General features: G+C 37.2%; 1 protein-coding gene and 1 pseudogene across 1 annotated transcript; one reads left to right on the top strand and one right to left on the bottom strand.

Moving 5' to 3' along the window:
* Nucleotides 1-19,035: 19,035 nt before the first annotated feature.
* Nucleotides 19,036-26,502, top strand: LOC139711049 (uncharacterized; annotated as a pseudogene).
* Nucleotides 26,503-31,495: 4,993 nt separating this feature from the next.
* On the bottom strand, nt 31,496-39,680 carry LOC139711059 (uncharacterized). The gene is made up of 2 exons (XM_071622981.1): nt 38,617-39,680; nt 31,496-33,198 (listed from the first exon to the last, which is right to left on the bottom strand). Exons 1-2 carry the CDS (start codon nt 39,445-39,447, stop codon nt 32,872-32,874), a joined length of 1,158 nt encoding a protein of 385 aa, XP_071479082.1. The 5' UTR covers nt 39,448-39,680; the 3' UTR covers nt 31,496-32,871.
* Between the last annotated feature and the right edge of the window lie 32,409 nt (nt 39,681-72,089).

The following is a 72,089-nucleotide window of genomic DNA, read 5'->3' on the forward strand; positions in this document are numbered from 1 at the left end:
TGACGCTGATTAGGGGACCTATCAGTACTGGTTTGTCTGGCATCAGTATACTGAACCTAAACCCCTGTTATTCGATATTCATCATCGTCATATCGCTATATTCAGATTCTTACTTCCCGTTGTTCTTGTTTTCACTGCCTGGCAGACTGTCGCAACTTTGTTGATTTTTGTAATCCTACATGTCCTCAATGAAAATAGTCTTGATGTACTTCCTCTATAAACATTTCGAGGTACTTTATGAATAGAATGACACACCCATGGAATATGTGCGTAAAATACATTATGTGCTTTGAATTTCACAGTGAGTCATAGCAATCATATACACGCATATACAATACTATGGTGCCTTTGTCAATACACTCACACACAACACGCACTGCGCAGTTAGAAGCCTGTAATAATTGCGAGTAGAAACAAAACAATTTTTATTAAGAACTTTCAATTCGTCGTTACAATCTAAATCACCGTCAGATGCCATATTAATCAGTGTTTTAACTCACTCTCATTGAAACCGGCCAATAAGACACTAGAAAATTTTGCTGATAAAAAATTAGGCAAACAAAATTTCTACTTTGTGTAGTGACTTGATAACAGTATTTGTTTAATTTTACTGGTGAAGTTTAAGATAATCAATATATCCGAATTGACACCTGAAAATGAAATCGTATGAAACATTACATCCTATACAATCTCAAAGCATTATAAGGAAACAAGGTAGATTTCTTCACCTTGATGTACGTGTCATGCCCTCTGAAGGCACATTTTAACATTAAAATATCGTTTCTTGATGTAAAAAAAAAAGAATGAAGAGGTTTCGAAGATAATGATATGTCATTTTGTCATTTTGTGTAAAAGTACTTCCTTTGACATCGGTCGAGATAATAGGCCCATCTAGTCATGAAGTAAACTTTAACCAGGTTTCCAAGCGGTGTGATGTACTTTCATTATGTGAAACAAGCAAGCAAACAAACAAAGAGATTAACATTGCCGAAAATGACAGCAGTCTTAACTCTCTCAACGAAAACATGTTTCTTTGAAGTTACGTTTATTCTGTGAAGTTACGTTTACTTTGTCCTTAAACAGCATCGACTACTAAACCAATTTATTACATCTTCACAATGACTCCACCATGTTTGAAATACTCATAATAATCATCGTCCTTTGTAACATGTTCAATAACACATTAAATATAAATATATATATACATATATATATATATATATATTTATATATATAAAGAGAGAGAGAGAGAGAGAGAGAGAAATAAAAACTGCGCAGCCTTAATGACCCTTCAAAGAATCCATTAGAATGTTATTCAACGTCATAGTGAGGTGTGTATCAAACTTTTGACTCACCCTCCCCCAAAACTGTCAACAGGATGCTACAAATCTTGCAAATTAAAACTTTAGTAAACAGATATTTCGGGGGTTTTTTTAAACTTGAAGGTAGGTGTATATGGCATCAGTGTTCGTGTTTACAAAATCATCTTAACATCTTAAGATGGAATATTTTGAAAACCTGCATCAGATTCCATGAGGTCTTAAGTCGACAAAGTTGATATCTTCACGCGATTAATTTATAATAATAATAATAATAATTAGACAAATTTGTATAGCGCAACTACTATGTAAATATACTCTACTGCGCTGTGATGTAACAGAGCTCCTGTCACTGATTAGACACACGAAAAATGAATAACAAATTAATCAAAGGCTTCTGAAAAAAGATATGTCTTCAATAAAGATTTGAACACAACAAGTGATGATGCCTTTCTCAGTTTCTCAGGTAATTTATTCCAAAGTTTTGGAGCAGCACAGCTGAAGGCACAATCCCCTAAAATTACTTTCGTTTTTAAGTGAGCTTGCTTTAGAAGCAACTTATCCTGTGTACTTTGTAAATTATGAGAATATGAGTGTGATTTCATTGATATCAATTCTGATAAATAACCAGGTGCTTGACCATGCAATACTTTATAAACGAGTATCAAAATTTTAAATACAATTCTCTGTCTTACTGGCAACCAATGTAACTTCTTCAAAACAGGTGTAATATGTAAAAATTTTGACGAACTGGACACAAGTCTCGCACATGCATTCTGCACACGCTGAAGCTTGGTTATCTGTGAATCTGGTAAACCAAACAATAGCCCATTACAATAATCAAGCCTATTGCTAATGAATGCGTGAACAAGAGTTTCAGCGTCTTCCTGGCTCAAATATCTACAGAGCTCGGTGGTTTAACTTCCAAATCTCCAACTGATATCTTACTAATATCCAGCTTTGCTACTTGTCTTGGTGTCCCCACAACAAGAAACTCAGTCTTTCCATCATTAAACATTAACTTATGTTTGGACATCCAAGAACGGACATAACATATACAGGATTCTAAGTTTGAAATACTATCAATGTGTTGTTCACCATCAGGATTGAAGGAAATATACAACTGTGTATCGTCAGCATAACAATGACAAGAAATATTTGAGAAACAACATTGAATACCCTTGATCAGATTACTTGTATAAAGTGTAAAAAGAAGGGGCCCAAGGCGTGACCCCTGAGGCACCCCGTATGGAACATCAAAATTCTTTGACATTACATCCTCTATCATAATCTTTTGCTGTCTGTTAAAAAGATAAGACTCAATCCATGCAAGGACAGACTCATCCTCATGCCAAAAGATGAATGTAATATATTCACTATTATTCCATGATCGATAGTATCAAATGCAGCACTTAGATCGAGCAATACCAAACATGTTACCTTTTTATCATCCATTGCCAATAAAAATCATTCTTGATCTTAACTAAAGGCCTGTATGCGGACTGCATACATGGAAACAATTCATTACCCTGTAGGTGTTCTAAATTGTGCTGATTTATGTGCCTGTCCTTTGTTCAAGACAGACGTTAACGTTGGAATTCTATTTATATTTTAATTGCACACTTTGTGTCAGTGAGAGTAAAAACGAGATGATATTATTATCGCTGCCTCGGTAAGACACAACACCATCCGGCTTTAAACACAGTTGATCATAATATTGTGCATCACCTTCTCCAAGACAATAGACTGAATTAAACAATAACCCTCAACTTCAGAAATCATAGTTTTCTTTCTTTCTACACCAAGGTCAAGCTTAGCATTTTCCTCTTATCATATTTGTTGCTATTTCAGAGAACATTGTCGGGAATAACCCTTATTATGTCTTAGCTCTATATAGGTCTACAATATGCCATATTTTCTTCACCTTTCCTTCGCTATTATGTGACATTCAAGAATTTTCACACACGTTATTGTACTTAGACTCCTTCGACCACTATACACTTGTACCACATGACTATTGATAATTCTACCACAAATATAACGCTAGAAGATGTTTATGCTGTTATAAAACGTTATTGATGTAATGATCTATTATCTACCACTGTCTCAACTTACACGGAAACACTATGTTATTTATTATTCAGATTCAGATTTAGTTTTCAGTTAATTGTCAACTATAGGAAATATTTTCTGTTGGCATTTATGCAAACATGGATATCTGCATGCATTATATTAGATACATATACATACAAAAGCACGTCGTATTCGTACATTTCTTCTTTAAACGAGTTCCTTAGATTCTTTTACCAAATCCATTATACAATGTACTACTATACCACTATTGAAATGGTATATTACCAATACAGGGCCGTCGGAACCGGGCAACATACCAAGGAATGTGTCACTACTTTTACTTGTTGGCTCATGAAACCAGGAAGTGCCCCCCCCCCACCCCCCACTATCGGAAACGCTCCTCCGGCGGTGAATACCACCAGTGAAAGTTCTGTAAGACCTTAAAGCTATTAGACTGCATGCATTGTAGGGTGACTTCCGTCTGCCTCCTCAGACACGATTTTGCTGAAGAACAAGTCGTTGAGGGCGTTTGTAACTGGAACTAATCTCACTCGTTGTGGGTACGTGGTTCTTATAGAGGAGCCAAACAAGTTTAGACGATTCCTGTTTAATTGATCTTTGAGTTAAACAGCAAAATGAATATCGGCACTTATTTTTGACCCCTTGCTGATGATAGGAGCCTGATATCATGAAAGGTAGCAATTATCAAAATAAAATGATTTAGATTTCGAAGTCTGCAAATGATTTTGGAAATTTACACAGAATTCTTCTTATTCATAAAAAAAAAAATCACCGACGTCGTTGAAATAAATCCTCAGAGAAAGAAAGAGAAAGAGAGAGAGAGAGAGAGAGAGAGGATACCAAGCGCGTAGTGCATTAACCAAAAGTAGACAAACTTGTAACTACACACCTTATGTCAGTGACATTGAGAGAAAATGGTATTGCTGCTATCTCGGTAGGACAACAGCACCCCCCCCCCCCCCCCCGTGTAGTGAAAACTCAGGCGCGCGAGCTATAAAATTTATAGATCAATTTTGATACGCGATTCTTCGCATGCTCAAACTGGTCCCTCCCCCCCCCCCAACATCCCCGTGGCGAAAAACTAAAGATCCATATTTTTTTTTTTTGAGGGGGAATAAACCTAAATATGTCTTATCTTTATTTACACACAATCATTATATTTCTTCATTTTTCATTCGTTTTTTACATTCAAGAATTTTCACAGACGTTATTGTCCTTAGATTCCTTCGACCACTACACCTACACCACTATAATGACAACTCTATCGCAAGTAACGCTTTAATGCAGCTACAAGATGTTTATGCTGTTATCAACATGATCAACGCTATCAATGTAATAATAATAATTTTTATTATCTACCATTGTCTCAACTACAACAAGCATGGGAACACATGTACCTATAGCGCAACCTGTCAATATAATTATTTCGTCTTATGTGTCCCTCAGATTATTTTACTAAATCCTTTATACCACTAATGGTATTTTACCAATACCACCAGTGAAAGTTCTGTAAGACACTAAACGTATTACTCTCTAAAAAAAATCGAGTGAAAATTTTCACTCTTTCATTCAGTCATTCATTTCATTTATTTCATTTCCAACAACATTTTCATACACAAAATAACACAACATCAATGCAATGTAGTAACAAAGAAAAATACGTGAAGTTGACAATACTACGCATCACAAAAGCAAAGTAAACAATGAAAATTGAATTGAAACTAAAGTTGCAGGAAATGGAGGAGACATGCTAAAAAGCTAAGCTTGTATTTTGCAGTCTCCTCGTGGACAAAAAGACTAAATAACATCAAAAAGCAATCAGCTAGACATAATTATATCGGTTTACAACACAACAGACCTATACATACAAACAAACAAACAAACAAACAGACGGACAAGCAAACACAAGCAACCTCTCTTGTAAAGAGAGGTTGGAAGAGCTCATTGGAAGAGGTTAAAGGAGTGAATACAAAAGAAGAGTGAATTTAGAGTGAAATTGGAGTGAATTTTGAGTGAAAATGTTCATTTTCACTCGTTTTAGAGTGACGTCAGGGATCACTCCAAAATCTTCGAGTGATCCCTGAGGTCACTCCAAAATGAGTGAATATGAACATTTTCACTCGAAATTCACTCCAATTTCACTCTAAATTCACTCTTTTTTTGTATTCACTCCTTTAAGAGTGAATATTTTCACTCGACTTTTTTTAGAGAGTAGACATCATGCATTGTAGGGTGACTTCCGTCTGCCTCCTCAGACACAATTTTGCTGAAGAACAAGTCGTTGAGGGCGTTTGTCACTAGCGCTCATCTCACTCGTTGTGGGTAACGTTCTTGTTGAGTAGCCAAACAAGTTAGTTTGGACGATTCCTGTTTAATTGCTCTTTAAATAACAGCAAAATGAATATCGACATTTATTTTTTACCCTTGCTGATGATAGGACCCTGATATCATGAAAAGTAGCAATAATTATTTTTTTAAAAAGAGAGAAAATGAAGACTTCGAAGTCTACAAATGATTTGGGAAATTTCTAATGAATTCTTCCACAAGACTTCAGAAAAAAAAAAAAAAAAAACCTCACCGGCGTCATTGAAATAAATCCTTAGAAAAAAAGAAAGGAAGAAAGAGAGGGAGAGTGAGAGAGAGATAGAGAGTGAAAGAGAGAGAGAGAGAGAGAGAGAGAAAGAAGATGGCGAGTGCGTACGCGCTTAATCACATTATAAAGTATTCTACTTTTGAAACTAAATCTTCAATCGTATTTTGATTGTTTCCGGAATCATCAAAGTATCAGCTCATAATACAAAAGTGGATACATTAGGGATAATAAATTAACAACAACAACAACAACAACACACACACAAACACACCCACACACCCACACACACACACACAATCACACAAACACACACATTTTGGTGAAAATTATAACTCGCATGGAAAGGAAATTTGACATTTCTGGATGTTTTCAATGGTGAGTCTGGTGCGTTCACACTGAACATGCTCAACCACATTAATGACAAGCTTTCAACAGACCTCAATATCAGATACATTTAGGTTTACCAGCCTATCAGTTCGGTGCAGCAGCTGCCCACTGCAGGGCCTACAGGGGATCCGTCGATTTGGCTGGTTTTGACCTACGCCCATGAGATTGTTCACAAACGACAGCCTCTCAAGAGGGCGCTATAACTCGCTGGCTCTTCTCAGAGAAAAAGAAAAAATAAAAGAAGTAGAAGAAAGAAAAAGCTTTATATGACAGCGACAAATCGGCTCTCTGTCATGTTGTTTATGACAAGCGATTGTTGGTATGGCTGGAAATACTTCCCCGTAATAATTTCCTCTTGATCAATATATTTTACTCAAAATTTAACCTGAGCCTGTAATTCAAGAGATAGAATCTTCTTTTGCACTGCCCCAAGACTCTATGACGAATCTGAAGAAAAAGCAAAAACTAAAAGCAGAAACAAAAACAAAACAATAAAAAACAAAACAAGGGGTTTTATGCAAGTATCAAAGTGGCTAAGATGTCTGCACGCGCAAAGTGAAAGGGCGCCCTCACCCTGTCGTCACCAAAAATGTTGAGCAAATACCGCAGGATCTCCCAGATCAGAATATTTGTCTATCTGTTTGTTTGTTTGCTTTCGGTTGGGCACAGAAAAAGGAAAAATAACAGTACACTAAGAAGCCCGATGTGACAGATGCTTCAATTGTCATTTACTATAGTTTACTTTAGATATAATTCATTGATACTTTCATCAGTCACCTAAACTGTCACATTGTGATGACTGAAGAATTAGATAAACTTAACTGTCTACACGACAGCCAATCATGCTTCGTTATTTCGACTTGTTCTTTTTATGTCTGCATCCTTCTGTATTCTTTCTATCTTTTGCTTAAAATCAACATCTCGTCGACACTATAGTGTTTAATATAGCATCAAGAGGTTTAAACATTGTAATCATTGACAGCGACAATCTACGTACTGCGTGAAAGACGCCTACTCAAACAGAGTCCTTTATGGCTAATAACAAAGCTCTGGCAGTTAAATGGTACTCGCTTGAATTGTTTCTATTTTATTTCAGCATAGTGTTAAATAAGATGGATTAAAATGAATTTTGATAGATAATGTTGGTCCACCAAGAATTATAAATTGATCTATAGTGGCATAACATGTGAAGAGTTTGTTCGCAAAAACCGAGAAGTCCATTTTTGAAGATTTTGAAGTACGGTCTCTGTCATAAAGTACAAAATAATACCTTTTAAATGATACATTGGTCACTACATAAAAAGGTACATTTTTTAAGTTATGGTCAAAAGAAGCATTCTTTTAATTATCATTCTCTTTATCTTTCTTGACCTTTCATCGCAAATATCTCCATTTGGCAAATATGGACTTATCGGTTTTTGCGAACAAACTCTTCATGTATTTGACCCGTCATCGCAAAACTCGCTGATATTCTTTCGTTGGTATTATTGCATTTTCAAACTTGAAGCTTTTTAATTTACAAGTGTATAACTTATTCTATGCTTAATACTTGTTCTATGATACACCTTCCCCCCCCCAAAAAAAAAAATAATAATAATGAAAAAAAAAATGAAATAAAAGTACCACAAATCAAGGTTGATTTAGTAACTGGCCCTAGATTAAATTGTTTTCTTGACCTCGGTTAGGACGTTAAGGCGCATTGTTAATAAATTATCTGCTTTTGATTTTAAACACACTGGCTGAAGTAGATAGTCTTGTCTGGGCGTATAAGTTAAGTATTTAACGAATTTGTAATGACAATCGTTAATCGCACATTATTCCAACAGAGACAAAAGAAATTGGCTTCTTGAATGGTAAGGGTTTGATTTCAGACGAAAGGTAATAAGAGAAGAGTCTTTGATAGAGTAATATGAAGAAGATGAAAATTTTTCATAAGGTCAGGTTCATCAACTTCATATCTTTTTGAGCACAAACTACTCTACGGGAGACTATTCGCAAATATCTAACCCATGTTTTATTATAATACCTACAACATACCTGCAACATTTTGCCTTACACATGAATAGTATTAGTCACCTACTTCATGATTATACTCGAAATTGCACGGTTTACACCTACACGTGTGCACACAATCATACATACGTACATTATACACGCATACATACATACAAACACACAAGCGTCTCGATGTAACGTCCGTCACTCGCCCACCTTCGTTTTTCTCCTTCAAATCATTGCTCTATTCTTTTAGTTTAAAAATCAACTTACAGGCGCCTTTATCAATATCCTTCCCATACACTCAAATAAACTGTTCATAAATGGTATAAAATTCGTCACCGTGATTTCTGTTCTACCCTTTTCTCTTCTTTATTGGACAAATTGAGACTTTGAACAATTTTGATACACACTATGAATCATGAAACGAGACAAGTTTTATAGAAATGTGATTATTCAATCTTCAAAAGAAGTCTTTACTGCGTAAAATGCGTTCACAATGACAATCCGTTATACTACTGCATTAAGACTTAATTGTAATCATGCAATCCTTTCATCACTCAAGTGTAAACTGATCATGCCTTGATTCAATCCTTTGGATACAGAAGCAAAGTAATGTCCTGTTTTTAAAACCAGTAAACTATAATACTCGTGAGGGTTTCAAGCAAATGTTTTCGTGTCGGGGACTAAACTTCTCTTCATTCAACTGTCTTTCAGCTTTGAGAACAAGGTCTGACAATCAAATATAGGAAGATGCAAGATCCTCACTCAAAAACATAACTTTTTTTTTTTCTTACCTATATCAGTCCATATACAGTCGACATTACTTACGTAATTACAAATATTAGAGATATTTTGGTTTTCTGTTCATCATCTGTCCATCACCATCAACCTTACTGCTTTTAAATCTCGCATGTTGAGGTGAAAGTGTTTTTTTTTTCCATGCGGTAACCCGAACTTGAGTTGCTATTAATTTGAAAAAAAAAAAGACCAGTAACTTTATTTTGATTACAGATCACGTCAATTTCAAGCAAAGTATACCACTATGTAATTGTAGGACACAATAGTCTAATGCGTTGCATGAGTTCCATCTCTTTGTATTATCATTATGGCTATACGTATTCGGTACGTTTTAATCTTTAGATAGTTGAGGATCTCGATTAAATAAGAATCTAAGACTCTATGAACTACACTCCTCTACTCTCATATCCGTCAATAGGGGGATTTTCTTGGTCGAACGAAATGGCAAACATGTAATTATGAAACCACGATTCCAGTTTATGCTCTCCATCTATAAGAAAAATACACAAGATAATGACAGAAACAATTTGAAGGTTAGGACATTAGACAGACACATCTGAATATTGGAAAATGCCTCTATTATTTAAAGTGTTTAGATATACAAGTATAAAGCCTCAAGAGGTTAAAAATTAGGTCTATATGTTTGCATGTGATCATTACTACATCAGCAAACCGCACAAAACGCTTTGAAAAATCGCATTGAAATAGAAAGCTCAGTTATTCTTGGTTATTGTTATGAGGGAATCATTTCGCCGTTGTCTCAAAATAGTGTTGCTACTCTACACTTTGATAGAAACCGGTCACGGAGGATGAGTTCAAGATGGAGAAGTATTTCTCTCATTCACGGGTAGAGTCGGTATTAAATAAAGCTTTCAAATTGTAAAACCTGCCACCCTTAACTCTCCTTTGCAATTACTTCCATGCATCTTATGACTGGCAATAAGGGAACTTAAACAAAGCTAAATACCAAAGATCTTAAGGAGAAGAAGAGGCAGATGCCAACGATGAATACAAATGAATTGAATAGTCAAGAAAAGAGCGGGACCAGAAGAATATTGAGGCAAAGAGGTAAAAGAGTTAAAAGATTTTCGAACAAGTCCAGGGGGTGAAGGAGGCAGGATAGAAAAAGAGAAAGAAAAAGTACCGGTAAGGAAAAAAAATGAGAGGAAGAAAATGTAGTAGAAAAGGAAGAAAAGGAAGTCTATAGTACCTCTTCAGAGGATGATAATTTTTCTTCGTTTCATCACCACGATTACATAGGTCACCATCGACAAGAACAACGCTGTGAAGAGCAAGGCGTACGTGGTAGACGACTTCTGAAGAGCTCCGCGATGTAGACAAGCAATGGTCCCTGCATGGCCAAACCAAAATAATGACCACTGATGTTTTGACAAAGGAGAATCAACGGGATAATCGAAGGTAAATGGACAAGGCCCAGACCATTTTGTACACACGTCTTTTCATAATTATGCTTTATCTATGTCGTACATTGTCATTTCAACAACATATCATAACCATATTCAAAACAAGAGTGAAAAATGACATAAAGTCTCAAAAGTATATTGAATTAGTTTGATTAAATTCTTTAGGTATGAATTTGAATATGATAGGAATATTGAAGAAATGTAGGGATGAAGGTGAGAGTCAAACACTAGACAAAATTGGAGCTATCATCCACAATAATTATGTAGTATTTCACATTACACAATTTTACGCTTGCTCTATCAAATTCCAGAGGCGAATGAAATCATTCCATCAAAAGTAGACTAACCTCTCTTCAAGCAGTACTCGAGACTGGTGTAGGTCCAACCAATCCCGTTCGTCCCCGAGCACGTGACATTTATGCACCTGCTGTGTGGGCGTGGTCTGAAGAGAGCCGAGGCGATGCTGGACGAGGAGAGCGTGGTGTTGTCGACTGCGATGGTGTAATAGTGAAGGTTTGGGGCGGGCTGGTCCTCGGGACTAATGTGACACGTGATAACGAGAATGACCTGGTTTTCTTCCCCATTGATCTCCTGGGTCTCGATGGAGAGGATGTTACTCGCTGGAGGCGCGTGACCTAAGAATTACAAAAACACACACATACACATAATATGTTTGTTTCGTTATTGATGGTGGTTTTTGTTGTTGTTGTTGTTTTTTTTTTACTGTGTCTGTATTTGTCAGGTACTTCGCATTCTCCCCAAATCATGAACATCCTTGATGAACAAAATCAAGGGGTCAAAGGTTAACAAAGTCCATTGAACGGTTGAAAGAGAATCCTCATTGTATTCCATTAACGGGTCAGACACTGACGAGTTTGATTGACGATGCTCATAGAATTATTATGTTTACAAAATTTGCATTGTTTATCCAAAAACATGTAATTAACACCTTAACACTCCCGGGAAACATTTGAATCTTAAAATCTAAACCTTCCTTGTATAAAAATCAAGTACAACAACCTACTCTACAACCATGGCCCTTGTGTTCACGTGAACAAATTTGCTACTGTCAATTGAAAACAGACTAGTTCGGGGTATGAAGAAAGATATTAATATAAAAATCTTATAGTGATAAGACCCATAAGCCTACTTGCCTGGATTTCTTTAATCATAGTCATTAGCACTTGCATGAATGGACACAAGTAATGTACAGACTACTAGTATATAATACTAGCGGATCAACGTGCAATTACCAGCAATAAAGCTAGTACTAACGAGTTTGGTATATTGTCAATCCTTACATTAAAAAAAAAAAATGGCTTCATGTCAATTGCATTTGGAGAGAAAAACGTATAATAATGAAGTGAAATTGATTTTTCCTTGTACTAATCACAAAAGCTTTGGGATTTAAAAATTACGATATCATGGAACGTTTTATTGTCTTACGGTTGCGTCTTGGACAGTAAATCTTTGTAGCGTTCGTCCTTCCGATGTCGTTGATACCGGTGCAGGAGATTTCAACGCATTCACTCGGAATGGACTCAAGGATCAAGGAAGGGGAGCTTGAAGCTGACTCGATGACGTCATTCACTGCAATCTCGTATATTCCCACTGGTGGAAATGGTTGGTCACGTGGGTCGACGTCACATGTGATCCTGAGGCCATTAATTTCTTGTCCGTCCTCGTTGTCAACGATCTTGATCAAGATGATATTGTCCGCTGGACGGTCTGTCGAGACGACGAGAGTTAGAGGTAGACGGATGATAAAATTCATCCTCATATTTCATTCAACGATGTTGATAGAATTCAGTACATTGAATAATCAAAAAGTATGATCCAATGTTATCTGCTTTTTAAAGTTAATCCTGAAATTATCCATTAAATTGTCATCGGCAAGTATTGATATAGCTTTTAAAGCATGTACGTAAAATCTGCTCATCATAGGGTGCGTTTATCAACTCCTTTTCTCGGCAGAAACAGGTTTTCCAAACAGCTTTCAAGGAATTTTTACGGGCTGATAAACGCAAAGCTGTTTTGAAAGCCCTTTCGGAAAGCCTTTTCGAAAGGGTGCGTTTATCAACTCTCTTTTTCTCGGCAGAAACAGGTTTTCCAAACAGCTTTCAAGGATTTTTTACGAGCTGATAAACGCAAAGCTGTTTTGAAAGCCCTTTCGGAAATCCTTTTCGAAAGGGTGCGTTTATCAACTCTCCTTTTCTCGGCAGAAACAGGTTTTCCAAACAGCTTTCAAGGAATTTTTACGAGTTGATAAACGCAAAGCTGTTTTGAAAGCCCTTTCGGAAAGCCTTTTCGAAAGCCGCAAATTTGTGGCTTTCCAAACAGGTTTCCTAAACAGGTTTTCAGAAACCTGTTTGTAAAAGCCTTTTGAAGTTGATAAACGCAAAGGTGTTTTGAAACGGCTTTGTAGTATTGTACTGCAGTTACGAACGATGCGCGCCTTATGTGACCTCTTCTCCTCGGGTCGAATTGCGCAATGCAGCTGTGCAGTGACATTCCAGTTATCGTGTTCGCGAAGAGAGTTGATAAACGAAACTATTTTGGAAGCCGTTTCTAAAGGGCTTTGGAAAGGGCTTTGGAAAGGGTTTTGGAAAGAGCTTTTGAAAGCCGTTTAAACAGGAGAAAGTTGATAAACGCAGCCAAAGTCTCATGCCGCCACTAAGAAATGTTTGAAGTATGTGCTAAACTGGAGCTGCCTCACAGATAGGAAGACAATTGATTCATGTGGCATTGCATCATGACTCGTCACTCTCAAAGGAAGATATGTCTTTATGATGGTACATGTAATTGCTTTTCGCCGTCCCTTCTTAGAAAGCAAGCGTCACATTAATAGTGTAATTGTACAGGGCTTTGGAAAGGGCTTTGGAAAGGGCTTTGGAAAGGGCTATGGAAAAGGCTTTTGAAAGCCGTCTAAACAGGGGAAAGTTCATAAACGCAGCCATAGACACGAACAATCATTTCCCAAAAATCGACAAAGCTTCCATGCATGTTGCCTAACGAACAGGTAATATAATTTTGGCGCCTCGTGTGTCCTGCACTAAATTGCAGCAAGTTCGTTCTGAACACCAACAATCTTTAATTTTACATCATAAAAATAACCATAGGTATTTTTTTTTTTTGGGGGGGGGGGAGGGCTTGCTACTTAACATTTCTGGGATCAAGGACATTCTTAATAATTGCATCATATGCATATTATTATCTTCTCAGGAAAGTTATGTAATGTCATAATCATCGCATGCCTGGCAAACCTGCATAGCTTTCAACAATACTCCGAGAGAACCGAAAAAACATGATATCATTTGGACTTCCGCGCAGATCCTAGTACAATGTAGATCAGATATTGAATTAAATTAAATTACTTACGCTGAACTTCCAAGGTTCGGGACCGTTCACTGCCGATGAGATGACACTGAAGTATGCCCCCATTGTCAGCTGCGGTTGGAGCGAACGTCAGTTCGCTACGAACGTTGTAATATGTAAAACGATTGATACGGTAGGCGAGACCAGAACTAGCAGACTCGTTGACAGCATTATCGCTTCCTTTAATACATGAGGAACAGAGTGGGAAAGTACGAAAGACCATTAGTGCCAAGGAGAAAAAAAAACTACTATTTCTACTAATCTGTTTAAACAGATTATAATCTGTAATAACAGATTACGGTATTTCTACTAATCTGTTTAAACAGATTACATTACTTCAACTAATCTGTTTAAACAGATTATAATCTGTTATAACAGATTACGGTATTTCTACTAATCTGTTTAAACAGATTACGGCATTTCTTCTAATCTGTTTAAACAGATTACATTACTTCAACTAATCTGTTTAAACAGATTATAATCTGTTATAACAGATTACGGTATTTCTACTAATCTGTTTAAACAGATTACGGTATTTCTTCTAATCTGTTTAAACAGATTATAATCTGTTATAACAGATTACGGTATTTCTACTAATCTGTTTAAACAGATTACGGTATTTCTTCTAATCTGTTTAAACAGATTACATTATTTCAACTAATCTGTTTAAACAGATTATAATCTGTTATAACAGATTACGGTATTTCTACTAATCTGTTTAAACAGATTACGGTATTTCTTCTAATCTGTTTAAACAGATTATAATCTGTTATAACAGATTACGGTATTTCTACTAATCTGTTTAAACAGATTACGGTATTTCTTCTAATCTGTTTAAACAGATTACATTACTTCAACTAATCTGTTATAACAGATTACGGTATTTCTACTAATCTGTTTAAACAGATTACGGTATTTCTTCTAATCTGTTTAAACAGATTATAATCTGTAATAACAGATTACGGTAATTCTACTAATCTGTTTAAACAGATTATAGTAATTCAACTAATCTGTTCAAACAGATTATAATCTGTTATAACAGATTACGGTATTTCTTCTAATCTGTTTAAACAGATTACGGTATTTCTACTAATCTGTTTAAACAGATTACAGTAATTCAACTAATTTGTTTAAACAGATTATAATCTGTTATAACAGATTACAGTATTTCTACTAATCTGTTTAAACAGATTATAATCTGTAAAAACAGATTACGGATCCTACTTTTGTCACTTCCCCTGCGCTGCATGCGCGTTTTATAGTGGCTGTGATCACGTCACCCGCACATTTAGCTGGCGAGGGGCATGCCCGTGGCATAGCTCATGTCTTGTGAGAACTTGGACTGGACAGCTTGCCCTGAGTTTCGGGTAGGACATCATCGGAAGATTCGTAGTCTGTCATATCGTAGATATGCCTGCTTTTCATTGTGTAAGATTACTCCCCCCAATTAATCAATGATTGAATGATAACAATAATATTGGCATTATCGTGGTTTCTCTCACCACGCATTTCATACTCCATTCATTACCGTTCATTTCGTCGCTGCTGGTGATTAACTCCCACCGCTTTGCACACAGTGAAGACGTGCGCGCTCGTGAGTGGTGACAGAAACCACGATCTTACACTAACAGTTAAAGTTTGATATATCTTAATTCTTATCTAATGCAGGCGTAGAAATAGACCTAGATCGATCTAGTCTAGATTCTAGACCTAGATGATCTGAAGTTAGTCCTAACGTTAGTTCCCTAAACTTTACGTTAGTCCTAAAGTTAGTTCCCTAAACTTTAGCCTTTAGTTTTAGGGGACTAACATTGGGACTAACTAGGACTGTAGCTCTAGAATTTAGACTAGATCTAACAACTGTTGGGTCTATGTCTACGTCTGAATTAGATAAGAATCAAGATAGGGGACTGGGGTCTAACACTATCAGTGACACTAGTAACAGCAACTCAGATGTAGATCTAAATAGACTAGACTAAATAGACTAGTCTAAATTAGACCTAGAGACCTAGGCTGGGGTCTAACTTCATTACATCTGGACCTAATCAGAAAAAAATCTGTCAGGTTGGATGAGTCTTTGAACATTTTATTTTTAAGCTCTCTTCGAGAAGAATACGGCGAAGCCAGATGTAGAATCTAGTCTCAGTGGAGCAGATATAGAAAGTGGTTTAGGGTCTATTAACGTTAGTCTGTAAATCTAATAGTTAGAGTCTAGGTCTATTACTTTTAGATCTATACTGTAGACTATCGCCGAATGAAATCACCCTAGTCTAGGCCAGGGTCTAGTTCTATATTGATTTGTGTGTGTGTGTGTGTGTGTGTGTGTGTGTGTGTGTGTTTATAAGCTGACTGTATATAGACCTAACTTAGTCCGATTGCAAGACACCCCTTATGGAATAGGGCCGCCTAGGGCCAGTAGGGGGTCTCATGACTCTGGATGGTCTCTGCTGCTAGTGCTATTTTGTGCAAACGTTAATTATCAGATCGCACTGGGTCTGGGAACTGCATATTATTTCATTTATTCTTAAGTTAAACTGCAAAACAAAATCCCTAAAACCTTACTAAACGAGTTTTATTAGGCCTACTCTTTAAAAAAAAAGCAACAACAACAACAACAGCAAATGGATCACTCAGTTTTGTTGCTCCTCTTGACTTGAGATAAGAGAATAGGAACAGCAACAAAAACAACAAAATAACTTTGATTTTTTAGCGATATTTCCATCAAACTGGATAAAGTGCCCGTCATTCGACCGCAAATAATAACTTCACATTTTCACACGCAAGGGCACTTAAGTATCAAAAAACACATGCAAATCAACACATCACATCATTGGTGCCGGAAGCGGGGGGGGGGGGAGGGGACAGGAAGAGGAAGAAAAAGGAGAAGAGTTGGAAAGAAAATGTTGTATTAATGTACACTGTAACTTAGAAAAATGTGTTATTTTTTTTGCTCGCTCCCTTTGCTTGCTCACAAAATGAAAGATTATATGTGTAATTTATGCCAGTGCTCGTAACCAGCTCATTCACTTCGCTCCCTCGCTTTCAAATTTCTTTGAAAATTTTTACGCGTCGTATCGCCCCCTGTGTATGCCACTGAGCCCCCTCCCCTTCAAAAAAGGGAGCCCCCTGGGATGTTTGCCCCCCCCCCCCCCAATCCAGAATTGCTTCCGGCGCGCCTGCATTACACACAGAGAAAAAGTCACTGACGGTGATCTAAGTTCAGTAGTGAAATTCCAAAACAATGTCAACATTTAAAAATCTAGCTTCCATCGTCAATATGGGGGCTTAGGCACAATATTTCCAGGCCAAAGCATGTGGTGCTTAAGTCTGGTCTTTGAGAACCGGTCGGCTAAAACGTGCTAGGACTTATATTATTATTAAGGGTTAATGAATGGAGCAGCTAATAATAATATATTATGCATGGGGTTTGACATTATGGTCTTCAAACGTAGTAATAGTTTGTATATGTATCACGGGTAAATTGCATTTAGGCAAAGTTTCATTTTGTCTTAAGTGATAACCACTTAGGCTACTTATCAATTAGTCTACTGACCAGTTAGTCTAAAGTCTAAAGTACATTTGGTGTAATGGCCATTTGGTCTAAACTCTATGACCATTTGGTCTAATGACCATTCAGTCTAACGTCTAATTGGTCTGTCCATTCAATCAAGTCTAACACCACTTAGTCTGTTTGCCAGTTGGTCTAGTCACCAGCTTGTCTAATATTTGATTCGTCTAATCATCATTCTGTCTATTATTCATTTTTAGCTCACCTGAGCCAAAGGCTCTTAAAAGTGAACTATTGCGATCGCCCTTCGTCCGGCGTCCGTCGTGCGTCGTCCGTCGTGTGTAAACTTTTTACATTTTCATCTTCTTCTTGAAAACCCTAGGACCGATTTTCATCAAACTTGGCAGGTAGCATCCCTAGGGGGTTAGGAACTTAATTTCTTAAAATGGGCACCATGCCCCACCCAGGGGGCCCCCAGAGGGGCCCAAACCCCCCAAATTAAAGAAATCTGTAAAAATCTTCTTCTCTAGAACCAGAAGTGATAGAGCTAAGTTAATACTATGAGTTAGTACATTGATGACTGTAGTTTCAAGTTTGTTCATGGCAGAATCAGGGGTGCCCCCCCTTGGGACCCAGGGGAGGGGGTGGGGAGGGGTCCTAATGGGGCCTAAATTGTACATTTTCATCTTCTTCTTGAGAACCCCATGACCAATTTTCACCAAACTTGGCAGGTAGCATCCCAACGGTTAGGATCTCAATTTGTTAAAATGGGCACCATACCCAACCCAGGGGCCCCCAGGGGGGCCCAAACCCCCAAAATGAAGGAATCTTTAAAAAAAATCTTCTGTAGAATCAGAAGTTATAGAGCTAAGATAATACTATAAGTGAGTACATTAATGACTGTAGTTTCAAGTTTGTTCATAGCAGATCCAGGGGTGCCCCTCTTTGGGGACGAGGGGGGGGGGGGGGGGGGTTGGGAAGGTCCAAATGGGGGCCTGAATTGTACATTTTCATCTTCTTCCTGAAAACCTCATGATGGATTTCGTCAAACTTGGCAGGTAGCATCCCTAGGGGGTCAGGATCTCAATTTATCAAAATGGGCACCATGCCCCACCCAGAGGGCCCCAGGGGGCCCCAATCCCCCAAATTAAGGAATCTTAAAAAAATTTGGGCCCTTATTGTACATTTTCATCTTCTACTTGAGAATGCCTGGTCAAATTTTAGTAGAGCTGTGAATAATTTAGATTAGTGACTGCGTGAAAGGTAAACTTGCGATACTCAGGTGAGCGCTAGACCCGCGGGTCTCTTGTAAGTTTCTAATTACCTTTATGTCTAATTCACATTTGAGCTAAACCCACTTTGGCTAATATCCACTTAGGCAACTTATCACTCTGTTGAATAGGCCTAACCATTTAGGCAAAGTTCATTATGGGGGGTTGAGTGATGCCGAATATCCTCGGCCACGGAGTAAAGGACTGAGCAGGGAAAGGGTTTGGGAGGTTCCAACATGAAGGATAGACTAAATAAGCGGGGGGGGGGGGGGATGTAGGACCTGTTTTTTTGCTGCCAGTTAACCACAAAAAATGTTTTCAAACAATACCACAGAGGTACATCCTCATTACTTGAATGAAAACTTTAGGCGATTTGAACCTTTACTCAGAGTATGAACCATATTTCGTTTTTTTATTTTGCGAGCAAGCGAGGCAAGCCAGCTGAAAATTCCACCTTCTAGCTATAAAAAAAAAATGTTACTTGTCCTCAAAGTACACTCAAGCAATGTAGATAGCTATATAGACATATCTGTACTTAGTTTCTCTTGACATAACAGCTGTCATCCACACAACACTTGTTCACCTTAGTTTGTGTTTATTATTGTGTTTATCTATATCTGAACTTAATTTCTTTTGACATAGCAGCTGTCATCCACAGAACACTTGTTCACCTTAGTTTGTGTTCATTTATCATCCATTTGGTGTCTATTTTTGTCATTTCTTGATTGTACAGAGTCGATGAAGGCCAGGGGCCGAAAGCTTGTATAAAATAAAGAAAGGAATTAAGCGCTACGTCAGTTCCCTTATCTCATTCTTTCGCATATATATTACTTTGATTTCGAAATACACATTTCTGTGTGATTTGGTAGAATAACTTGGCAACATAGGCCTACATGTATAATCATCTAATTTTTACAAGCACCTCCATGATTATTAGATTAATGTCTAATTAACACTTTTTTGTTGTTTATTGTAGGTTTATCAAGATGGATTTGTGTGCATTTATGGAGGAAAGAGGCATGGACAGAAGTGTTATAGAACGGATGAGAGAAGAAAAGGTGAGATCAATTTTTGAAATAGTTGGGGGGGGGGGGGGCACTGTCATTACAAGTTGGACACCATGCTCGTACATGAACTTTCAAAATGGACCCTAAACAAGTAATTAGACTTCATCTCAGAATACCCAAACAAGTATTAATTTTGTCAGGTTTTTCCCACTCTAAACAAGTAAATTAGCTGTTGTAAAAGTATACCCTTTTCCCCGATTTTGTCAAGTTTGATATCCTTTTCACTGTATGCGCATACATCATCTGTGAAACACAACCCCTTTTATGTTCTTTTCTGTACGAGCATGGTGTCCGCCTTGTAATGGAAGTGCCCCCCCCCCCCCCCCCCCCCCCCGGGGGGGGGGGGGGGGGGGGGGGGATAGTGTCCTAAGGCTTGTATAGGGGCAGTTATTATGAGAGTGGTATGATATATCTTATCCATGAAATAAACATGAAACATTTGCATTTGTATAGCCAGGGCTCCACACTAACTCTTTTGGTTAGAGGTCCAGACATCCCAGGCTCCCCTTGTATTGGGCTCTGTATTGAAATTGTTCACTTTTGGGCTCCCAGACCTGAATTTTAGGCGCCCATGTGTTCCGGGTGCCTGCTGATATCAAGCCGTGGTATAGCTAAGGAAATCGTAAAGCATAAAGGTAAAGCTTTTTATGCCTCCGCCACGAAGTGGTGCCGGAGGCATTATGTTTTCGGGTTGTCCGTCCGTCCGTCCGTCCGTCCGTACATCCGTCCACATTCGTTTACGTGAGAACTTGAGTAATTGTATCCCCCGAACAGAGTTCGGAGGATACTATGGATTTGGCCTCGTTGTGCCGCCGTCTCCGCCGCAGAGATTTTCTTGTGAGCGCTCTACCGGCTGCAGTTCTTTTCGGATCATCTTCAAATTTGGCATATAGGTGTATCATGGTAAAACAAAGAAGCCTATTGTTTTTGGTGGTGGCGCCCTTGCTTGTTCCGTCTTTATACATGAAAAGGTAAAATTTTCAGGGTCTGCTTTTGTGCACAATACTGGCCATGTTTCTTATCCGATTTTTTTCAAATTTGGTATGTAAATGTGTCATAGTCAAGTCTACACACCTATAGGGCTCACACCCATAAATATTTCCCCATAGGGATGTGTGTTAAAAATCAAATTTCAAAAAATTCTGTAAAACAGCTGGGAGAAATGAGGTGTTTCAGCTTCACTAACCTGGATAAGTTAGATATACCCTTTCATCCATCAAATTCTCAGGGTGGATAATTCAGTTCAAATTCTGTCCAGGGGTCCGCAAAGCCAGACTACGAGTTCTTATCACTCAAAAAATCACCCATTTTCCGTACACGTACCCAATGAAATATAGTCCCCTCAAATTCCACCAGAAAATCTTTCATCTTCCAACCAAAATGCAACTTGTAGAGGAATTCATACTCAATATCTACAGCTATTCAGTTTTTTGCCAAACTACATCATTGATTTTTAATCAATTTTTTTCTTCATTTATTTTGGTATCTTTGGTACGAATTTGTGAAGGGGCCTGGGGCATTCCCTTGTATTTACGGGTGTGAGCCCTATAGTGGAGGTCATATTTCTCATTTGACTTTTAAACATCATAAATGTGTTTTTGATGAGATTTGCACCTACATCATATGGGAAATTACACATTCAAGGGTCATAAAGCTTCTCAAAGGGACATTTTTGAAACTCATGCCCTTTTGAGGTTTTTAAAAAAAAATAAAACTGTAGTGTGGATCAGTTCTTCATAAGATGAATACCTAGAGGCAGGCAGTAATCTTTGATTATGGGGGTGTCATCATCACATTATTGCCTACAAAATACTTGAAAAGACTCTGTTTTGTCAAACAGACTAACTTTATGAATTTTGACCTGTTTCAGTGGTAGCCAAACAAAGAAATACATTAAAATAACACAGTCATTCAAAGTTGTGTGATACTGATGCCTGCTATGTACAAAGATCTATCTATATAACAACAACATCATAAGAAAACAAATTGTAGCCAAACAGAGTTGGGGGGGGGGGGGGGTAGAGGAGAGAGGTGGGGGGGGGGGGGGGGGGGTAGGAAGGGGAAGGGGGGAGGGAGGAAGAGATCTGACACAATAGATCAACATAAACCAGCAGAATTTGTATGGGATGAATACTTCCCATAGACTTGTGTGCATTGCATGCATCCTCTATAGGGCTCACACCCATAAATATTTCCCCATAGGGATGTGTGTTAAAAATCAAATTTCAAAAAATTCTGTAAAACAGCTGGGAGAAATGAGGTGTTTCAGCTTCACTAACCTGGATAAGTTAGATATACCCTTTCATCCATCAAATTCTCAGGGTGGATAATTCAGTTCAAATTCTGTCCAGGGGTCCGCAAAGCCAGACTACGAGTTCTTATCACTCAAAAAATCACCCATTTTCCGTACACGTACCCAATGAAATATAGTCCCCTCAAATTCCACCAGAAAATCTTTCATCTTCCAACCAAAATGCAACTTGTAGAGGAATTCATACTCAATATCTACAGCTATTCAGTTTTTTGCCAAACTACATCATTGATTTTTAATCAATTTTTTTCTTCATTTATTTTGGTATCTTTGGTACGAATTTGTGAAGGGGCCTGGGGCATTCCCTTGTATTTACGGGTGTGAGCCCTATACCTATTGGTAATGCTGCCCCCACTGTTCTACCTTTTACAGGGTCAAAGGTCACCCTGATCAGGTCAGAATTTGGAAAAGTGCTTATTTATGCAATAACTTGATTATTACTCAATGGATTTTATTTAGACTTGCTAAGGAGGCGTGTGGGTGGTCATTCTACATGTAGGACACAACAGTTTGTGGTGAGGGCGCCCTCAGTGTTCCGACTTGGATGCCATATCACATTTCTTATGTGTGTTCTATCAGCCACATTTCTTGTCCGATTTTCTTCAAATTTGGCATGTAGGTGCATTATGGTGAAATGAAGACACCTATTGTTTTTAGTGGTGGCGCCCTCGCTTGTTCCGTCTCTATACACCAAAAGGTAAATATTTCAGGGTCTGCTTGTGTGCGCGATCCTGACTGTGTTTCTTGACCGATTTTTTTCAAATTTGGTATGTACATGTAAATGTGTCATAGTCAATTCTACACACCTATACCTATTGGTAATGCTGCCCCCACTGTTCTGCTTTTACAGGGACAAAGGTCACCCTGTTCAGGTCAAAATTTGCAAAAGTGCTTATTTATGCAATAACTTGATTATTACCCAATGGATTTTATTCAGACTTGTAAAGGAGGTGTATGGGTGGTCATTCAACATGTAGGACACAACAGTTTGTGGTGAGGGCGCCCTCAGTGTTCCGACTTGGATGCCAGATCACATTTCTTGTATGTGCTCTATCAGCCACATTTCTTGTCCGATTTTCTTCAAATTTGGCAAGAAGGTGCATTATGGTGCATTATGAAGAAATGAGGACAATATGGATTTGGCCTCGTTGCGCCGCCGCGTCCGCGTCCGCCGCAGAGATTTTCTTGTGAGCGCTCTGCTGGCTGCAGTTCTTCTTAGATCATCTTCAAATTTGGCATGAAGGTGTATTATGGTAAAACAAAGACGCCTTGTAGGAAGCGGGTCCGGCAGCAGCTCCTAGACCACATATACACCAGAGACTGTGTTGTACTGCAATCAGGGGTACTACACACCTACTACAGTGATCACGACCCAGTGTATTTGAAGACTCCTACTAATAACCTGTAGTGGCACAAGGTAAATTCTGTGACAACAACTGAAAAATACCCAAAGTGCAAACATTGGTTCCCAGTTGCCACATTATTCAACAGTTTAGCCTAAAAAATCATCCAAATGGGGTATGGGGGGTGGGTTCGGGGGATACATGTGCTCGCGATCGGGTCCCCCGGCCGAGTGCTCTAGTTTTGGCTGGATTTTTACCAAACCTGGTCCAAGTATAAATTATGATGGGGCAATTACTTGATTAGATTTTGGGTGAAATCGGCTAATGGCCAAAGGTCAAAGTTCAAAGTCAAATCATGAAATTTATCCGTCAATGCAATAACTTAAGACTGGAAAGAACAAATTTCCCCAAACCTGGTCCAAAATGATGAAGTGTGATAGGGTAATCACTTGATTAGATATTGAGTGAACTAGGCCAGAGGTCAAATTTCAGAGGTCTAGTGAAATGCTCAAATTTCACCCATTTTCCATATGTTTAAAGTGGCTCCGTGTACTGTCCTGAAACTTGGCATATAATCACCAGATAATGATTATTTGCCCACTACATTAACTTGTGGTCTCACATTGGCAGTATGTACTGCACCTTATGGGAGAAAAAATGTGATACTGCGGAGGCATACCAGTCGCCCTAGCGACATTTCTGGTTTGATGTTTCAATTTTATAATATGTTTCTTTGAATACATAGTTTGAATGCATTTCTTAAGACAGTGTGTAGTTATTAACCGGTATACATGCAGCAATCAAGTAAATATAAAAGACAGCACTCGACAAATCTTGCCCACCTTTGTCAGTGACGTTCATTTTGCACATGGTTAACATGGAATGCTTCTACGTTTTGGCCTTTCCTCAATTAGCCTTGTGCTCTTTTTTGCTGAAAAAAAATTAACTCTTTTTCATATGTATTCTCTCACCTTCTTGTTATTTACAGATTGATGCTTCCATTCTGCTATTGATGGATGAGGATGAGCTCAAGAAGTTTGTGCCACTATTGGGGGATAGACTAGCACTGCGCAAATTTTCAGAAGAAAGCACTCAGAAAGTGTCTACCAGCTCATCAAAGTCTTCCAAAAAAGACTCGCTTCTTTGTAAACTTAGACAGAAATTGGGGATGAAAAGAGATAGGGAGGTTGCTGAAAATAGTAGTGGGTATGAAGACTCTGCAAGTTGTTCCTATGGGAGAGCTCATAAAATGCTAGGGAACAAAAATGCTGAAAAATTGGACAGAAGAATAGATGTCGGATGGATGGACTTTGATCATATGTTAGGCAGATACAGGCAGGTACGTAAGACGAACGGAGGAGGCATCAGATCTCTGTCTGTGTCTAAGCTATGCAAGCCTGCTGAACTGCTACAAATTGTAGAAGACCTCTTCTTCCCGGATGGCATTTCAGCTAAAGGGGAAAAAGAAAACTTTGAATGCTCCTTGGTGGACTTTCGACAGCAGCCTCTTGAAGGAGATGTTGGACAACTCTACAGCAGATCAAAAATGCCAACCCTTAGGTTTTACCTGCGCACAGTGTCCAAAGTACAGGAGCATGGCAAATCTAAGGGCAAGTCAAAGGGCAAGTCAAAGGTCAAGAAGAGGAGGACGGTTCATGTGAGGGATCATGGATATGATACAAGTAGTAGTGAAGCTGATTTGCCTGAAATTTCGCTAAATTCTGGTGAACATTCTACAAGCACCCACTCTTCATCTTCATCTGTATGTTGTCTGGAAGATGACATCACCAAGTCCAGCACCTTATTTTCGGGATTGAAGGAACTTGCAGACTCACCAACTATTTCATTTGGGCCATCGCACTCTACTCCGGTGCAGGAACAGCTCGATGTCACGATTAGGGACCCAGTTAACTCATTGCCAGCTGAACAGATATTGGCTGAAGTCATTACTGATGAGCCAACTGTATATGTAGAGCTGGTTGAAGAACAGACAAATGACTTTCCAACTAACCAAACACAATTTGAAGTTCTCCTCATTCGAAGAAGTTGTTTAATAACAGATATGATGAATGCTTTTTCGGACGAAAGCATACTGAAGGCTAATACTGTTGTCCATATGATTCTACAAAATGGGGATCTAGAGAAGGGCCAGGGTAACGGAGTATATAAGGATGCTATAACCCAATTTTGGGACGAGGTGTATGAACAGATGACAAGTGGAGACTCTTCAAGGATACCTGTCTTGAGACATGATTATGGGGAGAAGGAATGGCAGGCACTAGGACGCATCATCACAAAAGGCTGGTTGGACCACAAGTACTTTCCCATCAGGTTGGCACAAGACTTTATGGTTAATGCAATCTGGGGATCCACGTTCTGTAATGGTGACATGGTGGAGGCCTTCCTAAGTTTGCTCCCAGAATCAGAAAAGGAAGTCGTGAAATCAGCACTTAGCAATTTCCCCGAAGACAATGAAGAGCTCATTGACATCCTGAGTGGCTATGATTGTCGAAAGGTACCAACAAACGAAAACTTCAGCTGCCTCCTTTCAGAGTTGGGCCATAAGGAAATCATCCAAAAGCCAATGTACATTGCTGACTGCATGAGACCAGTCCTTCAAAACCTTCAGAATGAGCTGACCCAGGAAAGCTTAAGTGAAATATATAAGCTTCACTGTATCCGACATCGAAAAAAGTGATTGACAAGTTGGAGTTCTCAAGGGATCTCTCACCCAATGAGCAGGCGGTATCAACGTACCTGAAGAAGTACTTGCGGTCACTAAACCAAGGCATGCTGAGAAGATTTCTTAGGTTCTGTACAGGATTAGATATTCTCTCTAACTCAGATATCAGGGTTACATTCTGTTCCTTGGATGGTCTCCAGAGGAGGCCCATTGGCCACACTCTGTGGTAACGTGATAGAATTGCCATCCACCTATGATAACTACGTAGAGTTTAGACAGAGAGTTTAATCACATTCTACATAGTGGTCTATGGGTTATGGATGCTCTTTAAATACTTTTCAAGGAAAGGAGCTATACTCAAGAATGTTGTGCAGAATTACAAACTGCTAGGTTGAATGTGAAGAGAGTCACATAATCTTGAATGAACATACTCTTTTTATTGTTTCACAAAACCTATCACTGGGTAATATTTGTTTTATAAGGTTTGAATATGATTGACTTTTTTTATCAGACTGCATGGTCATTGTTGATTAAACAGGGTATATTCATATCAGACTCCTTTTTAGGGTTATGGTTACAATTATTTTACCGTTTGTCACGGTAATCTGACAGCTCTTCTGTGCTCGGAGACGAAGTGGGGACTGATAATTTTACGTGTGACCTGAGAAAGAAGCAGAATCGTATGTATATGGTAATAAAGGCTTTGGAATGATATGTATTTTTCAAAGCCTTTGTAGGTTTCATCTTATGGTGATTGAACATACCATTGTTCAAGATCAGCGCTCTAGTTGTGTATTTGGTTTGTGTTGAGGGTTTTTGACTGTAACAGTTTGCCAAAGTTAATGTTATAGTGGTTATTTTTAAAGGAAGGTTTTACTACCATTTTAGGGGTCGAAGTTAAAAGATCAATGCTCATTTTTAATGAAAATATCTACATGTTTATACTTGGGTCTAAGTATTACCTCAGAAATGGACTTTAATCTAAGTATCATGGAATGATAAATTACTGGTAAACTTTATTATTTGATCCAAGATTCAAAGTCAAAGGTCACAAAAGTCAATTTACACCAAAAAAAAAAAAATGACACGTTTGGGGGCTATTTCAGTATTGGTGTAATTGCTAGGAATGGCAAGGCTTGTTGGCAACAGATAATTGTTTGTGCAGGTACAGTGGTTTTCACAGATGGCGGAGGCCTATGTATCTGTAGTTTTTAATGTACATGTATGACTGTGCACAATTCAACCATAGGAGGGGTTGTCAATAGGATATCTTGAAAATATTATTGATTTATATGCCATTGTTTCATATTTCATGTTTCAAGGGGAATGGTATGTATACGATTTAGTAACAGAAGGCTTTGGAATGATGTGTATTTTTCGAAAGGTTTCGTAGGTTTGATCTTATGGTGATTGCACATACCATTGTTTAAATCGGCACTCTAGTTGCGTATTATGGTTTGTGTTGATGTTTATATTTTTATCTAAGGTTTTGGCTGTAACAGTTTGCCATAGTTAATGTTATAGTGGTTATTCTAGAGGAAGGTTTTATTACCATATAGGGATCAAAGTTAAAAGATCAGATGCTCATTTTAATGAAAAGTTTTACAGTTTTATACTGGGTCTAAGTACTACCTCAGAATATGGACTTTGCTTTAAGTATCATAGAGATGATATATTACTGAGTAAACTTTATTCTTTGATCCAAGATTCTAAAAATCAAAGGTCACAGAAGTCAATTTACACCAATAGATATGACACATTTTGGGGTTATTTCAGTATTGGTGTAATTGTTAGGGATGGCAAGGTTCTTGGCAACACATACAGTTGGCAGCAAAATTAATCAACCCCCTCACGTTTTATACATTATCAAACACTATAAATTGTGTTGGAATTAAGAAACAGTTTTCCAGTTATCATAAAACCTATCACATTGTATATCAATAGAAAGGATAATGTATTGCCTTTACTTTCCACCCGTTATGTAATTGTGATCACCCATGCATGAAGAAATATGATCCATTATGTAAAATAATGTATATTTTCTTACCTTTGTGTGATTATTGAAGCGTAACTTGCAAACACCAATGATCACAAATGATTTTGTATGTTTTCTGAGAGATGTGACAATACCCTTTAATTTAATACACAATTCTAGTATCTTGCAGTTGTTTCTATTTCTTTCATGAAGAAATAAAAAATAAAATTTTGATGAAAATATAATCTGTGTACAAAAGTCAACGGGAGGCAACAAAAATGAAACAGTTTTTCTTTGAAAAATGTCTATAAATATAGTAATACCTACCAAAATATTTGAAATTAGACATCAAATTATACAATATCATGTCAGCTTTCAAGAAAATGACTTATGAGCCTATATTCAAGGGCTGGCTTGCAAGTAACGCTCCAATAATCACACAAATCCAAGAAAATGTACATAAGTTTGCAAAATATAATCATTTTTTTTCACGCATGAATGAGATCTCAATTGGATAGCATGTGGAAAACAAAGATTATGTTTCCCTTACATATGCAGAGATGCCAACCGTTACGGAATATGCATGATGTGTATTTCCATATGAATTCAAGGCTTTCATCACCAGTTCATTGATGTTAGTATGGTCATTGTTGTTACGCCATCTTTCACTATTGTTCAGACAGTTGAGCAGTTGAGCTATTATTTTAATTTTGACCTCATGCATATTACGTAATGGTTGGCATCTCTGCATACGACATACAATTCACCTGCGTTTTATGATGTCTTGTTATGAATATTTCTATACTTTACAGCACAATTTGTAGTGCTATTTTATGCCCAAAATGTGACAAGGGGTTGAATAATTTTGCTGCCCAATCTGTATGTACGTGCAGGTACAGATGTTTCTGCAGAAGGCGAAGGCCTATGTATCTTGTAGTTTTTAATGTACATCTGCATGACTGTGCACAATTCAACCAATAGGAGGGGTTGTCAATAGGATATCTTGAAAAATTAATTGATTTATATGCCAATGTCTTATATTTTCATGTTTCAAGCAGAATGGTACGTGCCTATGTATACGATTTGGTAATAAAGGCTTTGGAATGATGTGTACTTTTTCGAAAGGTTTCGTAGGTTTGATCTTATGGTGATTGCACATACCATTGTTTAAAATCAGCACTCTAGTTGCGTATTTGGTATGTGTTGATGTTTATATTTTTATCTAAGGTTTTGGCTGTAACAGTTTGCCATAGTTAATGTTATATTGGTTGTTTTTAGAGGAAGGTTTTATTACCATATAGGCTGCCAAACTCTATGTACGTGCCAGGTACAGTGTTTTCGCAGAAGGCGGAGGCCTATGTATCTGTAGTTTTTAATGTACATGTAATGACTGTGCCACAATTCAAACCATAGGAGGGGTTGTCAATAGGATATCTTGAAAAAATTAATGATTTATATGCCAATGTCTTATATTTCATGTTTCAAGCAGAATGGTACGTGCCTATGTATACGATTTGGTAATAAAGGCTTTGGAATGATGTGTATTTTTCGAAAGGTTTCGTAGGTTTGATCTTAATGGTGATTGCACATACCATTGTTTAAAATCAGCACTCTAGTTGCGTATTTGGTATGTGTTGATGTTTATATTTTTATCTAAGGTTTTTGGCTGTAACAGTTTGCCATAGTTAATGTTATATTGGTTGTTTTAGAGGAAGGTTTTATATACCATATAGGCTGCCAACTCTATGTACGCTGCAGGTACAGTGTTTTTCGCAGAAGGCGGAGGCCTATGTATCTGTAGTTTTTTAATGTACATGTATGACTGTGCACAATTCAACCATAGGAGGGGTTGTCAATAGGATATCTTGAAAAATTAATGATTTATATGCCAATGTCTTATATTTCATGTTTCAAGCAGAATGGTACGTGCCTTATGTATACGATTTGGTAATAAGGCTTTGGAATGATGTGTATTTTTTGAAAGGTTTCGTAGGTTTGATCTTATGGTGATTGCACATACCATTGTTTAAAATCAGCACTCTAGTTGCGTATTTGGTATGTGTTGATGTTTATTATCTAAGGTTTTGGCTGTAACAGTTTGCCATAGTTAATGTTATATTGGTTGTTTTAGAGGAAGGTTTTATTACCATATAGGCTGCCAAACTCTATGTACGTGCAGGTACGTGTTTTCGCAGAAGGCGGAGGCCTATGTATCTGTAGTTTTTAATGTACATGTATGACTGTGCACAATTCAACCATAGAAAGGGTTGTCAATAGGATATCTTGAAATTAATGATTTAATAATGCCAATGTCTCAGTATCAAAAGAATAATCTAAAATACAAAAAAGTCTAATGATCCAGTCATCCATTGTTGAAGTAATGATATAATTTTTTATGTGGTAACTTTGCAAACACACATAAAGAATCATTTCACACAGACTCTTTGCATACTTTACCATCAGAGCGAGGATTTATTTAATATGATGATGGTCAAAGATTTGAAAATATCTGATATGGCTGAGCAACAGTTAGCTGTGTAGCTACAGTAACATGGTCTATCCACACTGTGCAATTCAATTAGTTTTACTGATATAATGTCATAGAGGTTAAAAGGTATGGTCTTGAAAATATAAATATGGCTAATGGAAAGCAATAAAACACTCGAACAGCATGGTTATAAGGCATTTATAAACCCCGAAGAGGATATTTTGTGAACACATGGTCTGACTATTCTGTGTTATTTAATTGTTTGGTTATTTACAGTCAGAAAAAAAACATGAGGGCCTTACATTATATTTTACATTGCTCAAAAAGGTGTGTAAATAGTTGACACACAGTATGCAAGTTACATGTACGTACGTTATTGTATAGTCATATAATATTTGTGTAGCAATTACTGTTCAGGGCGTATATATTCAAGACCAGTGCTTTTAAAGGAAAATTAGAAGCAGCAACACTCATAAGATTAAAGGACATGATTCATCCTCAACAAGTCATTACCATCTTTTAGTGTCCTTTGTTGTTTCAGTAGGGTTGTACCAACCATTTCCCACAATATTAGTGTAAGCGGTAAAATGTGTTCATAAAACATCTACATGTAGTTTATACAGTGGAAACTCGGTAAAAAGAGATCTGATATAACAAAACTCCTGATAAAAAAGATGTAAAAATTCGGTCCCAGCTCTCTATAACTTATTGTTTAATAAACCTGCTATATAAACTAGATTACTGCTATAACAAGGTACATGTATTTTTGATGGTCCCTAGCACCTCGTTATACTGAGTTCCATTGTATACACATGTATTTAAAGCAGAAAAATAAAAAAACAATTAATAATATTTCTCCGGGACTGTCTTATATAAGTTTGGGTGAGATATGAGGACTCAAATATAAGCATATGTACATGAACTTGCCACAATCAAAACACTTCAAATAAAACATTTTCATTCAGCTTGTTATGTCATTAACTGTCGTTCATATTTAACACCGAATAAACAAGAACACTCCCGTCTCAGTAAAGTATATTTTTATTGTAAGATAGTAGCCTTTGAAAGAAATTAATTCAAGAACTCAGGATAATGAACAAATAGCATTACCGTAAAAAACGTAAGCATCAGTTTGGCATTGTGATATGATATCACTTTTTATCAAAGTTATTATAAAGTCCTTTATACAAATATAGGAACACTTATTGCTACCCTCTGTTATTCATGAAGAAATAGAAATATGGATAATACTAAACACAACAAAAAATGTTTACCCCCAAATGAAAGTAGCATAACTTTTGAACGGTGTTTAGTAACAAAATTTGCAGATAGTCTTAATAAACTCTTCTCAAAGCATGTGTGCAAAAATGAGCATGATTTTAATTGTAACGCCTGAATGGTCACACATGAAACAAAAAAATACCACTTTTTTAAAATCACATATGAATCCATTTTGGGGATAAAAACTGAACAAATAATGGGTAAAACCTATACTTGGATGGATGTGTATTAGTGTCTTTTTGTTATGTTATCAATTATCACACTCTATCCTACTAATCTAGGCACTTTTTACGATCCGATTGCAAAATTGACTTTTTTTTTTGGCGAAAAATGCACTTCCCAATATTTTCACGAAAATCAAGCTTAACCCACCAAAAGGCGTTAAAAAGAGTTGCTTTCCTTGAAAATATGTCCATCCATGCGCAAAACTAATGGTCAGATGAATAGGAGTCTGAAGATTGGTATAAAAGCAAAATTTTTACTTTTATTGTACACGAGAACCATAATTTTAATAATTTTTGGTACATATGGTGCTCGTAAAAATACCCTTGTGACTTTTAAAAAGTGACATTTTTTCTTGACCATTGTTCATTCATGAATATAGGATTATGCTGATTTTTACACATACGATAACAATATAGTTGATTAATATCACCTGCAAATTTTGTTACTTGACACTTCCCCGTTAAAAAGTTATGTCACTTTCCTTAGGGGGTAAAAACTTTTTTGTTGTGTTTATATGCAGATCATTTTAAGCAATGTGGTGAATATGTGAATTAAAAATAACCGGATCAGACGCTTCAGTCTTCTAGTCTTCTTTGAAGAGAGAAAAGATGTCATTATGGGGAAAGATATGAATAAGTCTTGGTTGCTGATCCAAGCACTGTAGAAAAATATCTACTTGTGTTTTTCATCTAATATCAAAATACACATGCAATTAATGCAAAATACTCTGATTAAATCATCCTCAGCAAGTGCATTCTCAAAGTATGATATAGGTTCAGTCCTTCTTCGCTATTCTGCGGTACAGGTAGTTGTTCTTCAGTCATCAGGATCGAGCAAAGGTCAAATATGTCTCTGTCACAAGGGTACTGACTTTTGAAAGTACATTCTTCCTCGCATACTTCAACCTCATCGTTTTCCAACGGGACAAGAAAATCCTGTGTTCCATACACCTGGGGTGTCCTGTACATCACGTTGGGGCGACCAAATGGTCCACACTGGTTCCTTGATTGGCTGATTCTATGAGCGTTCCATTCCTTAGCAACCTTGTCCAGTTCTTCCTGTTCCATATACAAAGAAGAAGAAAATAATAAATATTAGTATTATATATAAATATTTGATAAAAATATACTTTTTCATTTCTTTAAGGATTTATCGCTAACATATTTTAAGAGATTTCAGCTGACAAGTATCGTCAGTTATGGAGTGGGTTATCCATGGTGAAGTACTGAGAAAATATCAAAACCCTCCAATGGCGTAGGTAGGATTTCATTTCAGGGGGGCGGTAAGGATGAGCACGCGAAGCGTGCAAATTACATACCGCGCGCGCCCTAGGGGGAGGTTGCGGGGGGGGGGGTTAACTCTCGCGTTTTTATATTAAGCAACGTAATGATAATAATCATAATCACAATAATAATAATAATAATAATAATAATTATAGTAATGATAACAACAACTGGATTTTATGGCGTCTTTTCCAGATAGACCAGGAGCTGGCTGCTGGTCAATTTACCCCATCAAGCCCAAAAGGTTTGACCCCTCAAAGTTACTGGGGCCACCCCCCTCATTACAAAACTGGGCGTCAGCCTGATACCTGAGGGCGGGGTCGTCCCCCAGGGACCCCCCCCCCCCCCCAAAATGGCCCCCGGCGGGTGTAATTTACCCCATGGAGCCCATGGACCAAACCTGGTCTAAAAGAATGGCCTAGGGGTGTACATAATAAAAATATAAAAACTGACAAAATATCTGGTCGGGAAAGGGGTTGCCAGACCCTCCCCCCCTGGGCCCCCCCCCCCCCCCCCCCCCCTGGCGGGTGTAATTTACCCCACGCAGCCCATGCACCAAACTTGGTCCAATGAAAGTATTATGGGTGCATGTACACAATGAAAATATAAAAACTGACACGATATCTGGTTGGGAAAGGGGTTGCCAGATCCCCTCACCCCCCCCCCCCCCCCCCACCACCGCCCATTACACCCCTTCGTGGGTTTAATTTAGCCAACAGCACCCATGGTTCAAATTTGGCTGGGGGAAAGTAGGCCCCATTATGGGTGTGCAAAAAATAAAGATAAAAGCTGACAAAATATCTCACAAAGAGTAATCAAACATATCCCCTACCTTTGCTACCCCCCCCCCCCCCCCATTTTTTAGGGTGAAGGGCCTATACGGTTTGGAGAGGTATAAATGAGTGTGTCATAAAAAGTAATGGAACTTCTTGAATTAAGATGAAGTTATGACAACAGAAGCATTGTGTGTGACATATATCCACATGCCCCATCCCACTCCCTCCCCCAAAAGAATGGAGTTATCGATATCCACACTAGAAACATACTCAGACAGTGCAGACCTTTGCCTAGCAGCTCATTTCCACCCATCCACACAAGTCATGATAAAAACTGCCAAATTTCCCATATAAAAGCCTTTTGCTTTTAAATGCCATCAACTTCCAGCTGTGTGGTAGTGCATTATACCTTGAGCACATGCCTTTACCTTATAGTGTGCATGTATGCAAACCTCAAATTCATGCAGCTTGAACTCCCAATTCCATTGATCTTATCTGCCGTAAGATAAAAATCATCAAAATTTCATAAAGATTCCCGGATCACTACCAAAATTTATATTTATCATCTGTTTTTAAAATGTAATTGTGTTATTATCATCTTTTTATACAAGTTTCATCCAAATGTGTTCTCAACCTTTCAAGTTGTTTTGCATACAAACAATACTGTAATGCAGACAATACTAAATAAAGTAACATAAAACCTCAAGTGGCAGAAATAATCACAACTGTATCCAACATCCTACAGTTCAACTGTGTTACCATGCATGTGGAGCAAGCTCATGTACAACAGTACAAGAAACTGTATACCTGTGATACAAAATTGTACATGCAGTGGGTGCATAGGCCATAGTGTGGTTAATTGCATGCATATATTTGTATGTTGTATACATTTTACTTGTTGCATGCAATTATACATTTCGAAGATTGGCAACATGTGTATCATCAGTCTGCAAACAATAAAAAGGCGGTGTTTTCCTGACCTTGGTAAGTGAACTGGGCTTTCCTATTGTAGGTACTATACTGGTAGGCCCCTATGACAGTAGTACATGTATTTCATCACTGGATGACAATTGGTGTCAGTAACAGAGCAACAAAGAAAGGTCAAGAGTCTAGATCTTGGACTAGATCTAAGTCTCAAATATGCTATGATATGGCTAGATATCTAACGTTAGACCTATATTTCCTATACATGCTATAGCTTGTAGAGTACCTAGTACTATTTGGCGAAACCAAAATGAACTGGAACAGGGGATGGATTATCAGCGAGATGTAGTGTATTATGAGTCATAACTGAAAAACCAATAAATAGAACATCAATGTTCTCAGCCTATATAGGTTTAAGTGTCAAAAGTGTGCATTGCTTTAAATTTGCATAGAACACTTAAACCCTGAATTTGTTAAAGTCACTGCACTTCCTATCATTCATAGCTAGAGTCAAAAAGGCAGAATTATACTACATTTCAATTTCTCTATCTAATAGACAACTTTGACTTTAGGATTAGAAATAGCCTTATTAATAGCTATATGTATCATAAGTGTTGAAGATGCAGATGTTCCAGTGAATGAATACTTGCAGAATTGGGTATGAAGATTAGGCAAATAATCTGAAACTCTCTTTGAATATAGCAAAAGAAATAACAAACTGCCTGACTAAAGTTGCAAATATTGTGATGTCAATAACAGTCTAACAGTACATGCAGCATGTCTACCATGCTAGAAACATGGACAGAGAGCCTTAATGAAGAGCTGTGACCAAATGAAGCCTCAAATTGCTTAAATTGCAAATCAAAACCATTGGTAGTAAGATAATATTTTAAATACCTGCAAAAATATAGGAATCTGTACCAAAGGTCATTAACTTACACCTCTGTTAGAACCAAAGCTATAATTGTGCATTGCTACAGTATTTATGCTCAACTCTGAGTTTGTTTACACTGATGTATGAGGCGAAAGTACATATAAGCTTGCTTTCACTTCAGTTGTTTGTTTTCTATACCTTGTGCAGCTCTCATAGTTTACAGGTATAAACCTCTGTTGGTTGTCAATGAGTCTGCACAAAGACTACTACATGCACCACACTGGCACTGCAGCCTCTTCTGGGAGAGGCTACAACACAGGGACAGTTTGTTATTTCTTTTGCTATATTAAAAGAGAGTTTCAGATTATTTGCCTAATCTTCACACCCAATTCTGCAAGTATTCATTCACTGAAACATCTGCATCTTCAACACTTTACACATATAGCTATTAATAAGGCTATTTCTAATCCTAAAGTCAAAGTTGTCTATTAGATAGAGAAATTGAAATGTAGTATTTTGCCTTTTTGACTCTAGCTATGAATGATAGGAAGTGCAGTGACTTTAACAAATTCAGGGTTTAAGTGTTCTATGCAAATTTAAAGCAATGCACACCTTTGACACTTTAACCTATATAGGCTGAGAACATTGATGTTCTATTTATTGGTTTTTCAGTTATGACTCATGATACACTACATCTCGCTGATATAAATCCATCCCCTGTTCCAGTTCATTTGGTTTCCCCAAATAGTACTAGGTATACTCTACAAGCTATAGCATGTATAGGAAATATAGGTCTAACGTTAGATAACTAGCCATATCATAGCATATTTGAGACTTAGATCTAGTCCAAGATCTAGACTCTTGACCTTTCTTTGTTTGCTCTGTTACTGACACCAATTGTCATCCAGTGATGAAATACATGTACTACTGTCATAGGGGCCTACCAGTATAGTACCTACAATAGGAAAGCCCATCAGTTCACTTACCAAGGTCAGGAAAACACCGCCTTTTTATTGTTTGCAGACTGATGATACACATGTTGCCAATCTTCGAAATGTATAATTGCATGCAACAAGTAAAATGTATACAACATACAAATATATGCATGCAATTAACCACACTATGGCCTATGCACCCACTGCATGTACAATTTTGTATCACAGGTATACAGTTTCTTGTACTGTTGTACATGAGCTTGCTCCACATGCATGGTAACACAGTTGAACTGTAGGATGTTGGATACAGTTGTGATTATTTCTGCCACTTGAGGTTTTATGTTACTTATATATAGTATTGTCTGCATTACAGTATTGTTTGTATGCAAAACAACTTGAAAGGTTGAGAACACATTTGGATGAAACTTGTATAAAAAGATGATAATAACACAATTACATTTTAAAAACAGATGATAAATATAAATTTTGGTAGTGATCCGGGAATCTTTATGAAATTTTGATGATTTTTATCTTACGGCAGATAAGATCAATGGAATTGGGAGTTCAAGCTGCATGAATTTGAGGTTTGCATACATGCACACTAAAGGTAAAGGCATGTGCTCTAATAATGCACTACCACACAGCTGGAAGTTGATGGCATCTAAAAGCAAAAGGCTTTTATATGGGAAATTTGGCAGTTTTTAGCATGGGATTGTGTGGATGGGTGGAAATGAGCTGCTTGGCAAAGGTCTGCACTGTCTGAGTATGTTTCTAGTGTAGATATCGATAACTCCATTCTTTTGGGGGAGGGAGTGGGATGGGGCATGTGGATATATAATGTCACACACAATGCTTCTGTTGTCATAACTTCATCTTAATTCAAGAAGTTCCATTTATTACTTTTTATGACACACTCATTCATACCTCTCCAAACCGTATAGGCCCTTCACACTAAAAAATGGGGGGGGGGGGGGGGGGTAGCAAAGGTAGGGGATATGTTTGATTACTCTTTGTGAGATATTTTGTCAGCTTTTATCTTTATTTTTTGCACACCCATAATGGGGCCTACTTTCCCCCAGCCAAATTTGATCCATGGGTGCTGTTGGCTAAATTAAACCCACGAAGGGGTGTAATGGGCGGTGGTGGTGGGGGGGGGGGGGGGGGGGGGGTGAGGGGATCTGGCAACCCCTTTCCCAACCAGATATCGTGTCAGTTTTTATATTTTCATTGTGTACACCCATAGTACTTTCATTGGACCAAGTTTGGTGCATGGGCTGCATGGGGTAAATTACACCCGCCAGGGGGGGCCCAGGGGGGAGTTTTGTAATGAGGGGGGTGGCCCCAGTAACTTTGAGGGGTCAAACCTTTTGGGCTTGATGGGGTAAATTGACCAGCAGCCAGCTCCTGGTCTAAGAGGATACAAGGCGCTATTTTCCAGCTATCCCGTGACATAAGATTGATTGTGATTGGTTTAAAAAGGGGCCCTTTTCAAATTTTATGTTTAGTGCACAATGTTGGTAAAAGTTGAGCCATGAAATATAAATTTATTTTATTTTGTTATTTTGGGATGAATGCAGAACATACCTCCATCCAAATATTAAAGGCTTAAGTGAGCTATTGGGATCGCTCGACCTCGACCAACACTTCTAGAGCTGGTTAACAGCATGAACACATATCAATTTACCTGAATTAGATTCATGAAACAAAACTGCAGCAGTGACTTGTCCAGGTGATCTCCAGTAAAGTGACCTTGATCTTTCACTTGTCCAAACATGTTCAGCCAGAACTGTATAGAGTGCTTTCTAAGGACGCCCCACCAACTCTCTATTCTTTGGTTATGCTGGCTCGTTCCTTGCATAAAACTCTTTTCAGACGCAAGTGGGTCGTCACCATTTCTGCGCAGAAATTGTTGCATTTGGCGGACAGTGTTATTCTCTGTTCCAAAATCTGATCGAATGACACGAGGACATCCCATCTCTTTCCTAACCGTTTGCATGTAGTATCCAGCTATTACTCTGGGATTACTGTTTGTCGTGTAAGCTTCTAGCCAAACTACCTTCCTTGAATAGCCATCTACACATCCATTAATGCAGATTCCAAAAGGTTTCAATTTGTCATAGGAGTCTAGATGCCATATAAAGTTTGGTCCCCGTCCTCGATATAAACGCCTTCGTAGCCTTCTACGTGATCGGTATTCAAGACCTATTGGGTCTAACACTCCGAGTAGATGCCGAACAGTTTCTTTGTCAATGTTGATACCATTTTGGATGCATTTCAGGTGCATCCATCGATAACCATGTAAGCTCCCTGAACTCTGAAGTTCCTGTAGAATAAAGCAAGCTACATCTAACTCATCAGTATGGTTTTTACGACGATAAAGACCAAGGTCTCGCAACTTTCTGTTCAGTGTTCGTTTGCTTATCGCTACATTGTGATTGAACAAAAGAGAAGCAATGATTTCGTTGTAGTTATATCCTAAATTAAAGTAATTCCGAACCAAGCCTGCACATTCCATTCAACCACAAGAAGTTCTTCTTCCAAAGGATCGTGAGATACATTGAAAATGTAAAAAGGTATAGCTATAATGCAGCTCCAGATGTCCTGTCCTGCACGCTTGACCGGCCATCAGTAATGGTTATGTATTTGTAACAACGTGATTTTCGTTAATAGAACGTAACATGCAGACTACGGTAATCTGTAATAACAGATTATAATCTGTTATTACAGATTATAATCTGTTTAAACAGATTAGAAGAAATACCGTAATCTGTTTAAACAGATTAGAAGAAATACTGTAATCTGTTTAAACAGATTATGGTATTTCTTCTAATCTGTTATTACAGATTATAATCTGTTATAACAGATTAGTAGAATTACCGTAATCTGTTATAACAGATTATAATCTGTTTAAACAGATTAGAAGAAATACCGTAATCTGTTTAAACAGATTAGTAGAAATACCGTAATCTGTTATAACAGATTATAATCTGTTTAAACAGATTAGAAGAAATACCGTAATCTGTTTAAACAGATTAGAAGAAATACTGTAATCTGTTTAAACAGATTATGGTATTTCTTCTAATCTGTTATTACAGATTATAATCTGTTATAACAGATTAGTAGAATTACCGTAATCTGTTATAACAGATTATAATCTGTTTAAACAGATTAGAAGAAATACCGTAATCTGTTTAAACAGATTAGTAGAAATACCGTAATCTGTTATAACAGATTATAATCTGTTTAAACAGATTAGAAGAAATACCGTAATCTGTTTAAACAGATTAGAAGAAATACTGTAATCTGTTTAAACAGATTATGGTATTTCTTCTAATCTGTTATTACAGATTATAATCTGTTTAAACAGATTAGAAGAAATACCGTAATCTGTTTAAACAGATTAGTAGAAATACCGTAATCTGTTATAACAGATTATAATCTGTTTAAACAGATTAGTTGAAGTAATGTAATCTGTTATTACAGATTATAATCTGTTATAACAGATTAGTAGAATTACCGTAATCTGTTATTACAGATTATAATCTGTTTAAACAGATTAGAAGAAATACCGTAATCTGTTTAAACAGATTAGTAGAAATACCGTAATCTGTTATAACAGATTATAATCTGTTTAAACAGATTAGTTGAAGTAATGTAATCTGTTTAAACAGATTAGAAGAAATACCGTAATCTGTTTAAACAGATTAGTAGAAATACCGTAATCTGTTATAACAGATTATAATCTGTTTAAACAGATTAGTTGAAGTAATGTAATCTGTTTAAACAGATTAGTAGAAATACCGTAATCTGTTATTACAGATTATAATCTGTTTAAACAGATTAGTAGAAATAGTAGTTTTTTTTTTCTCCGTGGCACTAATGGTCTTTCGTAGGAAAGAAACCAACAAACTGAAAAGAATTTTAATAACATTGGAAGATTTACTTTGTATTTGTACATAGATAATCGTCAGAAGGTTTGTCAATGCCTATTATCGAGCTTTCGATTAAGGACGAAAGAGAAAGAGGAAGGGAAGCATGTGATGGCGTGAAATCATTTTCCGCATTTGCAAAACCAAACATTTCTCAATCCTGTTGATTTTTAGGACGGTTTTCGGTGGAAATAGCTTCCGGTCGGAATAATAGAACAGCGCAGCTACCCGCCACACGTTTAGGTTTACAGCAAGTGCGCGTGTATGACAGCTACGCATTCAATATCTTCGCATTAATTCTCGCCGGATAGTTTAGTTGGTTGTTTTATTGTTCTTTTAGTGATGAACAAATTTTACAATGACACATGCTTCAAGCAAAACAGGTCGAATTTCTGAGGTTCATGCCGTTGAGAAAGCATCACCACGTACGTCGTGAAAGAACAAGTTGTCTTAACACACTCGTATGAGCCAGGGTAGCTTGGTTTCAAAATGTTATGTACTGGTAGTCGTATTCTGAAAACATTCTTGGTAAGATTTTCTCCCTATTCTAAAATCAGGAATTTTTCCAAAAAAAAGTACACCGTATTCTGAAAATCTGTCTTACTTTATTCCTAACCTTTTTCATAACTTTTATTTCCTATCAAATTTGCCTACAGATAGGAAGAAATGGGAAAATATTCTAATGAGTATGATATCTAGGAAGAAAATAATTTCTGACCTTGGAGGAAATTGTTATATTCTAGAATGCACTTAATTGGAAATGATTTAAGAAAAGCTATTAGGAGAGCCTTTACCCTGTCCTAAATTCCGTTAATATACTAATTAAAGGAACAGCGAATAAATAAAGGCAAAACATCATGCCAGACCTTTGATTTCGCCGAATAACAAGTTAACGTATTATTCAGTTTTGCTCTCTGGTTATTTCAAATATAAAAACTATTAACTACGTTCATATGAATAAACTGTACAGGTGAATCATCGTTTAAAAGTATTCCTGTTTATCATTCAATTCATTTTGGTTATTTTTCATTCATTTTTTGTTCAAATGTTCTTGTCATATGATTGTTTGCCACGAAAGTTTTTTTTTTTTCTTTTTCTTTTTCTACTGACAAAACAAATACATGTAGTTACGTATTCGGTTGTGTAGACCGGCAGGTCCCATTCCGTGAATTTGTGTTTAAATGGTGTTAATGTGTTGGCCAACATGTTTTATGGAGTTTGGTTTTTTTTTTAATAATTATTCTCAGGCTGCTCAAACTGCATGAACTGAGTTTTGATAAGTGCAAGGCAAACAACTCTTTGCCAATGTGTTCTCTAAATCTTAAATGTACAGATCCTTCTTTTTTTTATATATACATTACTTGATAGCTATACATGAATGTATGCCTAAACTCAGTATTGATGTGTGTACATATTCTCTGAAAGAATTATCCGCGTAGGTTCAATAGCGTTCGCTTGTTACTGTACATATACGCACAGCAAACAGGCGTAGATGGTAGCGCTAGCCGCCACGCTGCCTTCGGGCGCCAGCCCGCTGGTCGATCGTGTAGCTAACTGGATGTATCCAGCCGGCGCGCCAGCTGCCGGCCACATACCGTTAATGTACCACACGCGTGTAGCTTATGTATTCTCATGGTCGGACATCCGGGTATTTTGCGTGACACGGGGTCATGGATAGCGGTGGAGTGAAAACAAACCATAGTCTACAGTCGCGTGGGCCTGGAGTGGTAACGCTGTACGTGTTTTCTGCCGGGGCGCCCCGCGAGGATAGCGCTAGCGCAAGCTGTATGTAGCTGTGCGGCGGGCGGCAGGATTAGGCCCTAGGCCTACCCTAAATTAGGCCCTACCCTAAGCCTACTACAGTACTAACGTTAGGCCTATAGACCTACCTGAAGTTTCTATGAGGTACTAAGTAAGCGTAGATATCGGGGTAGGGCCTACTCAAAGAGGTTCTACTGCACATCTGGCCATTTTGTCGGGTCGTTGATCCAAAGTCCTGCCGCGATTTCATACGGGCACAGGTCCAGTCCCCGACTGCCTTCAACTTGGCAAAATACCGGGACCGATCGATCGACAGGATCCAGATTATTAGAATATTGCTGGCAAGACATGATGCATGTATCTCATGAATGATGGCACAAATGACAAAATGAATAATGAAAAACAGTCCCCATGTCTGCGTAGAGTTGCACATAAATTATACGCGTCGCACATGCACAGCATGCAGTATGCGCATTATGCAGGCTTAGCGCTTGCAAGCTGTTTGTTTTCACTCCAGTCAACCGGAAGTGACGTGTAGCCGACCGCAAGAATAATACACTGACTAATTTATTTTTGTTAAAAAAAAAAAAACAACAACAACACTCCACAATTTCTGCGATTCTCTTTTAATATTTCTTTCTTTGTAAGTAGTACATTTTCAAAACTGTATCACGGGTGAATACAAACACGTGTTTTTAACCAGACGTCATAATGTCCTAAGGATGTTATCGCACTGGTTAATTTTGCATAATACCAAACAAAATTTGTAATTTTATTTGCTTTAATATTAGAAAATGCAGTGGGCGGGAATAAGGATGTCCTAATTTTTTCCAGGGAACAATTTCAGAATACCAATTCTGTCTTTCATAGGCACTTCTGAACTGTCTGACTTAGAATTATGGAAAAAAAGAGAAGATTTTCAGAATAGTTTAGGTCCTACTATACCCTAGGACTCGTGCCCGACATCGCGCTGGGCCGGGCGATCATTCTTTTACTTGTAAGTAGGACAAGTTGTAGTTTCGTATCGCCTCGTATTGTGATATTTATACGTTACAAACTCGCCCTCAATATTTCACAACCTAAAACAGATTGTCTGAATTTCGTCAAAGTCTGGTAAAAGTTGAATATTTACTGTTAAGACACTTTTACCCATTTCGAAATAATTCGATGGTTTGAATCGGAACTCTGCGCTGCACTCGAACAATTGGCCGCGGTATGGTAGTGTACACGTACACGGCAGCGTAGTACAGTCATTTCTAAATGAGTCTAAAAGTGAAAAAATTAACAACAAATATTCAACTTTTACCAGACTTTGTAGACTCAGTTGTAGGGACTTTGGTTTCAAATTTGTGTGGCGATGCAAACCACACTACACAATCACTGTGCCTCCCGCTAGATTGTGCATTGATTTAGACGACAAGCTTGTACATACAACACTGTATGAATTGGCTTAAGATAAAGAGAGAGAGAGAGAGAGAGAGAGGGAGAGAGATGAAGAAAGAAACAAAACTCGATCGAGAGACTTCTTTAATTCAATTTTAAATCATTTTTTTTTTCATCTTAGATTTTTATAGTATTATTTTCATTTCTGTAACTTGGCCTGAGTTACTCAGTAGCCTACATTATGAAATGCGTGAATAAATGAATCAAACTTACGGTCTCCTTCACACCTCACTCCGGCGTCTGATCTGTGAGTACAGCCAAACGTACATCCCCATGGCTCACGAAGGCAATGAACCAGAGAGTTTTCCGTTCCATCACAGTAAGCCCAGTTAACCCAGAATGGTCCAGATCCCTGCCCAAAGTGCGCTGACCCATAACTAGCTGAGGCCGATGAGTAGCCGAGATCTCTGCACACCACGTGCGCGTCACTCATATCCCAGCCATAGTCACACACCGTGCCCCACTGCCCGTTACACGATATCTCAACTCGGCCTTCATTTGGGGTTGATCCACCATCCAGCCTCACTGTAATAACATGAGATAAAAAGATAAATAGATAGATAAATGGTAATGTCAAAATGACATGATTGGCAACGAAAAGGTTGAATTATACTATGAGTTAAATAAGTCATTGCATGACATGGTTGATACACACAACTATTTGTAAATAACTACAAAAATGAACACAACACTCGAAACTGAACAAAACCCTTCACACACACAAAACTTAGACCCTATATCATTTTACAGCAATCCAATGCAGGCTTATCATATTCATTCAATTGCGAATATCTTCATATTCACACACAATAATCTGAGGTTTGGTGTTGTGAGTTTGTCGTGTGTCTTCAGGTCGATGTTTAGCAGTGACATCTCATAGATCACAAACGACGCCTCTGACACGAACAAACAGAGAGGTCTTCTTGAAAGTACGGCAACACGTCAAAACTCCATGATGTTAACATTAACATTCTGACACCGTCCTGAAATGAGAATGAATAACGTACAATTAGACATTTAAATTTAAATAACAAATTGAAATAGTAATCTCTTAATTGTTCTCTTCTCTATAAAACTAACTTGTTACAGACCTAATGTCGTATGAATGATTGTGAGAACTTACCGGTATGTGGTAGATCTACATTACAATTAAAAGTTTCCTTTACGCCCATGATAAACCCTATAACCATAAATCCTACAAAGGTAATGTTACCGTCTAAAATGATAGTCAAAAGACTTCCCTTCCAGTAAAGCAACATAAGTTTCGTTTTTGTTTCATTTCGCTTTGATCAAGACACAATGAAATCAACTGAACGTAGTGTTTTGTAACTTGCACATGCTGAGGCTGTAAACAACATACTGGAGAACTAATTGTTAAAGTGTACGGTGTAATTATCCGGCTGTAACTTGCAACCCCTTACCAAGCAATAACTAGATACTCTAACCCTTACACATCAACTTTATCCCCCTTATTAGATGTAACGTTACACGTTTATTTTCTCACGGCTATGCCATTATAATCACGAGAGCATTTTAATCAACCTTCAATCCCAATAGCTTAAAAGTTCACGTAACCTTACAATTTCTCTAAACCTGCCATCAACTTTGGTCTTCATTATCCCATCGAATTTCTTTCGCCCAAGCGTCTTGCAGCCGACATACATACACTATACTACCACGCGCACAAAACTATGCAACATGGGTACATACACACAAAACGCGTTACTACTAGTAGTCGACTGCGGATGAATACTAGTGAAATGCCCATACCACAGCATAACATACAATCCCACTGGGTGATTTCAAGTTCGGTGCTAGTGCTAGTGCTAGTGCTAGCCCCCGAATAACAGCGTTAAATCGAGCTCCAACACCGACGGTCAGATTAACGAGGCGATACCGATCAAAATTATCGATCACCAGCACTAGGTGTTGGAATCACAGCACCGCGAGCTCCGCGGGAATTGCGCGACGAAAAAAGTGATAGGGCATAGTTAAAGTCAAATATAAAAAGATGTAGCCATCGACTGTTTAGTTTTAGACACATAACGAGGAAGAATGATTGAAATGCCACAAATTACATCACTTCTTTAAATCACAGTTATCCTAATTTTGCTCATAGGCTCAGATTTATAAAGCCATGTCCAGAGACTCCAACCCTAAGCACCTTCTGATCTGGAGATTCTCCCGCCCGAAACCCCTAGCAAACGGGAGACTCCAAGTTGATGTGTGCGAGGCGCGAAATTCCTAGGGTTCTAGATGTTCTCTGGCGCTATCTAAGGCTTATTTTTTCAACATACGATAGCAATAATTAAGAAATCCCTTCCACCGGGAGACACAGAGCCAGGGCGGGAGAAATCAAATCTCAAACGGGAGAACGGGAGATTTTGCAAAAATGGGCTTTCGGCGGGAGATCTCCCGTCGAAAACGGGAGAGTTGGAGTCTCTGCATGTCGATGGTGTTCGTTTACGTTACGTGGGCGACCACTGCATTAGCATAGACTTTGCACGTAAAACGTGCAACTACTTATGGACGTCTCGCACGGCAACGCTAACACCAGCACCGAACTTGAAATGACGAAAATGATAATCCTTAGGGGCTAGTGTTAGTCAATGGATAAAAAGCACGTAAATCGCTTACACAAACGGCGGGGCTCGGTTCAGCAGACGACATTCAACACCGAGCCCAGCACCAGCAACCGGAAATACGTCATAATTTTGAGGTCAACTCCCAACACCGACGTGATTTCAAGTTCGGTTTTATCGCCGGTGCTAGTGCTATCTCAGCACTAGCACTAGCACTAGCACCGAACTTGAAATCACCCACTGTAGCTGCAGCAGGAGCCGGCAACTGACAGCTAAAATTCTATCCTGAGTATAAACATTGCTTAGCACTATCGCCCTCAAACATTATACAATGAACATGCACTGGTAATCATAATATCTTAATTGCCATTATAATACCCCGTACAGCTTTAAATATCACTTTACAATAGGCTCGACTCACCATCCTGCTAGGATCTGGGATCAAGGCTTAGCAGCAGCTTCTGGCTAGAGCTTCTCTAGCTCTCTCATCAAAGATCATCGTACACTCCATATTCAAGATGGCCAACTCTCGGTCGAAAAGTGAAACGCTGGGAGGAGTGCGCCAACCAGCGTTCAGCGGGGATAGACTTCAGCGGGTGAAGTTTTCAGGCCATGTGAACTGTGCAGGTGCCTGTATGAGCATGCACTTTCGCGATATGTTTGTATGAGACCAAAGACAGGCTATTGAAGAAAATAAAGAAAGAATTTTCTGTAGATCTAGAGAATCATGAATAAATATAGGAATTGGTGCAGTGCATTAAAGGACAAGTTCACCTTCATAAACATAAGGATTGAGAGAATGTAGCAATATTAGTAGAACACATCATTGAAAGTTTGAGGAAAATCAGGCAATCCGTTCAAAAGTTATGAATTTTTGAAGTTTTTGTGCAGTACCCGCTGGATGAGAAGACTACTGCTGTGTATGAATAACTTAGATGTCACATGCGTACAACAATATAAGGAAAATATAAACAGAATTTCACAAAATTCCATCTTTTGAAAAAAGTACACATTACCCTGACTCCTTACCGACACATGTTATGGGTAATATTATTCCCCCTGCCTTTAGAAAGAGACAAGTCAAGTGCTCTTTTATTATGCGAAAAAAGTGAAAATATGTTGAAGTTTCTTTTACATTTTCTTTATACTGTTGTACGCATATGACTCACAGGCTGTCGTAGTCTCCTCATCCAGCGGTTCCAACACAAAAATTTAAAAAATTCATAACTTTTGCATCGATTGTCCAATTTTCTTCAAACTTTCACTGATGTGTTCTACTAATATTGTTGCAATTTCTCAATCCTTATGTTTATGAAGGTGAACTTGTCCTTTAATCTGCACCAATAGCTACACCAAACCATCAACAGGTTCATCATTATTTCGATTTACAAGTTTCCAAGTTGGGTTGTATGTATATAGGTTCCTATACTATATTATACAATAATATTTAGTAGCCTATATATAGTAGCACCGACGTAGCCAGGTTAGGGGGAGGGTATTGGAGGAGGTTGTCCCCCCCCCCCCACACACACACACACACACACACACACACACACACACACACACACACACACACAGAGTGAGAACTTTTTAACACTTTGATGTTGTAAACGGTGCAATTTGATGCATTTTTGCGTGTTTTATCAATTTAAGACGGTCCCACTGGTTTAAGAAGGTAGCAGTATTTTGATATAGATTAGGCCTATTATTGAACAATTTGCCCCCAAAATGTTATCATAAATAAATTTCTTGTATTTAGATGAATATCACGTTCAACCAAAAAAAAAAAAAAAAAAAAATGAAAACAAGGGTGTAAGAGAGGGGAATATCTTCTCCAACAGGAGGATGATTTTGCATTTTCAGACCTGAAATTCAGCGATCTGGTGCAAATTATAAACCTTTGATGAAATACTTACAATTTTTCCCGAAAAAAAAATTAATAAATGATGCAAGTAAATAAGGTTTTTTTCAAGGAAGTGTTAAAAGCTAAATCACGAAATTTGGCTTTTATTCCGCGTGTGCATCATCACTGGGTATGTTAAGGTCTAGATGGGGGAGGGTGTGGGAAGGGGTGCCCCCTCCCACATCCGACGGAGATTTTGCGTTTTAAGAATTGAAATAAAGTGATCTGGGCACATTTTTTTTTTGTGTGTGTGAAAAATTCGGAAATTGCCATGAAGGGGACCAAGCAATGAGTAGGTGGCAAGATACGTCTCCCATATTCGAGGGAGCTTTTTAATTTGAACTGAAAATCAACGATCTGGCGCACACTTTTGCTGGAATATCTTGAATTGTCAATTAGAGAAGTGTAGCAAGTAGGCCTATGTGGAAGGAGACAAAGGAGGAGGATGTGGGAAGGGATAAGCCTTGTTCCACCTCCTATCAACACGAGGGAGACTAATTGCAGTTAAACGTTCTGGTGCACACATTTTGTCGCATTTGGAAAACTCTCAATGTTCAAAGTGTGGCCATAGAGTGGAGGGGATGATTGATGATAGTCACCATCACATACAATCACGATTACAAGCCCATAACCGGACTGGCGCAAAAGTTGGAGGGGGGGGGGGGGGCCTTGGGGAGCTTGGTGGGGAGCTGCCCCCCCCCCTTTTGCCCCCCCCCCCCCCCCCGGACAAAGGGAATGAATTGTTGCATCCCCGACATTTTTTTTTTATTTTTGTATGATAAGATGGGAGGGTTATCAGCCGACTTTCGGCCGAAAATTGCACGTCAAAAATATCATCACCTTCTTGTTGCTCTTTCACTTTTCTTTTGTTTTCGTTTTGAAAAACGATTTTGACACCCTCACTTTTTAAAACATAGCCTCGCCCTGCAAAATGCAAAAATGAAATCAATGAAATAGTAATATGGATATTCATTTCTTTGTATGTAATAATTTCCTTATACCTCCCGACCTGCGTTTCTAAATTTTCTTCATTTAAGTCGATTAAAGTAATCATTCCAGGGGCATCGTTCAGTTTAATTGATGGGAGTGGACCAAAACATTAAAAAAAATCTGCGCGAGAGAGCGGAGTGACCGAGAGGGCGAAGAGAATTGAAGGGACATGGGAGTCGAACCGTTTTCACGATTGGGGGAGGGGAACTTAGAGTTGAAATATCTGTACGAGGGTGCGGGGGAGGGGCCTCCCACGCTTGGAAGAGTTTGAATTTTTAGACCTGAAATTCAGCGATCTGGTGTACACTTTTGGTGAAATATCGGATTTTTTCTATAAAAAGTAAGAAAAAGAAATATTCACAGATAATTGAATGACTTATATAGTTGTGGTATTATCTTGTATCTCGTACCGGCCTACTAATGTTACGTGGAAGTTGTCAGGGGAAAGGAGACGGTGAGGAATTAAGGGGCAGCCCCCTCCCTAACGGAACGTTTGCATTTTACGATTGACATAGAATGATGCGCACTTTTTTTGAATCATTCGGAAAATAATTGTCAATCCCCAAAGTGCTCACAGAGTCTAAATCAATGGATAACTGACAGCGATCGAGAGGGGGAATGGTAAATCAAACGAGGATTAGGAAACTTATATATTTGATAGAATTGAAGACATGGATCTGATGCAAACTTCAATGAAACATTTTGGAATCTGCCAATCTAAATGTGCCAGGAAAAGGACCGAAGTGTAGCGGGGGAGGATGTGAGAGGGGGATCCCCCTCCCACGCGGGAGAGATTTTGCTACTTAGAATTGAAATTTAACGATCTGGTGCACGCTTTGAGTGAAAATTATAATCATAATAAGAGGTTGAAAGGGAGTACTAGTAGCTTATTCATGCACATGCTGACAGTATAGGGCCCTGCACACGCAATTTTTCACCCCACCCCCCCCTCCAAATCCCCGGTCCAATTTTTTTTTTTTTTTTTTTTTTTTTTGGGGGGGGGGGGGGAGGGTGACTGCCTCCATCGCCCCCCCCCCCCCCCCCCCTTGGCTACGCCGGTGCTTAGTAGTCAAATAATTCACTCTACTTGTCGAGTATTCAGTTGAATAAAGAACCTAGGAATGTATAACTCTGAATATTGCCATAATTTTATTGTGGTTGTTTCAATTATGAAAATCCAAATAAGCAGAATTCCAGTTTATATCTAACCCATCTCTCTGTTCTGTAAATGCAGTGTTGAATAGCAGTCACTGTTGTGCCTGTGTAGCCTGAATGATCCGGGAAAGTTGTGAAAGCTCTCTTAAGAACTTTTGATTGAATTACAAGTATATAAAATTATAGTCATGATGATAAGCTGTGATATTACTGGCTGCTAAAGGTCTGTTTATTCTGTTCCTAAATATAAATATTTTTCTTTTAAAGAAAATGGCGAAAAATTAAAGTGAACGTAAATTGTGTCTAAGAAACTTTTGTAACTAAATTCGAAATTTTAATCTACAAGAGGTACCCGTAAAAATATATTTTAAACCTTTTTTTTTTTGTCAATTCAAACATTTATTTTTAATTGCTTAAATTCAAAATATAGTAAGCCTTATAAGAATTGTAGCATGATTTTCAAGTGAGGTTATATAGCCATGCTTACTACAAAAATCAAACATTTCAGCGAACATATGAACTTGACAAAAATTCTTGCCATTTTACTATATAAGGAGAAAAAAATACCCTCATAGTTTTAGAGAAAATATGATATAACAGTGGATTCTTTGACTAGTTTTCACTCCAGAAATGTATACTTTCATTCACATAAAGAAGTAATAATTTGAAAGTGAGAGCGCTGAAAAGGCCTATAATTTAAAAATTCCTATAGGTTTACAAATGCCTGCATGTCAGACGTCTAGTCTGACCACTGGAAGTAGATGGATTTCAGTGCTTCCGACCCAGGTTCGATTATCCCCGCTCACCGCTAGAGGGCGGCAGCCACTTGCGTTTCATCAGCGGCCGTGTAAAAGCGGGAGAGTTGACCATCAGATAATCTGCAAAGAGTATTAATAATAAGAATCATTCTTATTATTAATACTCTTTGCATGCTTGCTGCTAACTAGCTACTTAGACTAGCTAGCTAGCTACAGTGTGTATTTGAATAGCGAGCATACTAGCATGCGATGCATGCAGAGGGTGATATAGTACCCCCCCCCCTTCCCCACATTATCTTACAAACCTTCATACAATCATAATACTACAATGTAGTATCAAGTCCCAAGTCCATCACACTCCATCACATTCGAAGGGAAAAAAAAAAACAAGTCACATGCTAATATTCTTATTTATTTTTCAAATGTACTGTGAATATCATCCAAATACACAATGTTGACTGTAATACAAATAAAAAAAAAGTATACAGAATTAAATTCTGCAAATTTTGCATGATTATTACAAGTTTATCATTACACGTAACAAGTACATGGCTTTCGAAGATGATTGACCACATTATGGCTTGGGTCGTTCTCAAATTCAGGGTTTCATGATGTTGTTGATAACCACAATGGGAAGACTTGATAGTTGAAATATTATGGAAAAAAGACAAATACGCCTATATGCTACCAATTTAAAATACATAATACACGCATTACATTAATGGAACATTTATTTTACATAATACATAAATATTACATACTTTATACAAAGATGATTGTCCTATAGAGCATAGGCCTATAGATACGAGTATGGTAGCATTAACAGGTTCATTTGCAAAAAATAAAAATAAATAAATAAACCAGGTATATCACTTGCGTTAAAAATGTTAACAGTTAGTGAGCGCAAAGTCCCATAAAACGTATATAATGCTTGTGACAGGGTTTATTCCCTGTTGCACAGACAAATGAAGTATACCGAGTTATGGCGTTCTTTTCAAACTGAGGTTGTCGATGGGTCAAACGAGAAGTTCCATTATGCAGCCTATACACAAATTGTTCAATTATGATCATAATGTGACCGTTCATCACAAAACCAAAAAAAAAAAATAAATAAAAAAATAAAAAATCGCCACACCCTGATTTTCCGTGTGGACTAAAAAAAGAAAAGTGATATGGGTGAACTTATAATCGATCTCCTTCAATATTTTCAGAAAGAGAAATTCTTCTTCGCAATTATTTTAAAGTTTGAGTTTGTAAAACGAATGTGAAACTGTTTTCAGCTGTTTTTACAGAACACAATATATTTTTTTAGAATGGTGTAGACCGTTATGACTTAGACATGTCGAGACCCTTTTTCATTTCATGAAAACCCTTTACTCACTCTTCACTTGCAACTCTGATAACTTTTGAAAGGATAGTGCTACTGTATTTAAAGTTGTAGTATATGTATCCATGAATAGAATGTGATTAACCAGTGTGGAAAATTTCAGATTAATCTGATAATTCCTTTATTGTAGTTATCAAAGTTTTAGATCCTCTTTTTTTTGTTTAATCTCATTAATTGCACCTCTTGCAAAATAGTGAGATTAAGCACTAATAGAACATAAACTTCAAAGATTCTTTTCTCAGTAAAGACTTTTCCTAAATGTGTACTTTTTGTCCATTATCTAGACATCTAGGTCGGAAAGGAGCAGTTGTATACATTAGTTATGCATCATTTTGAAGCTCAGAGTCTGCTCTTTCAGAATCTGCCCTTAACTATAATCCATGTTTGGCGACTTTTTTGCTTGTTTGGATGCATGCATGGGTGACAAAGAATGAGATAATGAAAGATATAACAGGAAAATCACACAAATATGTCTCCTGTATTTCAAAGCATCGCCCAACATGATAAAAATACCTCTAACCAATGATCAAAACATTACAATAAAGTCCCCTCAATGCCCCTATTCATTACTTTCAACAATTACTGGCCTATACTATGTCAGCAAACTGTGGGTATAAAGGTATTAGGTAGAAGACAGTACTTCATCATTGCTAACAACAGAGGACCTTGGTCCTTCATGTGTTAATTGGCAGGGAAAGGCTCACCCTGATAACGGCTCTCTTTAGGGAGAAGAAAAAAGTAAAAGTGAACAAAGTAAAGCAAAGTAAAATCAAACAAAACGTTGACAGGGTAGCAACGTAATCCGTGAACTGAATATCAATATAAAGAGCTTGTTAGCAAAAAACCGATAAGTCCATTAAAAAAAAAAAAAATGAAAATCGATGTTTAACGGTGATTTAAGTAACTGCATGTGGGACCGATCTGAATAAAAAAATAATTTTGTAACAAAACGCAATATATCACGAGTAATTTCTGTCTATAATCAGTGTTTGGTTGTAAAAACTGATACATTCCATTCCCGTTTAGTTGGAAAAGCCGATAAGTTCACGTTAAGCAATCAGCACGTCGCATCATTGTGTCCGATGATTTCAAGCGAGCTTAATTGCATAGAACTGAAATTTAACGATCAGCAGCATACTCTAAACTGCTGAGGACATTCAGACATGTAGGTCTAATTGTATAAATCGTGATATTTCACTGTCTACTAAGTTTATGGCGGTGGAACTAGCGGGGGAAGGTGTGGGATGGAGTTCTTCCTCGTTCACGTGGTAGTTTTTGATTTTTTAGAATTGAAATTCTTCGATCTGATCCACTCTTTTGGTGGAATTTTGAGAAAGTTTTCAATCAAAAGAGTGAGCGAAATAAATATTGAGTGATACGGTAACAGAACGCGCCCTTCAATGATAGAGGCGCTCTCTTATACTGCAGGTGTGTTTGTTCCAAGATTACAAAACAATTACGTAACCCATTGTGGACGGGCTGATTTTGCTACAACGCGGATTTCCCATAGACACTTGCCCGAGTATACTCGAGACTATACAAATTATAATACAAATTATAATGATAACAATAGCAGTAAAGAGTTACGTGTTTACCCCATTTACCAAGTTGTATAATAATAATAATACGTCTCTTGATAAACATAAATTTTAGTCACACCGTCCCATCAGAGGCAGAAGATTCTTTTTTTTTTTTTTTTTTTAGGGATCAAAAATATGGGAATAAGGTGACAATGACGAAGATTATGATAATAATAATAGTAATAAAAAAAAATAAAAATAATAATAACATTAATAACAATAATAATAACAATAAGATAATAATAATAATAATAGAATATTAATGATAATAAAATAATAATAATAATAATAATAATAATAATAATAATAATGATAACAATCATAATGTCAATAAAATAATAATAATAATGATGAGAAGAAGAAGAAGAAGAAGAAGAGTGGTAATCATAAGAAACGAAAAATGAACGCCAGTTACCAATGATAAAAAAAAAATACCCGAAAGGTGGGGGGAGGGGGAATGATTATACATGTCATCCCCAACCTTGTGAGCTGCATGGGGGATGCACACACATCCCCCCCCCCCCCCCCCCCGCCTACGCCCCTGACAACACCAAAGTGTGTACCAAGCTTCGTAAACATTTTGCTTGAAAAATAAGGAACTTTTCCGATCCCCAACAATTATTTTCCCGATCTATCGCCGTAATATGCCGTCAACACGACAACGCAGTTTCTGACACATTGAGAAACGTGATTTACACTGTTTACCCAAGACCAACAACAAAAACACAAACTTGTATTTCCGAACTTTTCAAGGGCACATACATAATGTCTGGTGGCATTTAAACTAATGAAATATGCAAATTGGCTCATTGTGCTAATTATGATTATGATAGACACTCGTACCATTTGAAAATAATTATATATAAAAGATGTTATTGAATGGACACCTTGTCGTAGAAACCTAATGAAAAAAGTACTTTCTTTTTGTTTCAGGCTTCCTGCATTGAGATTGCCTATATAGATATAGGCCTACATTATTATTATTGCGCTAATTAGGTGAATATTATATGCTATATTTAAGCGTTTTACTGTAATTGCCCTATAGGTTGCCAAGGTGACAACAAAGTTTGATATGATTTAATGCCCATCTACAATGTAAGACATGAAGCAAAAAAACAACAACAAAACACACTGTAATTTAAAACTTTCCAGGTCAAATACATGGTTTTTGGTGTCATCTAGTGCAATCTACTATTGTACATATTTATGCAAATTAGCTCATTATGCTGATTATGCTATCCTAGACACTTGCAACATTTGGAAGTGTAAAGAGGTGTTATAGATAGATTCCTAAGGTTGGAAAAAATCTTGAAAAGTCGTGTTATCTCTGTTTTCAGGCTTCCTGTATCAAAATTAACAATATTGCACACAATGCTGATGACAGTGATTATGCTAATCATAGGCTAAGAAAAAAAATGGCAAAGATTGCGAAGGTGGCAACCAAACTAAAATACCCTTATAGAACACGAATTAATAACCTTTAACAGCTTTTCCAGGTCATGTACATATTCTATGCGTCGTCTTATAGACTATGTTCGCAAGTGTACTGGCGTCGTTCGTATTTTGGAACACATCCAACTAATATAGCATACTTGTCTTAAGCCGCATGTACTCACCCGCATATCCGGGACACGTATTTCCACATTTGTCACCGCAGTATCTAACACAGAGTGGTCGTTATGCTCTAGAGTTCATTCGTCTCACAGCACGTACTGCCTCTGGCTATACAAAGTTAGTAATTGACAGAAAATTTCACACCCTCAGGAGTTATTTTAAGTCGGGTAAGATCGATAAGGAATCAAACACGGTGCTCTATAGCTTTCACAGAGTGCTTACTTTAACCGGTGTTAAAATCTACCCTTCCCGACTTGCATCACAGTTGGTTAAAGTTGACATCCGATCTCAAACTCCATTACTTTAGTGTTTTGTCATCTGTGTTGAATGTCTTTGTCATTAAGCATGTTTCTACGTGTTAACACTGTTATTGTCTTCTAAATAGTTCCATAGAAAATCCATAATAAAGATATTACACACATGTTTCCTTCTAGTGTAGGATTGAGTGTGAGTGTGTTTGTGTGTGTCGGTTTAGAAATCAATTTTGACGTATAGACACGATGCCTTTGCAAAGGGACAAGAATTTTAATTATAACCCTTACAACCACAGGGCAGAAAACTGATGTCTTTTTACAAGAGTAAATTCCATTTAATATTCCATTTGGTGTATCTTTTAAGGCACAGTAGGTTTCCGATAGTTATTTGCATTAAGGACATACCTGTCATAGGCTCTTTTGTATCTTAATTTGATTTGACTATTTTTAGCGGTCAGCCTAGTGAAGTTAGAGGGTCCGTTATGAAAGCCTCCAGTTCTGCCATTTGTCTCTCTTGGAAATATTTACCACCCTGCCTCCAAAGAATCAAATGTATGATGATATTCTGTTGAAGTTTGAAAAAGTGGACTGCAGTTCTGCATTGTGATACTTTGAGGGACAGGCTGCTGAGTTAAGTCAACAAAATAGTGTTCGTAACGATGAAAAAACGGCTGGTTTTTGTGTCCTGACTTGATTGTCGGTGAAAGGTCACATCCGATCGAGCTGCTCATAAGGTAGCGAACTCTTTTTTAGTGTTATGTGTGGACAGATTGATGAGGAGTGGACATGAACAATACGTTCATAGATCTACAGCATCATTTATATTTTCATATACTTTTAAAAGCATTTTATATATTGATTAGCAATAACTACCGACAACTTTTAAAGAATGAACTATTTCTTAAGAGACACATTGTAAGTGTTTTTTTCAAGAATGAAGAGAGAAAGAGAAAAAGATTTCTGTGAGTTTTAAAGCTGCAAAATGTTTATCTACACTCTATTATGATATAACAAACTTTACAACTTGGCAAACCAAGCTCACTGGGCCATTTCAGTCGGCAATTTATTGCCTGGTTTTTGACTCGGCAGAATATATGTTGTTATCTGTTTCTAAAAAAAGACGAAAACGTCTGCTCATTTTAACATGGTTTTGGAGCTATTTTTTGGCACTCAGTATAACTATCATCTTTATAATGGCCCAAAACGATTCGATGACCGTTTCTCACGCACTTTCTTGCAGAAAAGCCAAATGACTGAGGGTATAAGTTTATGTGACCTTTCTATTCATAAAAGGTGCACCAATCATCAATTCGGCTGACTTCGCTGGTGGTGGTGAAGCCTTCTGTGATTTGGATGCCGTTCAAAAACCAGGTCAGAGCAGCCGAGCCGTGGATGCTACTTCCGGAGCACACTGCCGTGACTTCACGGCCAGTCCGGAGAGGCGAGGGTACCTCGAGGTTCATTGTCATTGCAACTGGAAAAAAAGAAGAAGGAAACAATAACAGAAACAAGGGGATTCGATTCTGAGATCTGATTATAGCGAAATGGACACACTTACACACACTCAAATGTATATGCAGGAAATGACAGATGATGGCTCAAGAGTACTTATGAATCAGTACACAACAAAAGTTGTGAAAATATTTTCACGCTCAGTCTTGAATCATTACATCCCCTTTGCATCAAAAGCCCCCACCTGTCTCTTCGTTGTCTATAAAGATTTATATCAATATGCCGAAAATGAATGATGTCATCATATGAAATAATAACACGATTACAACGGTGGTACTCCTTACCACTGTGGTGAATATTCAAGAGAAGAGTCCCGACATGAACCAACACTCGGCTGTCAATCATTTTGATGAGATTCCTGGATAACATGAGAATCCTGCTGGATAAAGTAGAAAAAGACAAAATTTAATAGACCTGTGAGCTTCCACCATACCACGATACACCGTATTGAGAAAAGCATATATACTTACATAGAATATTAGTAAAATTGTGAATAATCTCAATAGCATAACAAAATGTTGTCAGGACACACAACCTCACTGTACTCAACGTTTATAGCATAAGTTAAGAAACCAGAGAAAATGAAATTCAACATTCTAAGTCTTGTAAACGTGTTGCTACTCACAATGTCACTATATGAAAATCATCAGAAGAAATTTGTATTCAGATTTCCGGAGATGCTTGTCTATGTCCTTTGATTGAAAGCTGGTTTCAATACTAATTTACCATCTGGCCTCGAAACTTCCTTGTTTTTATTGAGTCACGGGTATACTCACTTGATTTCAAAGAGAAATTCTTCCGCGCAACAAAATGAGTTATCTGCATGTTCTGTCACTATTCAATCTCACACGATGTCCATAATATACACCATGCTTGATTCCTTTGATCTTACTACACTGTAAAAACATCGGTGTTAGATTTAACACCACGGGTGTTAAATCTAACACCGATCAAACTTCAATAAAGGACCACACCCACAGGTGTTAAAAATGCACTGTGATGGTGTTGAAAAGTGTTCACCTGACACTTCGTGGTGTTAATTTGACACTGTACCTGGTGTTATTTTGACACTGTACTGGTGTTAATTAAAAAATGACACCACATGGTGTTGATTTGATATTTGTTGGTGTTAACACCCGTCCAGCTTCAATAAAAGACCACACCAGCTGGTGTTACTTTGGTGTAAATTTATTTTCTCATTTTTTCAAAAATCTAGTATTTTAATGTAAAATTCTTGATCGTCTTGTTTAAATTAAAAATCAACAAGAAATGCAGTTACTAAGAAACTCTTCAAAAAATAGTTTAAAATTTGGAAATGACACTCGGAGGTGTTAATTTAACACCAGCTCGATGTTCACTATTTAACACCGGACTTTTTGCAGTGTATAGAGTTCTGTGTTTAATGCTTCTTCATCTTATACCTCTCCTGAGGTATATGTTTTTTTTTTCTCATTTTGTGTTTTGACCTCACAAATGTCAAGTATGAACCATATGCTTTGCGTTCAAATATATGGGAACAAAATAACTAAGTTTTCAATTCCGTACATCAAATTTTTTACTGAGAGAGCTTACTTTAATGTGCATTCTACTAACTTTATATCTCGTTTGTCGTTCGGAGAGTAATAGGCAATTTCAAGTAATATTCGGCAATGGTGGCATAATCACCGTAACTATTTTTAGTATATTTGTGACACAATCAGTCATATCGACTAATTTAGTTCTTATAATTTTTACCAAAATAATTTGACGGTGTTCAGTGTTAATGACTCGTAGATAACCAAAAATATATTCTTGATACAAGCATTTAATGAATCTGACATGAATTTTATTTTATCTTTTATTTTAAGTGCTGAAAAAAAAAAAATGCTCCTGAGATGAATTCAGCGAACGTGACTTACTAGTATTTAATACAAGGAGGGAAGTGCAACAGCTGTTTGCATAGATCGTTTTCACATTTACTATTGTATAGTATAAAGAAAGTTGATATGAGATTTTCAATCAGAAGCAACATTCATTTTTGATTCAGCAAAATAATATATTACAAACAAATGGAAAAAGATCGGTGATGAACGAAAAAGAATGTTTGTGTGTGTGTGTGCGTGTGTGGGTCGTTATACGAGAATTTAAATTAAACACTACGAGAATGGACGAATTCTCAAAATTCAGACATTCATTAAAATACCGTCTCTACATTGACTAAAAAATTGAAATATGACGTTGCTTTAAATATCAAGACTGGTTTGTGTTGCACCAGTACACTGAAGCTTAGCCCCTGTAACTCGATATTGAAAATCAGGTCATATCGCTCTATATATTCAGATTCTCACTTCCCGTTGCTCTTGTTTTCACTGCCTGGCAGACTTTCGCAACTTTGTTGATTTTTGTAATCCTACATGTCCTCAATGAAAATAGTCTCGCTGTACTTCCTTTATAAACATCTCGAGGTACTTTTTGAATAGAATGGCACACCCAAGGAATATGTGCGTACATTAAAATGTGCTTTGAATTTCACAGTGAGTCATAGCAATCATACACGCATATACAATACGTATATGGTGCGTTTGTCAATACACTCACACACACACACACACTGCGCAGTTAGAAGCCTGTAATGATTGCGAGTAGAACATGTAGAAACAAAACGATTTGTATTAAGAACTTTCAATTCGTCGTTACAATCGAAATCACTGTTACAATGCCATGTTAATCAATGTTTTAACTCACTCTCACTGAAACCGGCCAATAAGACTCTAGAAAATTTGCTGATAAAAAATTAGGCAAAGAAAGTTTCTACTTTGTGTAGTGATTTGATAACAAATTTTGTTTAATTCTACTGGTGACGCTTAAGGTAATCAATATATCCGAATTGACACCTGAAAATGAAATCGTGAAACATTACATCCTATATAATCTCAAAGCATTAAAAGGCAACAAGGTAGATTTCTTCACCTTGATTTACGCGTCATGCCCTCTGAAGGCACATTTTAACATTAAAATATCGTTTCTTAATGTTAAAAAAGAATGAAAAGGTTTCGAAGATAATGATATGTCATTTTGTCATTTTGTGTAAAATTACTTCCTTTGACATCGGTCGAGATAATAGGATCTAGTCATGAAGTAAACTTTAACCAGGTTTCCACGCGGTGTGATGGTACTTTCATTATGTGAAACAGCAAGCAAACAAACAAAGATATTAACATTGCCGAAAATGACAGTAGTCTTAACTCTCTCAACGAAAACATGTTTCTTTGAAGTTACGTTTACTTTGTCCTTAAACAGCATCGACTACTAAACCAATTTATTACATCTTCACAATGATTCCACCATGTTTAAAACACTCATAATAATCATCGTCCTTTGTAAAATGTTCAATAACACATTATATATATATATATATATATATATATATATATATACATATATATATATATCAAGAGAGAGAGAGAGAGAGAGATAAAAACTGCGCAGCCTTAATGACCCTTCAAAGAATCCATTAGAATGTTATTCAACGTCATAGTGAGGTGTGTATCAAACTTTTGACTCACCCTCGTCCAAAACTGTCGACAGGATGCTACAAATCTTGCAAATTTAAATGTTAGTAAACAAAGATTTCGGTTTTTTTTTTTTTAAACTTGAAGGTAGGTGTATATGGCATCAGTGTTTGTGCTTACAGAATCATCTTAACACCTTAAGATGGAATATTTTGAAAACCTGCATCAGATTCCATGAGGTCTTAATCCGACAAAGTTGATATCTTCACGCGATTAATTTATGTGCCTGTCCTTTGTTCAAGACAGACGTTAACGTTGGAATTCTATTTATATTTTTAATTGCACACTTTGTGTCAGTGAGAGCAAAAACGAGATGATATTATTATCGCTGCCTCGGTAAGACAACAACCATCCCGGCTTTAAACACAGTCGATCATAATATTATGTATCACCTTCTCCAAGACGACAGACTGAATTAAACAATAACCCTCAACTTCAGAGATCATAGTTTTCTTTCTTTCTATATCAAGGTCAAGCTAAGCATTTTTCCTCTTATCATATTTGTTGCTATTTTAGAGAACATTGTCGAGAATAACCCTTATTATGTCTATAGCTCTATATAAGTGTACAATATGACATATTTTCTTCACCTTTTCTTCGCTATTTATGTGACATTCAAGAATTTTCACACACGTTTTTGTGCTTCAGACTCCTTCAACCACTACACTTGTACCACATGACTATTGATAAGTATACCACAAAAGACTATAACGCTAGAAGATGTTTATGCTGTTATAAACGCTATTGATGAAATGAGAAAAATATTATCTACCACTGTCTCAACTTACACGGAAACACTATGTTATTATTCAGATTCAGATTTAGTTTTCAGTTTATTGTCAACTTTAGGAAATACTTTCTGTTGGCATTTATGCAAACATGGATATCTGCATGCATTATATTACATACATACATACATTAGCACGTCGTATGAATACATTTCTTCTTTAACGAGTACCTTGGATTCTTTTACCAAATCCATTATAAAATGTACTACTACCACTAATGGTATAATATAATATAATAATAATATTATTACCATACAGGGCCGGCGGAACCGGACAACATATCAAGGAATACATTTCAAAGGTGTCACTACTTTTACTTGTTGGCTCATGAATCCAGGCAGTGCCCCCCCCCCCCCCTCCAATTGAAAACGCTCCTCCGGCTGTGAATACCACCAGTGAAAGTTCTGTAAGACCTTAAAGCTATTAGACTGCATGCATTGTAGGGTGACTTCCGTCTGCCTCCTCAGACACGATTTTGCTGAAGAACAAGTCGTTGAGGGCGTTTGTCACTGGAGCTCCTCTCACTCGTTGTGGGTACGTGGTCCGCATAGATAGCCAAACACGTTTAGACGATTCACTGTTTAATTGCTCTTTGAGTTAAACAGTAAAATGAATATCGACAATCATTTTTGACCCCTTGCTGATGGTAGGAGCCTGATATCATGAAAGGTAGCAATTATCAAAATAAAATGATTTAGATTTCGAAGTCTGCAAGTGATTTTGGAAATTTACACAGAATTCTTCTTATTTAGAAAAAAAATCACCGGCGTCGTTGAAATAAATCCTTAGAAAGAAAGAGAAAGAGAGAGAGAGAGAGAGAGAGAGAGAGAGAGAGGGGGGGGGGGTACCAAGTGCGTACGTGCATTAACCGACAGTAATCAAACTTGTAACTACACACCTTATGTCAGTGACATTGAGAGAAAATGGTATTATTGCTATCACGGTAGGACAACAGCACCTCCTCCCCCCCCCCCCCCCCCCCCCCCGTGTAGTGGAAACTCAGGCGCGCGAGCTATGAATAGATCGACTTTGATACGCGATTCTTCGCATCCTCAGACTGGTTCCCCCCCCCCCCACCCCCCCCCCCCCCACCGAACATCCCCGTCGCGAAAAACTAAAACTCCCTATTTTTTTCTTTTTTTTTTGAGGGGGAATAAACCTAAATACGTCTCAGCTTTATTCATACACGATAATTATATTTCTTCATTTTTCATTCGTTTATGACATTCAAGAATTTTCACACACGTTATTGTCCTTAGATTCCTTCGACCACTACACCTACACCACATTACTAATGACAACTCAATCGCAAGTAACGCTTTTGCTACACGATGTTTATGCTGATTATCAACATGATCAACGCTATCAATGTAATAATAATATTATCTACCATTGTCTCAACTATAACAAGCATGGAAACACATGTACCTGTTCAAATAGCACGACCTGTCAATATAATTATTTCGTCTTATGTGTCCCTCAGATTATTTTACCAAATCTTTATACTACCACTAATGGTATTTTACTAATACCACCAGTGAAAGTTCTGTAAGACCTTAAACGTATTGGACTGCATGCATTAAAATAGGGTGACTTCCGTCTGCCTCCACAGACATGATTTTGCTGAAGAACAAGTCGTTGAGGGCGTTTGTCACTAGCGCTCATCTCACTCGTTGTGGGTACGTGGTTCTTGTTGAGTAGCCAAACGAGTTAGTTTGGACGATTCCTGTTTAATTGCTTTTTAAGTTGAACACCAAAATATGAATATCGACATTTATTTTTGACCCCTTGCTGATGATAGGAGCCTGATATCATGAAAAGTAGCAGTAATTGAAGGGTTTATTGCAAAAGGGGTTAGATCCACTTTAAGTACTTAAGAAAAAAAAATTGTGAGAATTTGTACACAAGTGTATGGAAAATCTACATCTAATATAATCCATTTGCAATAATTTCTATTCAAATGGTTGTCTGCAGTTGAAATTTTCACTGTAACTAACTCAACTGGAATTCTGTGCAGTGATGCTAATAACTCAATTTTCATCAAAAATGGATCTAACCCCTTTTGCAAATGAGCTCTTCAATTATTTAAAAAAAGAGAGAGAGAGAAAAGAAGACTTCGAAGTCTGCAAATGATTTGGGAAATTTATAAAGAATTCTTCCACAAGACTTCAGAAAAAAAAAAAACCTCACCGGCGTCATTGAAATGATTCCTTAGAGAGAAAGAAAGGAAGAAAGAGAGAGAGATAGAGAGAGAGAAAAAAAAAAAGATGCAAGTGCATACGCGCTTCATCATATATATAAAGTATTTCTTATACTTTTGAAACTAAATCTTTAGTCGTATTTTGATTGTTTCCGGAATCATCAAAGTATCAGCTCATAATACAAAAGTGGATACATTAGGGGTAATAAATTAACAACAACAACAAGAACAACAACAACAACACACACACACACACACACACACACACACACCCCACACACACACACACACACTCCCACAAACACACACATTTTGGTGAAAATTATAACTTGCATGGAAAGGAAATTTGACATTTCTGGATGTTTTTAGTGGTGAGTCTGGTGCGTTCACACTGAACATGCTCAACCACATTAATGACAAGCTTTCAACAGACCTCAATATCAGATATCTAGGTTTACCAGCCTATCAGTTCGGTGCAGCTGCCCACTGCAGGGCCTACAGGGGATCCGACGATTTGGCTGGTTTTGACCTACGCCCATAAGATTGTTCACAAACGACAGCCTCTCAAGAGGGCGCTATAACTCGCTGGCTCTTCTCAGAAAAAAGAAAAAAGTAAAAGAAGTAGAAGAAAATAAAAGCTTTATATATGACAGAGACTAATCGGCTCTCTGTCACGTTGTTTATGACGAGCGATTGTGGGTATGGCTGGAAATAATTCCCCGTAATCATTTCCTCTTGATATTCAAAATTTAACCTGAGCCTGTAATTGAAGAGATGGAATCTTCGTTTGCACTGCCCCAAGACTCTATAACGAACCTGAAGAAAAAGAAAATAAAAGCAAAAACAAAAACAATACAATACAAAACAAAACAAGGAGTTTTATGCAAGCATCAAAGTGGCGAAGGTGTCTACCAGCGCAAAATTAAAGGGCGCCCCATCCTGTCGTTGCCAAAATGTTGAACAAATACTGCAGGATTTCTATCTCCCAGATCAGAACCTTTGTTTGTGATGTAGACACTTCAATTGTCATTTACTATAGTTATAATTCATTGATACTTTCATCACTCACCTACTGTTACATTAGAATTTGTGATGACTGAAGAATAATTAAATAAACTTAACTGTCTTCACGACAGCCAATCATGCTTCGGTATTTCGACTTGTTCTTTTTATGTCTGCATCCTTCTGTATTCTTTCTATATTAATTGCTTAAAATCAACATCTCGTCGATACTATAGTGATTAATAAAGCATCAAGAACTTTAAACATTGTAATCATTGACAGCAACTATCTACGTATTGTGTAAAAGCCGCCTACTCAAACATAGTCCAGATAAGGTGGTACTACTACTCGCTTGCAGTGTTGCATCTTATTTCACATAGGTCAGTGTAAAACATGAAAAAAGATGGGCACCCCCCCCCCCTAAAAAAAAAAAAGTACCACTAATCAAGGTTGGTTAAAAAACTGGGTCCTAGATTAAATTTGTTTTCGGAAAATCGGCTAGGACGTTACGGCGCATGGTTTATAAATTCGTATATTTGGAATGTTAATAAATATCTGCTTTTGATTGTAAACACACTGGCTGAAGTAGAATATTCTTGTCTTGGTATATAAGTCAAGTATTTAACGGGAATGTAATGACAACGGTTAATGTATAATTATGCAAACAAAGACAGAAGAAATTGGTTTCTTGAATGGAAAGGTTTTGATTTCAGACAAGAGGTAGTAAGAGAAAAGAATTCAAAGAGTCCTCCATAGAGCAATGTGGAGAAGATAGACATTATTTGTATTAAGGTCAGGGTCATCCATTTCACGTAGATCTTTGTGAACACACACTACTCTATGTGAGACTATCCGCGCAATATCTAACCCATGTTTTATTATAGTAGTATACGCATGTGTATAAATGATATACCAACTTCATAATCCGTTTGTGATTACGTCTTGGATACGTGAATGAATCCGTCTTCACACTCTCATAATAATGTATGCATCAATGATACCTACATAGCTACGCACACTGATGATAGATGATACATACATACAACGTTGTACAGTACGTACACTCTAACATGAATTTGATAAAAGCATACATCCATACATAATTTATAGGGGCCTATACGCGCATTGGTTCGTCATGTACGTACAGACTTACATGAATTTCATTGGTAAGGATATACAGTGTACAATACATACAAACATACATCCATACATAGCTACGCACACTTATAAATGGTACATACACACATAAAGTCTTACATGAATTTCATGAGAAAGGAGTTGAAATCATACATCCATTCATCCATGTATACATCTAGCTTGATCTCTTTATTCCCCTCTCAAACCATTCATTCATTCTCTGTCGTCAAATTAAACAAAGTTCTGAACACCATCAATACACTCACATCCTAAGACCTGCAACAGTTTGCCTTACACATGAATAGTATTAGCATTCGTCACTTACTTCGTGATTATACACGAAATTAGACGGTTTTTATCTACACATGTGCACACAATCATACATACGTACATTATACACGCATACATACAAACACACAAGCGTCTCAATGTCACGTCCGTCACTCGCCTATCTTCGTTTTTCGCCTTCAAACCATTGCTCTATTCTTTTAGTTTAAAAGTTAACTTACAGGCACCTTTGTCGATATCCTTCCCTATACACTTGAATAAACTGTTTATAAATCGTATGAAATTCGTCATCGTGATTTCTATTCTGACCTTCTCTTCTATCTGCAGGCCCGTAGCCAGGATTTTTCAAGGGGGGGGGGGGGGGGGTGCGGTCACTAAAAAAACGGACCTTCGGTACCAATACCAATGATGACACACACACACACACACACACACACACAATTATATATATATATATACATATATATATATATATATATATATATATACATATATATATATATTCTTTGGACGACCGAACTACAAAAGTTGTATAAGAATTCGCGCGCGAAGCGCGCCGCAAATTGTGAATTTTGACTGTTTAAATAGTAAAAACTCATTTTGCCAGGAAGTTGCAAAGTTTAATTGTGTTCGAGACTCTGCGCGCGTAGCGCGCCGCAAAATTGAGAATAGTGATTTTCCTGGTGTTGTTTTAACTTTTATTTTTTCTATTGTATACCCGCGTTAGCAGGCCTGAAGCCAGGATTTTTAAAGGAAGGGGGAATTGCGTTAATTAACAAAACGGTCCTTTGATACTGTCCCAGGAGGGGTAGTGACAATTAAAAGGTGGACACCATGCTCATACATGGACTTTCAAAATGGCCCCTAAACGAGTAATGATCATATGATTTTTTCGGGCCTTAAAAACAAGTATTCCTTAAATGTTTCCTGCACCCTAAAGAAGTACTTCATCATGATTGAACAATATACCATTTTCCCAAATTTCGGCCTTTTTGATACCCTTTGATTATATACGCTCGTACATCACACTTTCCATCTAATCCGTGAGAAAAAAAAACGACCCCTATTACGCGTTTTCTTTAGCGAGTATGGTCACGGTGTCCACCTTTCAGTTGGAGTTTTCCATCCCATTGGATGCTGTTTGGAAGATGAAACATTGACTTTACTATACAGTATATCAGCCGTTGGTATGCGAGTTTGTCAAAAACGAAAATAGATAAGAAAATTTTTAAAACAAAATGAATTGTAAATGTGAACCATTTATATTTTGCCTCCTTGTGGTAGGATATTTCCAGCATTTCCGAAATTTCAAATAATCATTTTAGATTTAATAATATCAAAGGTAGTAGATCCGATTCGCAAACATCTCCAATATCAGTCAAATGTCATATTAACCATCATGCTAAGAAGGTTTTCTTTGTGAAATTTGGAGGTCAGTGAAATTCAAAAATTAAACATCCGTTAGCCATTGGAAGAAGTTGAATGCAAATTCAGACCTCAGGCTTAGTGCTCAGATGTTTTCCTATTTGATTTGATCTGTCTTACTGTGCACACTAAGATACATACTGGAATGGTTATTTCTTATTTATTAAATTGTAGTAGCATATTTGGTTACTAGCTGTCTCTAGGCATTTTCGAATTTGGGCTGCAAAGAGATCCACTACCTATAAGTTAGAAGAGAGATAAGTAAATAATGATAAAATAAACAAACAAAAAAAATGAGTTTCTTTTGTAATACTATCTGACAAACTTTTTACTTTACCATTTTACTTCATAGCTCAGCACTTTCCATTCTCTCTCATACCCTCTTACCCATTACATTTGAATGAAATACAACTAAAATGAGTTTGCGTGCCTTCATAATACTCTTTGGAAATTATAAGTGAAAATGTTCTTAGGTTTTGGCTCACTTTAAAATGAGAACCAATAGAACTGTCACAACATGAGAAAATGTATAAGTAATAATCAACAGTACATTTCCGAATTTGGCCTGCAAAGAATTCCGCTACCTGTAAGTTAGAAAAGAGATTAGTAAATAATGATAAAATAAACAACAAAAAAGAATGAGTTTCTACCGCCGTATCCAGAACAGAGCCTGAAACGGTGCAGGCTCAAGAAATCGTTTGTACTATAATACGTCTTGAAGTACTGTGTGATACTGTTGACTCAGACTTCTACAAAGCTGTAAGTGAGAATTGTAATCCAATCCGACTCATTACCTGAGATATTTATGAAAATATATCAATAAAGAATGTAAATTAGATAACGATGCGTCACAATGCAGTCTAACGCTCTCACAATGATATCATACATAGGGTTTTTCACTGACTGTTTTTACTCCGTAGCTCTTGCAATATTCAGGCTTTTGTAATACTATCTGACAAACTTTTTACTTTACCATTTTACTTCATAGCTCAGCACTTTCCATTCTCTCTCATACCCTCTTACCCATTACATTTAAATGAAATATAACTAAAATGAGTTTGCGTGCCTGCATAATACTCTTTGGAAATTATTAGTGAGAATGTTCTTAGGTTTTGGCTCACTTTAAAATGAGAACCAATAGAACTGTCACAACATGAGAAAATGTATAAGTAATAATCAACACTACATTTCCGAATTCGGCCTGCAAAGAAATCCGCTACCTTTAAGTTAGAAAAGAGATTAGTAAATAATGATAAAATAAACAACAAAAAAGAATGAGTTTCTACCGCCGTATCCAGAACAGAGCCTGAAACGGTGCAGGCTCAAGAAATCGTTTGTACTAATACGTCTTGAAGTACTGTGTGATACTGTTGACTCAGACTTCTACAAAGCTGTAAGTGAGAATTTTAACCCAATCCGGCTCATTACCTGTGTTTTTTATGAAAAATATGAATAAGTGTGTGTTTAAAAGCATTAGATTATGCACGGAGATCGTACAGTTATTTGATAGATGATCTTTTCTCGAATGTTGGTACTAGCAAAAGGGCTAGAAAAAGCAGCTATTATAATTCGTTAGGCATACATAATGGCCCAATGAGTGTTACAAGAGAACTGGAGTAAGACGGGCCTTTCATTTTGTTTTGTCTCTCCTGATCGTTCGTAAGAAATGCTAATTCATGACCACCTTTTCACAATTTGATTGGAGCATGCATTCATAATGGAAAATAGTTGACATAATAATCTATCCCCAGGCATTATCATGCCAACATGTATATACATGTACTATATCTTTGTGAGACGTAGATATAAAATGTCTCAGGTTTTCGATTATAGTAATTTCGAGGAAATTTCTTTAATTTTTATCATATATGTAAACTTGAGGCTATTAGATTTTCATCCACTTAGGGTACATGCAGGTAATATGAGACTGCAGGTAATATGGCACGCGTGACTTAAAAACCCTTATTACTCCACCTGAACCACTTCCAAAATGCATATAGCGCCATCTATAGTTTTATATCATCACTGTGCTTAGTTCTTGATGATTTTCCTGCTCGCTGACTGAAAGTTTGGTGAGAATATCACCAAATACTGACAAGATATGTAAAAATGACAGTGTTTTTTAGCCTTGATATAAGATTTGACATTTCACCAATTACACTGGTGTAAGTAAAGTTATTGTGTTTGAAATCAATTCTTTGCATTTTACGTAAGCTCATTGAATGGTTTAACCAAAGAAAGTGTGTTTTTGGTCTATGTATTGTACTAAATATGTGTTATATGGCTTCAAAGGGGACCAACAAGACCCAACAAGCTGCAGGTAATATGAGACGTCAATATGGCGGACAGGTTTTATTGACATCTCTGATTTCAAGTGAGTTGCCTAATTAGATAGAAGCCAACATCAAAATACCTCATTTTCTTCTCTGACAGTTTTTTATAATTATTCAAAGTATATAAAAAATGTATCACAAAGTACAACACACAGCTATATGAACATGTATGTAAATTAATATTTGTGTACTTTAGATAGGGTGCTTCCAAATTAATGCCACAAGTAATTTGGTGTGCTATAATCTTCAGTTTAAGTGTTATTTTATATGTGTTAGATACTGTACACGATTACTTCAAACATTTGAATTCATAATTTTTATAGTTTTAACCATAAAAGACTGGGGTCTCAACGTTTTGTGTGATATTTCCGCGGTTTTTATTATTTTTTATCAATTTTCTTTTTGCAACTGAGCTAGGCCAGGCCTAGCTCAGTTGCAAAAAAAAAAATATATATATATATATATATATATAGTATAATAAAATGCCCATCAGGATTATCTTTTTTTCTTTGAACTTTTGTGCAACATTTGATACCTATTTTGTAAAAATAAAAGTAAAAGACCTTTACGTAATAATCTCATGTCAGTAATGAAATCTCATGTCGGCGTCAAATTTCAGAATTTCTGAGATTTGTGTACAAACACACGGAAAATGGCGTTTCATGCTTAAAATCAATTTTTTGGCTTAAAATTGTGTTATTTGTCTCAGTTTTAGATAATATTCATATGATATCTATTAAAATTAAATAGTCAAACAACACCAATAGAAAAAAAAACTCATGAATTTAAGACATAAGATTGTCATTTTAACATTGACACAATGTCTACCATGCACAGTCTCATATTACCTGCACATGCAGGTAATATGAGACTTCCGCGATGATGTCATAATTTGCATATTAACTGTCAACAAAAATATTTGATTGTTGCAAATGGTATATAAAAGGAAGGATGAATAGTTGCTAATTCCCAAAAACAAAGTTTGATGGGTTTCTCTGTATGCATCTTCATGCCAATTATGCAAATGAGCTTAATAGTCTCATATTACCTGCATGTACCCTACCTCTGTTCCTGTGAACAAATCCTCAATGTCATCCACGAATCGCACGTACTCGGGCGGCCAGTGGAAAAAGAAAACACCGGTCACACGCGCCAAGGGCCATGGCATGCAGTGCCAATATAATAATAGCTCGCACAAATTGATACATAACATTTGCGTTTGTGTGCATGGGGACGATCCGATGGTTCATACAACAAAAGGGTTTCGTACAATTATTTTTAACATTGTTAAACGTACTCTTCCACATTTACGTAGCATATAATGTGTCTTTATATTTATTTGGATTGTTATTTTGAGAATTGCTAAAAACCGTTATTATGAAAAAGTGGACCTTTCAGAATTTTGGGGGGTGCGTACGCACCCGACGCACCCCCCCTGGCTACGGGCCTGTATCTGTCGGACAAATTGAGAATTTAAACAACTTTAATACACACTTTAAATAGAGAAACGAGACAAGTTTTATAGAAATGTGATTGTTCAATCTTCAAAAGAAGTCTTTACTGCG

Source organism: Diadema antillarum, unplaced genomic scaffold, assembly GCF_040938485.1.
Source record: "Diadema antillarum isolate AM-2024a unplaced genomic scaffold, OU_Dant_1.0 scf00000039, whole genome shotgun sequence".
Classification (NCBI taxonomy): Eukaryota; Metazoa; Echinodermata; class Echinoidea; order Diadematoida; family Diadematidae; genus Diadema; species Diadema antillarum.

What these genes read in the sequence shown, in the direction of transcription:
- LOC139711059 (XM_071622981.1), bottom strand. Translation starts at nt 39,447, where the DNA reads ATGGAATGTGCAGGCTTGGTTCGGAATTACTTTAATTTAGGATATAAC. An exon ending in GTTTCATGAATCTAATTCAG is followed by an intron (nt 33,199 to 38,616) that starts GTAAATTGATAT and finishes TATATGGAACAG; the next exon opens with GAAGAACTGGACAAGGTTGC.